A 72,089-nucleotide genomic window follows, 5' to 3' on the forward strand; every position below is an offset into this window, starting at 1 on the left:
CAGTTTAATAATATATTGGTGACATAGACAAGAGTATAATAAAAATAATAATAATAATAATAATAATAATAATAATAATAATAATAATAATAATAATAATAATAATAAGTTCTGACTATGAATAAATAGTTAAGAAATTCTTAGAATTTACATTTGATAATACATTGTCAAGTCTGATTTTGTGTCGATATAGAAGATTTGTGAACAATGTGGTTTTGACAAAAAAAGATGAGGGATATGAAGCATGAACATCTCATTATTAATAGTAAAATGTAAGATTATAAGTTCAATAATTAATTTAATAATAAACTTAATAATGAAGGTGATTAATATAATAATTAAAATAATTTATACATATGTTTGATATAAATAAAAAATAAAAAATAAATAAAGGACACGAGGGTAATTTGATCAAGAGTGATCCTTTTTTTATTTTGAAATATGAACAAACCATCTTATTAACACATTTTTTTTTATTATTAAAACATTAGCGATGTATTGGGAAAGAGTCAAATCCTCAGACTCCAGTATGAAAATTAAGTGTCCTAATTATTAGGCTATGTCACGATGGCAGTGACCTTATTTTTTAAATATATTAAATGAAACATATATTTTCTGAATTTATATTTACAAATTCTATCACTCACTTCTAACCAAAATCATAATAATATCATTTATCTTATACTCTCTCCCGTTCTTTTTATTTGTCCCATTTTAGAGGGGTTTTTTTTGTCCTTTTTTCATGTCCATTTAAAAAATTCATGAAGCATTAAGTTTTATTTTTCTAAATTTACCATTTATATTTAATGGATTTCTACAACTTCCAATAAATCATATTCAACTACACATTTTATTAAATCATATTTTAGATAAATGTAATCTTGAAAACTGATGTATTTTTTTTATAAATTTTAAATTACCAACAAAGTTTAACAGCATTTTTTAATCCATATTAATTAGTTAAAATGGATAAGTAAAAAGGACTGGAGGGAGTATGATATAAAAGAGTTGCATGAGCCAAATATGTCAAAATCAATATCACGCGTTTTGTGTGCTATATATATACCCCCTCCGTTTCATATTAATAGTTACATTTAGAAAAATTTCTTTCTTAAATCATCTATCACCTTTAAGAATTCTATAAGCATTAAATATTATTTTTTTCCAATATTACCCTTTTTCTCGTTTTAAAAAAGGGTCTTTTTAATATTGTAAAAATGAAATTATGCATGTTTTGGATTATTTACCAGAATGCGCCAGTTGGGTGAAACACAAAAAATTTCCTGTTTTCAATTTTTTTTAAAAAAAAAAAGAAAAGAAAACTAGAGAAGCTCACCCGTTTTCAATTTTTTTTAATTTTGTTAATAAAAAACATTGAAAACGGGAGATGCTATTCCTTTTTCATGCTTATTTTTTTAAAAAAAAAAATAAAATTCTTAACAACAGCTTAGGTAGCTGCAGTTAAGAATTTTTTAATTTTTTCAAAAGTTGTATTGGAAAATAAAAATCCATTTATATTTTTTTAAGTTTTATTTTTTTTAAATACAAATCCTGAAAATATTAGAAAATAGGACGGTCAAATCTGCACCAATCAGAAATTATTACGAAGTTGGTTAGTTCAATCTGCACCAGTCAGTAATGATTACGAAGTAAGGCGATCAAATTTGCATCAGTCAGACAGTCTAACCTGCACCGATTAGTAATTAGTACAAAATAGGATGGTTAAAAATGCAATGTTGGTCAAACCTGCATCGGTTAGTAATTAGTACAAAGTAGGACGGTCAAACCTGCATCAGTCAGTATTTAGTATAAAGTAGGACAATCAATCTATCGGCTAGAGATTAGTATAAAGTAGGGCAGTCAAACCTGCACCGGTCAGTACTTAGTACAAAGTAAGACGGTCAAACCTACACCGGTCAGTAATGAGGACTGTCAAACCTGTAATGATCATAAATGAAAATAGTCAAAATTTGAACTCTATATATAAACAAATCTTTAGTAACCCATTTTCACTCTTGTACACCATTTACTCTCTTTCAACTCACTCACCTATACTTCTTCTTCTTGTCTTCAAAAATGGCAGAGACTTCACTTGTTTTGGTTTACTATAATGGTTCAATCATTGCAAGTGAAGACACAATTATATTTTCGTCGGAGGATCAATCATATTTTTATGTCGAAGACTTATCTCTTACAAAAACTTAAAGAGATCTATTGAATAAAGCATTGAGATGATGGATAACCAAAGATTTTCACGTATCAAATACTGGCTCCCAATTTCTTTAGGATTCGGTAAGATTTGCTATCAGTCATTCAAATTGCATAATAACCGAGATGTTTGGATGATGTTCGACTACCACAAAAAAATCCTGATATTAGCATTGTTGAATTGTATGTAGAGTTTAGCATTGCAACTTCTGAGGGTGCTTCTTCCTGATAATAAACTGCTATAGCAATGCAACATGGGAAGAGAGAAGACTTCATCACCATGGCAAGTTAATGAACCTGAAAGGTTTTTTACGGAATGGAGGGCATAGGATGATCCACCACCCCAATATTGATTTCATTAATTCACAACATCCAAAAGGCCGAACGAGTTCCTTTCATAATGCTCCATGAAACCAAATTTAGTGGGTACATGCGATCTAGTGGAGACGATGATGATGATGACAATGGCAGCTTTGGGCAGAACAATGAAGCAAGCGTTGATGACATTCACTTAGAAGACCGCAATTTCGAAGATGTCCCTATGCGCGGCTATAATTTCAAAATGGCACTAATGGAATCTCCAGCACATATGCGGACCCTTGATTTAAAAGCAATGCCCACACTAGAATCCAGGAGTATCCTTTATTGTATGCTAATATATTAAGCGGAGTAACAACAAATGGAGATTTGCATGTAGGCATGCAATTTCAAAGCAAAGATGATGCTATGACCGCGATTAAGCATTATTGCTTACTGAATTTGGTGGAATACATAGTCATCGAGTCTGATATGACTCGGTAGTTAGGTAAATGCAAGTCATATGACAATGTATGCAATTGCAGGGTTTGCGTTGGAGGACTCAGTGGTGACACATCTACATTGGCTGTAGGAAACGCTTTCAGTGGCACTGAAAGAGTGTTCCCTCTCATATGAGGATCCAACAGATCCTGATTTGTCGATAAAAATAGTATGGTGGTAGTGGTATACAATTCATAATATTCTACCGACATTGTGTTATTCTTGGCAAGAACATGAAGGGTGAGGCAACGTGATGCTCTATCTCTCCAGTATCCAATTCATCTCCCGTGCATAAGTGCCCAATCTGTGTCACTTCTGCGATGAAGATCATGATTATCGGCCGGTCTAATGCAAACTAGAGCAAGCTGAACACCTTGGGTGAAGCCAAATTGTCTTGTCATCACATCGGTTTGGTACCACTCAACAACTTCAAAGCAAATTAATGACTTAAACATAGTTCACAAAGGTCTGTCCGCAAAAATGTCGAGTGTCACTTGTGATATTATCTCGTCCGCATCATAAGGCCTCCATATAAACTGTTCAAAATTGTTTACCAAATTAGCAACACTTATTAATACCTAAAATATGTGCATGTATTATCAAATTTTTTTAACAACATTACATGTTGCATCTCTAAGCGATCTAGTAATTGCCTGTACACCTTCACATTGTGCTTGTTGTTGCCGCTATCGTCATCCACTTCAATGTGCACCCACCTAAAAAATGAGAATGAATTACAATTCAATTTATTATAATTAAGTATAAAATGAAGCATCAATTTAATTTGTTCTCACCTACGGGCCAGAGGAAAGGATACGATAGAAAGGGTTTGAGGGGATATATTTGAAATCTTGTACCATGCCCATGATTAAAATAATATCATCGATCCACTGATATTCTTCATATCCTTGTTGGATGCACTGCATAAAGACCAGTATAGGGTTGCTAGACATGCATGCTAAATCCCAATTCTATCTTATGACTTTTGTAAAATCCCTCAAAAGTGGTAACCACTTCAGATGAACCCTATTCTAGGACATATCCGGCATGAGGAGGCAATTGATAATCCTTAGGATATAGGCATATGCATAACATTCTATTGTTTGTTGACCTGCATCATATGACAAAATGCCAAATATTTTCTCAAGCCACGTTAGTGTTATACTCTGACCTTTCCTTTGCTAGCCGGTGGGACAACTCCGAGAAACTCCACAAACAATAAACTCTTAAACCTAAACACTAAGATCTAAACCCTAATTAGATAAAAATATTTTAATAAAAAATAATATACAATTATTAATAAAAAATTAACCTAAAAATATAGTAGGTTATCTAAATAAACAAGCTTCGGCGCTAATATAACAATTATTAATACAATAATTAATTATGACATAATACAATTGTTAATAAAAAAAAAACCCTAAGAATATAGTGGGTTATCTAATTAAACATGTTTGGGGAGCTAATAAAACAATTATTAATATAATTAATAATTATGACATAATATAATTATTAATATAAACTAATGACTTAATACAATTATTAATCAAAAGTAAACCTAATAATATAGTAGGTTATTTAAGTAAAAAAAAATTACATTTTCTGGTAAAATGGATGAAATGTGGTCACTCTATAATCTTAACAACGCTATCGAAAATTATCAACAAAAATCTTGTACACGTGAAAGTATAAAAATACTGAATAATTAAAAGTTGAAATAGGATTAGAAGGGGAGAAAATGAAAAATGGAGGGGAGGTGGTATATAATGGGGATTATATAAGAATAAAATAAAATAAAAAATAAAATAGTAAGAAAAAAGGGTAACATTGTTACCATTTTTATGGCCGTTAGGGCCCTATTTTTTTTTTAATTTAAAAAAAAGTGAAAACAGGAGATGCTCTTCCGTTTTCATATTTTTTTTAAAAAAAAAAGAGAAAACAGGAAAACTTCCCTCCTTTTTCCCCAAAATGCGTATTTTGGTAAATAATTCAGAAAATGCTTGATTTCGTAAATAATTTCTTTGCAATATTTTAAAAAACCCAAAAAAAAAGGTGTGTATTAATTGAAGTAAATAACTCTAGTAAGGGTAAGAATGTCTAATCATAATTTTTTTATTATATTTTAAGAGCTTTAATGACAGTTTTGATATTTGTGTAAAGCTCAAATGTGACCGTTAATATGAAATAGAGGGAGTGTATCGAAATTCTTTTACAAATATGTTTTTCTAAAAGATCCACCTATAAAACTAAACAAAGAAAATGCAAGAGAGACATTTGGTGTTTAAAAAAATTATTAAACAACAACAACAATAGAAGATACAAACCTCGCAGTTGGGAAAAAGTAAGGGAGAGAAAAATACAGACACAAACAGGTGCACAAATAGTAGTATGAATAGTACCAAAAATAGAAATCCGGTTGGACAGTTGCGATTGATTTACTATTAGTGCTCCATGATCACTATTCACAAGGAGAGATATGTTACAACGACTGGATTTCACAATTCTACGGATGTTTATAAAAGATGCGTCCTAATAATAATAATAAATTCATAATAAGAGATTGGTAACTCATTAATTTCTTGTTAAGGAGTTGAGAGTTCAATTTTCTTTTACAACAATATTTAAGAGTCCTAGATTATATATATTTATAATCAAATAATAATAATAATAATTATAATTATAATAATAATAATAATTATTATTATTTTTATCATTTAGAGAACTACCTCAAAGCACAGTGGTTTCTCATCTTTATAATGAGTGGGCAAGCGTAGGTTCAAAATCCCGAGCTTATAGTATTGTGGAGCACTATTTACTCACAGTTCATTGGAATCAGGTATTGTATGCTGGGTCCCCACATAAGTCTCTTGTGGGAGGAGTTGTATTTTCCAACTCTCCAGATCGTTATTACTCTGCATATTTGCCCCGTCCTATATGGTAAATTCTTGGAGCATTTTTAAACATTATAAGTAGTATACTTTACCTATCCGATCTTATGATATCTTTAAGTGCGGGCCAATTGTTGCGTATTTGTCAATCATCATAATAATAATACTTATTATTATTATTATTATTATTATTATTATTATTATTATTATTAAAAGAGAAGATGATCAAAGAGTTTGAGCTGAGGAATACTCCTCTACTAATGGGCGGTGTTTTGGGAAGAATCTAATCCTTAACAATTTTTCCAATATGGATGGGCCTTTTTTACTCACTGCATCCTTTTGTTCCAGGAATTTGGAGCTGGGGGGTGTGGGTTTCCTTCTTGTTAATTTTGATTATGTGATTTCCATGGCAGGGTGTTGTCCGATTATGATTAATTCAGAGATTGATGCTGAGATCAAGGGGTTGTCATTGGCTTTATAGGTTGCTGGTTTGCATGGATGTCACTTCAGGCACATTTTCTTGAGTTGCTCTGCGTTACATTCTTCTCTGATGTCAGACGGAGCGGCGGTGGATGATTGGAGAGCAGCTGCTGTCTTCTCCAGCCTTAAGAGTCAACTTAGAGATTTGGGTTCTCCTCCAGTTCACGTCATCCCTAAAGTTTGGAATTTGTGTGCGGCTCGTCTGGCTAGTCACAGTGTCTTTCTTCATTCCCTGTCTCTGTTTTTTTTCAGGGTAGAGACCTTCCCAGGTGGCTTATGAAGGTGTTTCATGCTAATGGTTTTAGAATGGACTAGGTTTTTCTGGTCCTGGTTGTTTGATTTGTTATGTGTTTGTTTTATCTTTGCTCTTGGTTGTCTGTATTTTTGGATTATGTATTCTTCTTTTATATTTTAATAAAATAGCTTTTCGAGCTCTTTTCCAAAAAAAAATATATATTTTGGACTATGTATTCTTCTTTTATTTTTTAATAAATTAGCTATTTGAGCTCTTTTCCTGAAAAAAAAATAAAAATTGACCTGAGAAGTTATAAAAGAGAGGTTGGCACGCATATCAAAACGTAGAGGCAACCTCATTTACCATTCTGCTCAGCTGCTCCCCACTTCACTTATTTTTCTTTCTTTCTTTCTTAATTATTATGCTTGCTTATTGCCCTAACCACCACCTCTTTTCTACTATTTTTATTCATTAATTTTTTTGTTTATTTGTACACATATACTAAGTGCTAAAAATTTTCTTTTCTTCATAATTTTAAATTCAACTCATGTTGTTAAAGGAAAAAAAAATTAATTAAATTTTTAGATAACTAACTTGTCCTATCTGCTTTATTAAATAGAAATTAATGCTGGCATGTCCAAACAACAAGTTTTGGAATTCCAAGAGGTATTTAGCCTTCTTAGCAAGTCACCAACATTTCCAAACTGTATATATATATATATATATATATAAAGCTTTTTACCTTGCATTCCTCCTGAAAAAAATATCTAATTTCACATTCAACTTTTAAAATATTATGTTAAAAAAAAAAAGAAATATAAAAGAATAATGGAAATAGATTTTTTTTTTTAATTTCACCTATATATGGATTTCAAAATATATAAAAAACAAATAAAACTTAAGTTGAGATTTTTTATGTTTATAAATCAATAATAAGAAATTGAATTTAAGCTATTGAGAAACCCTAATATAATTTTTGTAAGGGTTTATAGAAAATGCATTTTTCTCCTAAGGTAAATAAAAAAGAAGTTTAAAAGAAACACTTGTTACTGAAAATTTTGAAAATAATATATTTGAGACTAATAATCTAAAACTAATCATATTTATTAATTGAAAAACAATTTGCACATGGACTAAGAATAAGAAAACCTCCTCATAATCTTTTCATATATACTATGCACACTTCTTTGTAATTGCTTGTATATTTGTACATATTTTGTAATTGCTTCTATAACGTATATGTACAACTAAGATTTTTATAGATTGTACGGTTACATTAATCATAGATTTTTTTTCACCCACATATTAAAGAATCTTGATTTTAGAGGGTTGAACACGTTATTAGCATTTAAGGTTTTCAATATGTATAAATATTATATGGAAAAATTTTTAGCTTTTAATTAATAAAAAAATTATTAGAGGTGCAAGGAATTCCAATCATAAAAAATATATAAAAAATAACCAAAAACTTTCATCAAGCTATAAATGCTAAGCAACCAATATTTACATAATTATGCATGCAAAACCTTTTTAAAATAATAATAATAATAATAATAATAATAATAATAATAATAATAATAATAATAATAAAAAATAAATAAATAAATTTTTTCTTCTCTTCTTTGTTGCAAGCAAGAGAGAAGGCAAGCTTGCACCCTCATCGTGAACCATTAGAGAGTGTGTGTACATGCTTTCTTGTTAAAGTCTAGTCCCCACCCACCACTTAAACCACTCATATTTCTTTTGTTTCATGCCTTGCCACCCCCACCACTCTTCTACTTAAACCCCCCCATCTTCACCAATCATTACACACCCATCAACAACAACACCATTCCACTTCTTCTCCTTCTTTTTCTTCTTCTTGTTCATATCCTTGATAAGCAAACTAAGAACCAACAAAAAGATGAGCATGTTGTGCAAACTAGTAGTGTTGGTAATGGTGATAGCAATGCTTGTTGATGTCTCACAAGGACAAGCCTTGGTCCCTGCAGTCATCATCTTTGGTGACTCAGTCATGGATGTGGGAAATAACAACCACCTTCTTACCCTTGTCAAGGCCAACTTCCCACCCTACGGCAGGGACTATACCCATCACAATCCCACCGGAAGGTTTTGCAATGGAAAGTTAGCCTCTGATTTCACTGGTAAATATTAAACAAAGGATTAAAAAAAATTTATTTTTTTCAGCTCTTAGAATTATATTTATTTTATTCATGTTTAGAGTTATATGTTATTTATTTATGTTTTAATTGATGCAGTGGAGAATCTTGGGTTTGACTCTTATCCACCAGCTTACCTTAGTAAAGAGGCAATTGGATCTCATCTTCTTAATGGGACTAACTTCGCCTCTGCTGCTTCTGGTTATCTTGACAGCACCTCCAAACTTTATGTATGTATATTTTCATTATAATTTTATATAAATATAACCATTAGGCCAAGTATTAAAAAAAAAAAAAGCCTTACATCATTGTTTTCTTTAATTTATTTCTATAATTTTATGTAATGTCTTTTTTTTCTTAGAAAACGTTATTATTATTTAGAGCAAAAAAATTACAACGGGTTGTTTTATTTATTTCACATATGCTTGGTAGTTGGGAAGAGTTTCTCTTAGGGAGCAATAATTAATTAACTTTATATTTTTCAAAAGAAATATAATTATAAAAAGGATACCCTTTTTCATATAAATATGTGTATGTAGATTTCTTCATCTTTTTCAATGTAAAAATCTATTAGTCAGAGAATTTTTTTTGTAATAAATAGTTTTTATTTTATATAATTAACTCTGCATGTATATATATATATATATATTATGATAAAAAAAACAAGTGATTAAATGTGATATATATATTTTGCATGGTTATGCATGGATAGAGTGCGATATCACTAAGCCAACAGTTGAAATACTACAAAGAATACCAAGAGAAGGTGACGAAGATGGTCGGAAAGAAGAACGCGTCGGACATCTTCACCGGCGCGCTGTACCTGCTCAGCGAAGGCAGCAGTGACTACATTCAGAACTACTACATCAACCCTCTTCTTTACAAGCTCTTCACACCTGATCAATTTGCTGATTTGCTTCTCCATTCCTTCACGTCCTTCATTCAGGTAATATACTAATATCACATACATACATACATACATACATACATATATATATATATATATATATATATATATATATATATATTAAGATGATATGTAAATAATCATTTGGTCCATTTCATTTTAACTAATTTGCACGAATTAAGATAGTCTATTAAAATTAGTTAAAAATCTAAAATTTATAAAAAAATTATATTAATTTTTCAAAATTACTCTTATTTAAAATATAATTTAATAAAATGTGTAGTTAAATATATTTATTAGAAGTTGCAGAAGTATATTAAATATACATAATAAATTTGAAAAAACAATATTTAATGCTTCATGAATTTTTCTAAATGGACAAATAAAAAGATAAAACTCTAAAATAAAATAAATAAAAAGAGTATATATATATATATATATTTTACCGGGTCTATGCAAGAGATATATATATATATATATATATATATATATATATATATATATTATTTTTATGTGTGAAATTATATATTCTATGTTTTGGATATCAAAGTGGGTGGGGAACATATAGACTATTTGTTCACCATTAATTACTACTTGCAATTACTCACTACTTCGGATACCCTTCATAACTAGAGACATTAAAAGTATGTGCTAATGTTGACCAAACTGATACAAGCACAATTGCACTCAATTTAAAACCTTAAATTTATATAGAAAGGCTTCAAAGGCTTTTAAGAACAGAATCCCCTTCTAACTTAGGTCACCATTCATTACTATTTGGGATTTACTTGATCACTTTGACATCCTTCATAAATAAAAACATTAAAAGCATCTGATAATTTTGACCAAGCATCAATAGTAATCAACAAGTACAAATCATATATTGATACACTTAATTTTAGACACCGTAGGTGTGACACACACACACACACACACACACATATATATATATATGAATCAGATAGGCTTCATGTTATCTTTGAACAATAGTTAAAAGGGTTAATTTGATGGTTTTCAGGAAATCAACATCCAACTAGTAAGACTTTGACATGGCAAAATGACAAAAAATAAAACTTATGGTACCAAATTAACAAATATCTCAAATATCTCAAAACATGAGCATGCAAAATGAATTAAACCATATATATATATAGCACCTTAAAACATACCTGCATTTCTATTGACACATTCACTGTTCGATCAGGACCTGTACAAACTCGGTGCAAGGAGAATCGGTGTAACATCATTGCCCCCACTTGGCTGCCTTCCGGCCGCTGTCACCCTGTTTGGCGAAGGGGCCAATCAGTGCGTAAAAAGGCTCAACAACGACGCAATATTGTTTAACAAGAAGATTAACAATACTGCAAAATCATTGACCAAAAAACACTCTGATCTTAAGCTTGTGATTTTTGACATCTACAGCCCCCTTTTGGACTTAATCAAGCACCCTGAACAGAATGGTAAATATAACTGTTAATGATCTTCTAAATCTATGTGAATGCGACTGAGATTTTGTACCTATGAAGGTTTCTTTGAGGCGAGGAAAGCATGCTGTGGAACAGGGACGATCGAGACGTCGCTGCTGTGCAATGAGCATGCACTGGGAACATGCGCAAACGCCACCAGCTATGTGTTCTGGGATAGTGTCCACCCCACTGAGGCCACCAACAAGTTCTTATCCGACAACCTCCTGTCTCAGGGCATTGATCTCATTTCCTAATGCCTGTCTAATGGCACAACCTTATCTTTGTCTGGTTATATCTATATTCTGTAACGTTAAGATAAGCACCTAAGCTCTTTGTGATTAGATTTTTCAACCACAGCTACCCAGTTAAATAACAGTAACTTACGGGCAATGATTTCCAGGCAGTAACTCTGCATGATTTCAATTTGAATTGAGCAATGTTTGATAACAAGGAGATTCATATAAACTTTCATCGAAGAAGTTGTCTGTGCTAAAAAACTATGAATTATTGAACTTTCAAATGTACAATTTATATACACGTTTTGACACAAATAATAATGCTTTCGTTATGCAACTGAAACACAAATGTTATAGTTCATTCCACACTTGCATGAAATCAGTATGAAGATAAAGCATACGATGATGTTCCACTGAGTTGGAATAAATACTTGGAGCTCTAGGAAAGTTCGAATCCAGCATGAGAATTGATGGCATAGAGTAGCTTGCTCCTCAAAGTACTCGGTCTTTTGTATGTTGGCAGCTGAGAGATAGAATATGCACGAGAAAAAGACTAGCATTAAAACATAAAACTAATTTTTGCAGGATTATTTGATAAGAAATGAATTAAAAAGATTAGGTTAGTTACTGACCTTCAATGTATTGTAACATGTGGAAGCTGAGGGAAGGCGATCGACATCCTGTCCACGAAATGTGGCCCACAGTGGTGCATCACAGGGAACCTGAATATACAACTTCTGTATCAGAATCAGCAATACTATGCATTAAGTTTCAAGGAAAATGAGAACATATTGCAGATGCCTGGAAAAAGGAAAATTGTTCATTGCCGATTCTTTGGTTTAAGAGCTTTAACAATAAATCATTTTAGATGTCCACACTGCTAGGAGAATTACCAACAATATGGGTGCTTAAACTAAGTATGCAATTGGTGGAAACTGAAACTAGGTATTACAACAATCATAAGCAGGGATCAAGACAGAATTGTAGTCATTTCCTGCATAAAGTATCTCACCAAAACAAGCAAGAGTTGCTTCGGATTGAGGATTAGCAAGCGCGAAGTATGAGGATGTAGATGACAAGACCATAGTACTGAACTTGAACATAAACATGTCATAGATTTATGTCGCTTATTTAGAATTTCGATCTTTTCCGGACACAGCTACCGTGTTATCATTAATCGCTATGTTGTACCGTAAGTGAAGAGAAGTCACTCCTTTTCTTTGAAATAAGCAGAATGGTAAACCATTGAAACAAAAGGCAGTATTATGTGAAATGCCAAAACTTAGTTGGCAGTTACGCATGCTCATAGACTTGTCAAGAAAGGCAGACTGTTGAGATAATCATACAATTGGGATGTGTCTCAGACTCTCAGTAGAAACTCGTGCCTTAGTTTGAACTTTGAACAACAGCTTCCACATGTGGGTATGATCTATTAGAGTGACTAATAGTCCCACTGTGGTTAAGGTAGTAAACATGGATCTAAAAATGTTTGGTTTGCATCTAACACAATCAAGTAAATTTCACCCTCCATAGACATGGTACTGGTGGGAAACTCACACAAACTAGGTCATTCTAAATGAAATTACATTCTTTTCTCTAAAAAAAACATTCTGAAAATCAGCAGCGTTCCTTAAGAGCTGTAATCGACAAACTATCCAATGACAGAAAAAATGAAAAGGTATTGTGTCAGTACATGACAGAAGTCAGAAATAACGAGGTTATCAGATAATACAGCATGCCAATGATGACATCATTCATATCTTTAAAAAACAGAGCATGGAATCAAATCTCGCATCTAGTGTTGACCACCAAAACATTAAAGATCCATTTTCACCATGTTCATAAATAAAAACACTTAGATGAGATGTTACCAGTAGTATCAATCTAAATAATGTATTCTGTCAACCAAACCCCAAAACCAAAGATAGAAGTCCATATATCACATTCTGCATACCAAATACAGCAAATAATGGAAGATCCATGTGGTTGAAGTCAAGTTCCAGTACCACTTAGCTGCCTATATTTGCAAAATAGTTGTACTGCTACAACAAAATAATTTGCATGGTTGTTGTCAGCTTGTGTTAGGAGATGTCGGAAATTACCAATTAAAGAAGCATTGGATGTATAGATAGTTTATCCCTATGAAACTGTTGGGTTTTTTATTGACCGAGCAACAAAACCAAACAGAGAACAATGAACTCAAATAATAGCAATAAAAATTAATCAAAAGAGGAGAAAAGAGTCAAAACCTTATGGATTGTGAAAGAAGGATGCAAGTACTTGAATCCAAGTAATGGGGCTCGAGAACAACTTGTGACAAACTTTAGTAGCATGCATCTTTCAGTTGATTTGAATCCTTTAATAACCTGCATGAATGACTTTAATAAGATAACCAAGAACCTCCCTCTCCATTGTCATGTACTGTAACATTCAAATAACCATAGCAACCATAAAAAGGTTATAAGAAATTCATATTCATTTGATATCAGTTCACAAGAATCACCTAAACAACAATTTCTTGCTTTCAAAGGGTCATGTGAGAATAAATAGCAAAGTTCTTCAACAATTAACTTCAAGGCCCCAATCTGTACGTCAATGTGGTTAAATTCCAGATAAACTGCCCACGAAAAACTAACCGCATACTAACAAAAAACTATCACTAAAAGCAGGCCATTCAATGTACCACATAATTTCTTCATTAAATGTCATAAAAAAAAAGAAAAAGAAAATATTTGTGTACATTAAAGACTTGCAATTGACATTCAGCTTCAAAAAATTGGAACCATGCTGCAAATATGTTTCAGAAAATGTTAGGCTCAGACTAATTGAAGTCAACTATGGTTGCCTTGCATTCTTAAAGCTCATATCAGTTCCTGAGAACCTAAGATATCATTTTTAGACCATGACATTGTCAGTTGTAGAGAGGAAACAAAACTTGCCCCTTTGGAAACGTTTCTTGGACTCATATAGATGTATTGAATAACCTTGGTTCATCAAACCCAACTTCATTAGCTCAAACTAAATTATGGTTAGCATAACAATGCAGGACACGAGATATAAAAAGTAAATGCCTGGGGAAGTAGCAAAAGATGGAACGATAGTATCAAAGTAAAAACAAAAGAAAGGTCCTGACCCTTCACAAGACTCATTTATAACCATCCAAAGTGAACTCCAAAAGAAACAAATAAAAAAGTTCCATAGTAGGTTAAATTCAGCTGCAATCAGATGATTATAAAAATTGATATGCCTAACCAATATCCATGCTGGCCACTCACTGTTAACGATAAAGTGATCTATTTCTGAAGATCACGATAAAGTGATCTATTTCCGAAGATCACTGTTTTATAACAGGTTTAACCCAAGTTTGAATTTGTCAAATGTTACCTAGAACCTATGCAGGCAGCCAAATTATTTACAGGTTTTTTGTTACTTTAAACAAAATTACTCACAAAGTGTCAACTCCTCCCAATAAATATTCTGACCACTTAAAACAAGATCAGGAAAACAATACAAAGTAAACAGTATTGCAATCATATTTGGCATGTATAATTCTTCAAGTGTTTTATGTGTTCTATGATTTGCACATAGAAGAAAGTGTTCATCAGTCATCACTGCATTTCTCAGTCATAAAAATAAACACAAAATCATCATAACATATCACATCAAAGTATTGATAAGATAAAAAGAAACTCCAGATAAATCAGCTTCCAGCAAAGAAACAAGAAATTCAAAAATTTCATTGTGTGATACCTCCCAAAAGAGTTTAACTGTGCGGCTTCCTTCAGAATAACCACCAGTATATTTAGTATTGATCTTCAGGTCTTCAACATCAAAGTCATGTTCTCCACCAGAAAGCAACTGAGAATGTATTTATAGATTAGACAGAGAGAACATGTCTGAAAAAAAAAATAGTAATAACCAGCGACACCATAAGGTATTTAATTGTAAAACTTTCGATAAGAGGATAAGAATAGGAATTAAATAGTAAAATACAAGAGAAAATTTTCTTATAACAAAAATCCACAAAGAGTCTGTTTTAACCAACACAATAGTTTAATCAATTTGTGTGACAGGAAAATTCATTTACAAGTGAAGCTAAAGAATAATTTTCTTTCACTGCTACAAAATAGGAGTACCTGATAAACTGAATATCAGCAATAAACAGTCAGGTTAATCATCATTTAGTGCAAGATGAAATTCTATCATGTCTTACCCAAAAAAGCATGCTGATTTTATTTGAACACAATATCAATTAAGGAATGCAAAGTAACTTAATAATTGATTAGCCTTGACAAATAAATGCTGAGAAAACATTTAAACAATTTGGCAAAGCATGAAAAGACAACACATTCAAATGATATGATGTAAAAATCATATGTGTTCTCTTTAATGCAGACGGACACCATGTTTTGACATCGAACAACAGAATCAGTCACTTATCACCCTTAAAATTTACAGAAGAATAAAAGATTCAACATCACCACTGGAAGAAATCAGAAGAACATGGAAGAATGGTGATGATTGGTATATGACCCTAAACTTGAGCATCAAAAATTAATAATAGTAATAATAATAAAATAATAATAACTTTTGTTAAGGATAAATCTTAGACAAAAGTGATCTTTGAAAATTTTACTTTGAAATGAGCTTATTATAAGATAACAACATTTTCTATCCGCAAATTTGAGTTTGGCAAGTGTGTGGGAAAGTGACCATGTGCAATTTTCTGAAGAAATTTTTTTTCTCAGCAAGACTCAAGCTTTTGACGAAGCTCATCAACGACCAGGGTTGGGCAGGAAAGCAACCTGGATGATAATTTCTGTGGACACACCACAAGCTATACATTATGCTTGTCATATGGATATGTTCCTACAAATCTTACTCTTATTTTAAAGAGCTTTTTTGTCAAGGATGTGGATTAAACTCCAAGAGCAAACCAAATTCGTAGCTGACAGTGGCTGAAAAAAATCATACCACAAGCTTCCATGCCAAAACAGAGTCGCACAGCTTCTTAGCCCTAACATGGCCAACATTATTGGGTATATTTGGAAAAATTTAAAAGGAAAAAAGAAAACAGGATCAAGAAGATTATACAACTATTGGCTTCAGTTTCAAATAAGCCAAAGAAACCAGCTCACTTCCTAAATCACAGGCAGTTCAGTTAGTCAACACATGCCAACCAATCAGTTAATTACTAGCTTTTAAATGAAGTCAGATGTGATCTTAGATTTTTTGTTCATATGATGTGATATAACCATTTACAAGGGCTTCAGTTTCAAATAAGGCAAAGAAACCAGCTCACTTCCTAAATCACAGGCAGTTCAGTTAGTCAACACATGCCAACCAAACAGTCAATTACTAGCTTCTAAATGAAGTCAGATGTGATCTTAGATTTTTCATGCATATGATGTGATAACCATTTACAAGTTAGTTATAAATTTTATTCTAAATCAAGGACTTGGTAAATCAAGAGACCCATCACACTCATGTTACAGGTAATGACAGGTGTAGTAGGCATGGCTAGCAATTTGCAACAATAAAAAAAAAGGTACTTGAACAACCAAAATTAAGTACCATATAAAATCTAATAGGGAATTTATTCAACTCTCGCATCTCCTACACAAATCTCCTTAAATTTGTAGAGAAGGACGTATTATGATTATGTTGACAGTATCATGTAATAAATTTAATTATTTTCTTCAAAAACACTTATTTATAATCACCACTAGTGTTTTGCAAAAGTAAAACAACTTTGAAGCATGTTGAGGGGAATTTTTACCTGATTGAATTCATTAGCATTAAATAAGCTCAACCATGATGGTGATATCAAATCAATCAACCCTCTATAAAATGCGTTGGCAAACGGGAGTACCTGCATATTTAAATATAAAAAAAAAGAATAAAGTTCCAGTGAAATCAATAAAATGCTGAAGACCAAATCCATGACTTACTTGGCGATTAAGCTTGTAATCTGCAACTGCATGAACATATTGTCGCTTGTTTTCATTTGTGACGCACACATTCTTGCCATCAGGTTTAAGCTCACTAACAATCCGTTTTCCACACAGCTCTTCAGTTACAGTAAAATCTAGAGATAATTCCGCAACATCGCCATCAAAATTCTATTATAGAGAGTTATGGTTAATTATTGGCCTTTTAGATTAATATTTATGCACATTCAAAGTAAACATCAAAGATGATGGTCCATCAGGATTTTTCACCCAAAAAAACAAACAAACAAACAAACAAAAAATTGTTAAATGTAGTAACTGCTAATCATACCCAAATACCACCACCTACAACTCACAGCCTAAAACTCTCGTATTAACTAGAGCAAAGTTGTCTTGATCATAAGATTTCAAAGCCTAAGCAAATGCACACATCATTTTTCAACTGAAAGTCATCAATAGATGTTTTTTCTCATCACTCTACTTTCCGTCGCAAGCACAATTTTTACAAATTACATCGTCTAAAAAGACTGGTGCTGCTCTTTCTAAATTTTGCATTCTTATGAGAGATTCCAATTTCCCACCATTAGTACAAAAAACAGAATTTGTGTAAACAATAAATAAAACAAGGGGTACAAAAGAATGCTACATGAGATGGCATGGCTTCAAATGCACATAATTAGGAGGAAATGGTAAATATCAGCAGAAAACAACAAAAGGCAAAATAAGTAATCTCCCATAAACTAGAGCAAGAAAGTTTACCTTGACATAAATCAGGTTCCTATAAAGTTCAGGATCAAGGGCAGATAAGTCATCAAGAAAACTATAACGGCCTAAAAGCTTTTGCACGAAAACAAGTGAAAATGAATAATCTAATAATATCCCTTCATAGAGAGCTTTTCCTACAATTCTACCAAGGAATTCAATCATCTCAAACCCATTCTCTAAAAACCCCGCTGACATATTAGGGATTAAAAATCTCTCTGATGTGGATGTCTGACAAAATATTCCATACCTGATACAACAAACATAAAATAAATAAATGAAAAATTAAAAGAATCAGTTTAAGTAGACAAAGGTTCAACTGACAACTGACAAGGGCTCATGAAATCACTTTCACTTACTGAGGATCAAAGGCAGCCCTTGCTAAATCAGTTAAGAACTCTTTTGAAAGACCTCCATAGTCAAGTCCTGCCTCAGCGAGACCACTTTGATTAATGAATGAAACATTGATGGATGACCGCAGTTTTGAACCAAGAGAGTTCAACTGCCGAAATCCATCTTCAATGATATGTCCCCGACGGACAACAACCTCTATAGACCCTAAACCAGCACCAGAAACTTCGCCAGGTCGTCTAGAGCCTTTGTCTGATTTAATAAATTCTCTAAATATCTGAACCCTGCAAAACAAGAAAAGGTGAACATGAACAAATCAGGAAATACAACATCAAAGTCCAAAAAGACGGCAATCTCATGTAGACAATTCCTGTTGCCATTATGGTTTCAAAGTTTGGTTTACAACGATTTTTTTTAAAAAAAAAAATAAGAAAATTAACCATAATTTAGGAGAAATTTTGCATGACATGAAGAAATGGGGGAAAAAATTAACAGAGTAACTAAGCATGATATTCATCCAAGATGATAATATCTCATGAACATCTTTTACAAGATAGTATATCGAACACAAGTCATAGAGTAGCCAATAAGAGCTTAGCGACTCTACTATATTTCAGCATAAGAAGGGGCAAGAAATAGAAAACCAAGAGATGTAAGAATTAAGTAAAGGAATCTCAAAGGCATAAAACAAACCGATCAAGCGGTTTTACTTTGACAGATGCTCAAACTTCATTTTAAGAGAACTGTCAAATTGTGCCAATAAAATGACCAAATATAAATCTAAATATGACTAAATCAGACGACAATGGTGGAATTGTAGTGCTACAAATACTTACAGAAATATAACAATGGTGAGAGCTATGAGAAGCACAAAATGACCAAGAAGAATGACAAATAGGCAATCAAATATGTGCAACCTAGACAATCAGTTGTGTAATAAGCTAAAGATAGATGATAGAGAGAAAGGTACTGATAAACTCACTTGATGGGTACAAAAAAAAATTAAATTAAATGTTGATAAATATATTAAAGATGAATAACCAAAAGCTTTTAGCAAAAGATGTGGCTTTAAAAAAATGTTCTTTTTGGAAGGTACTTGATGAAAGTAATACAAGGTTGACAATGAAGATACAATTTCCTTAAACAGGAAAACTACATTTTTTTTTATAAAATTGTTTAATAAAAATGAGGGAGGATATGAGGAAGATCAAAAAAGGATATTTCATAGGGCCAAATATTGTCTCAGCATTCTCTGTAAAGTGTAACCTTAATTATAACCAACCCACAAAATACCTAAGGGGAGAAGAAAATTCACTCTAATGCCTATTAATAAAAGTTTGTATTATTATAGGATGCAACTCAAGAGTCATGAAGAAAAAATGAAACCCTTCGAAAAAAGTGAGCCTACATAGATTAAAATACCTATAACTGTAAGTCTCATATGATTTACAAAATGAGCGGACAATTTCCATCTGGAGATCAATAGACCAAAAACATAAGCTTTAAAGGATGAAGCACCATTCAGTCTAAGGATTAATACGTAATAACATCCCTGAGAGTTCCGAACTGTTAGTTATCTCTTCACTTTTCCAACATTATCTGTAACCAATTTATTGTTTTTACTTTTATGCACCTCTTATGTTACTTTACAAACATTTACAAACTATTCACAACCTTTCATGGACATGTAGCCATTCACCACCTTTCCTGAACATGTAGCTATCACCCTTCTAAGACTGACACCTACCTTACTGATGCCTAAGTGAAAGAGGCATAATTCAGAGCACTTCAAACCATAGGTAAAATATCAATCCCAGTTGTTTAGCAAGAAGTCTTTCATCATAGCTCTTACAATAACCTTTCAAACCATGTAGCCAACACCTAAGCACAAAGTTTACCAATTCTGAAATACAATCCAAGTACAATTATATATGTATGGTATTAAGTGAAAAAAAAAGAGAAAATCCCACATATTGCATGCTCATTATTATTCAATATGGAAAATAAATACTCAACCTTGAAAAACCAGCCTAATGATGCAAAAAAGTTAATCAATGTAAGTTTTCTCATAATAATCAATTTCTTGCAAACTTCATGAATAACCTTTCTTCAAATGGATATATGTGCGGTACACTTGTAAGGATTGAACGCAGACTTGAAGTGGAGACACCCCCAGAATGCAAATTGGTAAAAGCAGCTTCATGAGCTTTAGCAGCAGCAGCAATTGGAATACGGGTTTTCCTGGCAGGTGCTAACCACAGAGAAGACGGGCAGAAACTACGCCTGCAATCCCTTTCATATAGTAACTGAAGGCATCTAATCCCAACATCTATTGTAGGTCTATGAGCCTCTCTAGCATTGTAGCTAAAAGCATTATATACAAATGTATTAAGTACTGACGTGATTCTTTGTTGCTGCTGAAGAGAAAATGGTACCTTGAATAAAGGAAAAGTAAAAACAGAGATAGTGAGGATCCTTCAAGGGACCTGCAGCAAGGAAAACAACTTAGTACACTATAAGCGTACCTGTTTCTCATAGAACTCTATGTCATCTAAAACCAACAGTAGGTGTGCATATATAGCACAAAACAGATGCAGGATACATGACATGCCTTTTGAAAGACCTTGTGGACCTAGTCTCATAGGTTCAATGTCCCAAATATCAGAATCATCCTCACTGGCATAAGAAGAATTCAGGGCATCATTGTTCGAACATGATTCTTTAACATCAGCAGACTTTCTTGCAATCTTTTGCAGCACATTCACCCACTTGTTTCCAGTTTCCTTCGCAATTTGTTTCTGCTTTTTGTCCCAGGCTACTTCACTGTTATATACAGATTTTAAAGCTTTGCATGATTTATCTTCACAAGACAAATGATGAGTCCCATGGAAAATAGAGTCTTCTAATAATTTCCATAGTTCAATAAGAAATCCAGGTGTGAATGCAAGCACATTAAGGATAGATAATGACCCAAAAGGGTCCAAAATAGAATATATTCTGAGCATGTCGTAATAAAGATATACTATGTCTTGTAATTCCATGTTCCCACAATACTCAACACACTCATGTGCACCATAAGTATTTATCTCTTGGGCTGGACCTTCCTTCTTTACCAAGGCAAGAAGTTTCAGGAGATGCCATTGCTGATATATAGGTTTCAGAAGGCTGACATAGGTTGTCTTTACCCTACTGCAAATATCTGATCCGATAACTTCAGATGAACAATCACCCAACTCCTGGCAATCATTATTTACTCTTTGCAATAATTGTCCACCTTTCCCAGGAAAACCAAGAAAGTTCTGCGAAAGGCAGTTTATGACATGAAGGTACAGCTTGCAATCTAAACCTTCAAGAAAGCATCCAGAACTGTAAAGATTATCACGACTCTCCGTGGCCAAGTTTATAATGTTGACAAGAGCCCAACCAGACAAGGAGATCCCACAATGTGGAGAAGAGGATGTCTCTAAGTGATCCAATTTTGACATCTCCTCAAAAACCCTATCCTTAGAAATCTGCCACCACCTGCCATAATCTTCTTAGTTTCACACACTCCCAAATATGATATTTTTAAGCGAAAATGAGATAGAAATAGCAACATGGCAGCAACATAAATGGCTTTTGCAGAATATGATAAACAGAATAGGAAATCGAGAAATGTTGGAGTGATGTTATGCGAAATCATGTTATTCTATAATTAAAACTGATTATATTAAGTTATAAACAACATCAAATTATTGCTAAAAAAGATCAAAACAGTAAACAGAAGGAAAAGATTAGGTTCAGACATAGGAAGTTGCAGAAAACTACAACTGACAAGTCATAAAATTGAGAGACCACTGTGAGCAACTACATTACAATGATAACAAGGAAGAGATCACAGCCATCTGAGTTAGAATAATTTAAAGTTTCCTAGTGTATAGAGCACTGACCAAGTAAACAGTCCTTAGTTGAGCTAATGGTAACACATCATTGACTTGGTTTATGGATGAATATTAAGTAAACAATAAAGATAGCAAACATCAGAAAATACTAAAGCAATCTATTGAAGTAATTTAATACTTACCAATAACATTTTGAGGCTTGGAAACAGTACACACTCATGTTTAAGAGCTGCTAGGAGAAATGGTGGCAGGCACTGAGTGAGGTATGGAATTGTTAGTATAAGTGTGAAGAATAGCTCTGAAGCATCTCTCACAGCAGCATCACCCTCATCAGGGCCTAAGTACTTAGCATGAAAAGGACGTAAAGCTAATGTTACTGCACTTGCAGTAATCAAGACATGGTCGCTCGCTTTTGATGTCATGTTGCTTTGCAGAGAAATTTGAGCTCCAAGCTTCATGATGTATTTTCGAATGCAACAATAGCTACCACTTTTTTTGGTGGTCATAAATCCTATTAGTTTCTTTGCAGCAGCCTCTACTTCATTTAAATTCTCACCTTTACAGCACTTCCAGCTTTTCGGATCAGTTAAAGAAATGGCCAAACGCATTGCTAAAGAAGTAAGTGGAACCATATGTTCACCCTCAAGTCTGGAAGGATCACATTCTGAGAGCACAAAAAAGCATAACAAAAGCAGTTTTCTTGACTGATAAAGCCACGTAGACCTTTCATCAGCTGTACCCACAGCTAGAGAGCAGAAATTTTTCACTGATTCTACAGGTCAAAAAGGAATAAAATATTGGTAGACTTATCATTTAAAAATTAAGGATAACATAACATATATATATATATATATGTATGAACATGAAAGATGAACCACAGAAAATGCAATTTTCATCTCAAAAAAAGAATGTCATGGTAAATATTGTTCACATTTTTATCAATACTAGTTTTTTTTTGGGTAATTTTACCAATAAAATTCATTTAAAAGTACCTCATAAAAAGCATTGAGGCACTTTACAATGAGTGCTTTCCTCTTCTACCTTCTATAAGCATTAGACAACCAAATAATTTCTTTACATCTGTAGGAAGAACATGAAGGTTGAAATGGTGCTTGATAAAGTATTAAGGATGTTAAGAGAAGTTATTAAAAGTCTGTCCAAAGTAACCTCAATGGTCATGCTAAAGTTACAAACTATACCAAGAATTTGGAGATTGTATGTGCAGGGGTTGTTTGCTTGGACTCTGGAGTGGAATAAGGTCGTGTTTGAAATTTGATTTTGTTTTAGAGGGAAGCTTTTTTTTCTCAAATTGGCTTAGCCTCGACTTGAGTAAAACAAAATAATATAAATACTTAGTGGCTAAAATTATATACTTTTCTAATTATTGTTTAATATTTATTAACCATTGAAAATTGCAAATATTAATTAAAGATAATATCTATTTAATTAAATAAATTATGTTCAAAGAGTTATCATTGTTGCAAGTTATAGCAAAAGTGCTAATAAAAACAATTCAGTGATGATGTAGTACAAGGCCATGCAATCATCGTTACAGCAGAAGAACATGGACACAATTGAGAGAAAGGAGCAAATCAATACTTAAGCCAATTTAAACATTCAATGGAAGTCCAAATATATATAAATCTATTGATAGCACATCATTGATGAAGGTATTGGGCACTATACTAATGATCAAATAGAACACTTTTTCTCTTAAAAAAAAAATCATAGAAAGCTAAAAAAAGGTGGCCAAAATGAACCAACTAGGTCCTTATTGATCACAGATAATAAAAAGAAAAAAACTAAAACAAAAATACAGGGCCCATTTAAGAATTGGCATATGATATTTAACAGGTTTGAATTAATAAATTGATTTCATTAAGATGATATGCACATTTAGCAAACTTGTTTTGGCGAGACTCATAATATCAAAGTACACAAGGCATCACAACTTTTGCATCAGTCAGAAAAGCATAACATGTGATTCACATATAGATGCAAGGAAAAGTTGCATGTTATTGAAACTTGAAATATTCCCTTTAAAGAAACCAAATATTAGAGAAGAAGACACATACCAGGTGAATCGATGCTTTGCAGAAGAATTTTGAAGCATGTAGAAATACAGGCTACATTTTTTAATTGCATCTTATAGCGCAAAGTTGATGGTTGAGTAGCAATGAAAAGAAAAAGTCTTAAAAATCTTCCAGAAATCCATCCACTAGATTTGCAAGTAAAATTGTCTTTTGATAGATTTTCACATTCTTCATAGAGTTGTTCAGTCACCATTTTCATCACATGGAAACGCCGCCAAACACGCTAAACAGAAAGGGGGAAAAAAACCTCATATCAGGACAAAAATCTAAATTAGAAGTAATTTAAGCAATTATACCCTGAGGAAAAATGGAATCACTAAAACCAGTGTACATATAATTCAGTTAAATTCATTTTGGAGGGTTTTCAAAACCTAACAAAAGAGATCAAACTTTTCATTTCCAAAACTGAGCATAACTTATTTTGCTCAAGGCTTGGCTCAGTTTAGTTAGAATTCTTTTGGCTTATTAGGGTTTCTCAAAAAATGTTGAAATGGTGCATGACCCATTAGATTAACATCAAGTATGTTATAAATAAATCTTGAATTGATTATTTTCTTTTATCTCATTTGATTTGACTTCAAGAGGAAAGGCCATTCAAACCAACTTGTTTCATTCTATGGTAATGATTAAAGGAATTAGGTCTTCTAGTTTTAATGCTTTTATTTGAAGTCATTCCATTTGATTAGTTGATTTTGTAGAAGTCCACGCCTAACGTGAACAATATGAAATTCATTTTGCATTTGCTCAAATTGAACCAAACCATAAGCAAAATAATACCCAAAGCAGACAGAATCAAAAGCAAGAGTTGCATTTAATTAGGCAGTATCTCAAATTCTAGCACAATGTAAACAACACAACATGAAAAATCACTACATAACGCTCACTGGCAACACATTTTTAGACAGGAACAGAAGGAATCCTCAATGTGATCACTATGGAGAAGATATCCTATTAGCCAAATCACAGTTTATGTTGTCTATAAATTAAAACATGGGCATTGTTTGAGAGAGAGAGAGAGAGAGAGAGAGAGAGAGAGTTTTGAAGTTGGCAATGTGCCAGGCTGCCACCTAAGCTTAATATCTTACAATGCTTTGAAGATCCTGAATTAGGTTTGTTGGGTCAACCAATGTCTTCTTAGCTTCATATAAATCATACTTCAAACTTTTCCACAACAAAAAGAGTAAACTGGATGAGAAATGGGGAATCACATGCTAAAAATTAGTCCATCAATGTCCACTACAAAAATCTGATGAAAGCCGCAGTTAAAGATAGTGGTTTTCTAGATGACTAATATATTGGAAAGCCATCTTTTGTTTTTCTTTAACTTAACAAAAGAAACCTACGTGAAGCAGGCTGGTCCAAACTAAACAGCTTGACTCAAAAAGTTTATGGAAGCCTCTACAACCAAGTGAATTAAAAGCTTTGAAGCATATTAAATGACTAAGCAGTCAGACCTCAGGCCCCAGTTATACCTCCAGCTAAGATTGTCGACAGGGTTCCCTCTTTAGACACCAGAAGGGAAAAAAAAATAACCATAGACATGGTCAGCACAATTTACATGTTCTAAGAAATTAGGAATCAAAAGTTAACAATATGCTTCAAGGTTATAACACACATCACAAACAACTTAGCAATGCCTATAATGATCTCGTGTTTAACTATGGTCTTCAGCCACCATCTGTAGAGGAAGGAGCATTGCAATTATGCGTTTGATTTGTTGGGAATCCTATGGTAATCAATCTGTACTTAGATATCCAGTGTTGTATAGGACTCTAGAATGCCTAATAGCATCACAAGGCATATCTGCACTAATCATAATTATTCCCAATAAGCCTGCAATGTGGCAGTCAAGCTTAGAATCCATTTAAGGAGCATGAAAAATTTCAGGTGCGATAATTATCTATGTGACATTTGGGTTCAAGTATAAAAATTGCTCACTGGATGTTTTACACATTCTAAATTGACGCTAGGTAAGAATTTTCTCGCATGTTCAAAGCTATAAAGTTTATTATTAATAATTTTAATGTTTAATTGTTTTAAAATCCCTTTTCATTATATTACTAATGAAATTTTTTTCCTGAAAACTAGAATTATATGGTTAAGTCAAACCAAGTAAATAAGGTCATCTCTAAATCATGGATCAAACTAATAATTTTAAGCAACCTACTTATGAATAACTCATTATAATGTGCATTTTGAACCCACATTAAGCTCTATGGTAAGAGCCCTCAAATCAAGTGAATAATTTGACTGCAAACGTTACAAAGAAGCAAGATGCCCACACAATGAAAACCTGCTTCATTGTACGGTAGGACATGTAAAACGTAAAAATCGACCAACTTTTTTTTTTTTTTTTTGCCAAGAAGGAAACTACAAAATGAAATCTAAAACTCCTTTAATATTACATATGAAAATTAAATCTAAGAAATCATATATCAAAATTAATATTATAACCTAAGAGTTGTAGTGCTTTAACTATGAAAAAAATCTAAAACTATAAATTTGCAAGATGTTTAAATTATCAAGTTTCAAAAATCTGACATGAAAACTACTCAGGGAGTTGCACATGCCAACTCCATATCACCTTCAACTTCTCAGAGAAGATAGAGTGGCCCCATACCATCTTCAATTTTGCGGATAATGTAAAATCACCATATATCATCTTAAATTTTTCAGTGTGTGTTGTAGCTCCAAATCATCTTCAATTTTCCATATAGTGTAGAGTGGCCCTATATCATCAAATTTCAAGAGAGAATACAGTGGCATGGTCACTACATGAGAGATACCATGATCCTTGATTAGATAAGAGATAGGATACCTTTGGTTAATGCTCTCTTAAAAAAACAAAAAAGAAAAAAATACAGATTTAACAAAATCTAATTGTTTCTAATTGGTGTGCATCACTTTCTTGATGAGGAATATCACCACTAAGAATATTGTTGCAAAATTCCCCAAGTTAAATAACTAATTCCCACCAACACCACAACACCCCCACCACACACACCCACACACCCACACCCCAACTAGGCTGACCAAAGTCAATGAGTAATTTCATCCTTCAAACAAGTAAAAACGACAGAACCATAAAGACAATACTGCATCTTATGGAAGGTCCGGTGACATTATCACTACCAAAGAGTTGCCGAAATCCTTCAAAAGATCACTACACGGAACACCTCTTTTCAATGCTATTTTGTTCTTGATGAGAACACCACCACCACAGAGATGGCAAGATTTCACAAGTTCAAGATTCAAGAGCGATTTCAACATAATCCCTTATAAAAAGGCATCTCAAAATACCAAGAAACGTAACAAATTTTCAAAGAGAAAAAACTTCGCATTTGATCAAGAGAACCCCAAAGGGACTCAATACCTGAATGAAGAGGGCCGCTACGGAGGCTCGGCGGGCGTAATTACGGAGTTCCCGTTCATGGGAAACCTTCTCGATAAGGGCGTCCCTGGAGATCTCCTTGGCGCTGGCGCCTCTGAGCGACACCTGATGGGATGGTGCATCAACAGGGCAAGATCAAGAAGGAGACGGGATTGGAACGATGGGGTGAAGGAGACATACCTGTGGACGCTTGGACATCTCGCCGGAAGATAGAAGGCCGGAATCGTCGACGGAGAAGGATGAACCGTGAGGGACGGGAAAAGGACGAAAGAATGCGAGTGCTGTCTCAAAGTTGTTCATTTGTAATCGGATCCGGATCCAGATCCGCTTTAAGTTTAGACCCGTGCTCGCATATATAAGATAAATAATGATATATGAAGGTAAAAAAGCCCTGTCATAGTGAGGAATGCTACACGGGATAAACATCTTGTCCCAAATAATGTGCTGAATGACGTGGATGGCTACATGTCATCCACGTCATTCTATTTTCTCTCTCTAAAATTTTAAATTTAAAATAATAATAATTTTCCCTTTTCCAAATCATTTGACTCCTCTCCGATCCTGGCGGTATCTCCTAGCGATACCTCCTCTCTAAAGCATCTCCAAAGTATCTCCAAACCATCTCCGAAGTAGCTCTGAAGTATATCCTCTCTAAAACAGCTCATCTCCGATCTCAACAATACATCATCTCCGAATTGAAGCCTCTTTGAAGCATCTCCAAAGCATCTCTGAAGCCTCTCCGAAGCAAATCCTCTCCGGTCCCGGTGATACCTCCTTTTGGAAGCATCTCCTCAAGCAATAGTGATACTCCTCTCCGAATTTCTTTTAGTGTAGATCCACTTCACATCAATATTAAGGTATTAACTCATCTTTTTTTTCTGCATCAAAACATTTTTATTTATATTTGGACTTGAGCAATCATGATAACAAAAACAAGGCCTTAATATGATTAACCAAGTACAAATTTCGAGAAAATAAACATGACCAGAAGATAATATGTTCAATCGAGAAAGCACATCATAAAACCCTAAATATGATAAATCAAGGCCTTGATATTAAGGTATTATTAGACATGTGTGACCAAAACATTGGTTTGTAGAGAAAATTTTTGCCTAATCTATATCCTTGTTCTTAGCTTTCATCCTTGAGAGAGAATTTTTCAAATTTAGTTTGTTATGTGGAAGATTTTAGTGATTGTATTTTGTTTATTATACATTGTTGTTTGTTACCAATTTATGTTTGTTATAGAGAAAAATTCATTTAGCTAAAATGTAGTTATTGTATCAGAAGAAAATTTGTTATAAATTTTTGCTGGGTTATCGTTATTCTTATCCTTATCTATTAATCAACTTTAGAGCAAGATAAATTTTCAAATTAGTTTGTGAGTAGAAGATTTTAATTATAATTTTTTGTTTGATTTCAAACATGTATTGTTTGTATACTATTTGTTATAATATAATTTAACAAATATATTGTTTGATCTGAAACATGTAATGATAATTTCAATGATAATTTATGTTGTTTGTTATTATTTTAAATATCTTTCACTTTTTATCACATTTAGTTTATAATATATTTATTTTTTAGTTGTTACTTGTTTATTATAGATCCAAATCAAAAACATTATAGTAGAGTAGGAACTTTAGTCTTCTGAACAAGTGAAGAATGGGAAAGAAGTTGGATCTTCTAATATAAAAATAATGAACAAAGAGAAAGAGAAAATGGTAGGGTTTGAGAAGCCACTATCTGAAAAGTTATTCTTAAAACATGCATGGTATTTATTTCTGAAAAAAAGTTTATATTCTCTATACTGAATATGTTCGACAAGAAGGTTTTGGTATTGTAAAAAAAAAAAATACAAAGGCAGGAGATGATGGAAAATTAAAGTATTATGCTCTTGCATGTGTAAGAGGTGGTAAAAGAATATCTAGTGCAAAAAGTGCCTTCAACCCAAGGTTATCTACTAAAACAAATTGTGAAGCCAAAATAAATATTATTGTTGGTAACGATGGGTGTTTTACCATATCTAGTGTCAATTTGGAGCATAAGCACTTAATCCACATAAGGCTCGCTTCCAAAGGTGAAATTAAAAAAATGGATGGATATGTCAAAAAAAAAAAGGGTTTGAATTAAACGACCAAGTAGGTATAGGCTTGAGTAAGAACTTTCATTCCTTTCCGTTGAAAGTAGTGGTTATGAAAATTTAACTTATACTGAAAAGGATAAAGAAGGTCATTTATGAAATGTATTTTGGGCAGATGCAAGGTCTATAACAGCATATGAAACTTTTGGTGATGTATCTTTTGACACAACATATTTAACAAATAAATATGATAAGCCCTTCGCTCCTTTTGTTGGAGTAAACCAACATAGGCAAACAATATTATTTGGATGTGGGTTATTGTCAAAAGAAGATACACAAACCTATATTTGGTTGTTTAAAACTTGGTTGTAATGCATGTCCTGTAAGCCTCCAAAGGCAATAATTACAGATTAATGTATGGCTATTCAAGGTGCAATCATGACAGTTTTTCCAAATTCTCATCACTGACTTTGTCTTTGGCATATTATGAAGAAGATCCCCGAGAAGCTTGAGGACTAACCCTGTACAAAGCAATAAAGAAGATTTGAAGAGTATTATTCACGAGGCAGTAGATATTCAAGAATTTGAAAACATTTAGTTGAAGATGATAGAAGATTACAACATCGGGAAAAATGAATGGATGAATTCTTTAAATATAAATCATCATCGTTGCCATCTTGTATATGTTAAAGGAGTTTTTTGGGCTAGAATGTCTACCACGCAAAAAAGTGAAAGCATAAGTGCTTTTTTTGATGGCTATGTTGGTCCAACAACATTCTTAAAGCAATTTGCGGAGCAATATGACAATGCATTAAAAAGTAAGATTGAGAAAGAAAACAAGGCTTGCTACTTTTAACTCAATTTTTTTCAATGCTAACTAATTGTTGCTTTGAGAAGCAACTACAAGAAGCCTATACCAATGAAATTTTTAAGCTATTCCAAGATGAGTTGAGAGGAATGATATATTGCAATCTTACATTTATGAGATCAAAAGGGCCAAGAAGTATATTTCAGGTGACAAATATTTTAAAAGGAAAAGATGGAAGAGTCAGACAACAAGTGGGTTTTACTTTTTATCAAAATGAGTTTGAATTTGATATTAAATGCACATGTAGTCTATTTGAGTTCAAAGGAATTATTTGTAATATATGCAAATTTTTTATTGAGAGGAATGTCAAAGAGATTCCTTCTCAATATATTTTACCCCGTTGGAGAAAAGATATTAGACATTGACATACTTATGTGAAGAATTGTTATGATGATACACAAACTAGTGAGCAAAAAGTACAGTATAATAAATTATGATCTCATTTTTCTAAAGCTGTTGAAATTGGAGTAGAATTCATTGAAAAATATAATTTTTTGATGCAATGTGTGGATGAGGCAATAGAGAAGCTCATGGATAATGCAAAATACTTGGAGTCACTTGAATCAAGTTATACCACAAATTTTAATGTCAAAGGATCATGAGCACCACAATCAACATCTTCAAGTTCCTAACTCCTTTAAAAGTGCGTAGTAAAGGCCAACAACCATTGAAGAGGAGAAGTCAAAAGTTAAAGAAATGATCATTAGAAATAAAAAAAAAAGGTACTTACATTTCACATAATTTTATTTTAGTGTTTTAATCTTTTTTTGGACTAAAATCAATATTTTCTTCAAAAAACTCAAGTAAAGAGGAATGTACAAATGTTAAATGATACACAAGTTGAACTTCACACTCAAGCAAGTGTGGTAATGTTCTATTCTTATATATTTATATTTATTATAGTATTACATAAGATATTTTTAATAAATTGGACAACAATTTGTCTTATTAGGTGAATTCTATTTTTTCCCCAAATATGCTGAATGTGGATGTATATAACTTCAATTGGCAAAATGTTGGCATTGATACTTCATCATAAGTAATTAAAAAAAAAAAATGAAATACCTCTATTTTTTAGTGCATGGTGTAACACCATCTATAATCGCATTTTTATTTGTACAATGTTGAACACATGAATTTTTGCGATTGAATTATTTGTGACAGGGTCAACCATCAAATTATTCAACACCTGTTAATAGTGCAAAGATGCTTGCAAAAGAAATTGGAAAGCCTACTTCATTAGGACATGAATCAAATTCAACTTCGTGACCCAATATCCAGTTTAATTCAGGTTTTATATCATTTGAATCATGTCCCATGACTCTTTATTGAAAAAAACTAAATGGGTTTTCTTATTAAATCATGCACTACTGAATTTTTCAGTGTTGATGAATTTTCTATTAATCATGCATTGCTGATTTTATTTTGCAGGGATATAACATGGACATTTAGGGGTTTTATTAATTCTAGTTATTGCTTTGGGAGTTAGGAGTGAGGATGTTCTAGTTGAAAGAAAACTAATCAAATTCAACTTTTTTGGGCCAATACCCATTTTAATTCAGGTGTTATACCATTTAAATCATGCATTGTTGATCTCTATTGAAAAAAAAAACTATATGGGTTTTATCATTGAATCATACACTGTTGGATTTTTTTTTCATTAAAATCTTGATGGATTTTCTGTTAATCATGCACTTCTGATTTTGTAGGGAGATAACAATGGTCTCTCAATGTGTGAGGATGTTCATACAATGCTGATTTTCTCTTCATTCTGGGTGTTGTTTTGGGAGTTAGGAGTGATGATGTTCTAGATGAAAAAGAACCTTTTCAATGTGTGCTTTCAATTGGAGAAAAACAGAAGATTGCTAATTTGAACAAAATTTTCTGGTGTATAAAAACATAACATGTTTATTGCCAGTACTTGTTATGCAAGCATAACCATTTGAACATGGTATTAACAACAATGTAGTGAAATCTCATTCAGTGAATGGACTATCCGATAGAATTCACAAACTGGTATATAGTTCAACTATCTAAAGTAGTGGAAATCTCATCCATGAGAAGTGCTCTTACTTGTCCAACAACCATCTCACCTGGAAAAGAATCGAAGAACCAGAATATCAGCATGGAGGAAATAGAACCCCACCAACATATTGAAGGATGCAAGCATATGAATGTTAGTCTATCAACCTTGGAAGTAGTTAAATACAACTCCAAGGTTCTTGATAAAAGAAAAAAAAACCTTTCCAAGAAAGCTGAAGGATCTCTAGCAACCAACCCAACACATAATTACAGGTAAGTAATTAAATGCATCTTAAACAGAGAGTTCAAAGATGAAATAAGAAACTAATAAAGGCTCATGATAAAGCAAAGGGGATCAAATGCGTATTGATGTTAACCAATGCATAAACACTATGGCTACCCATCAATTTATGGTGTCCAGCTATATGCATCAAGTAATGTGTCTAGTATGTTACATTGGGGTCTGTGAAAATATTGTTCAAACAGATTTGATTTAATTAGACATGAGTGATCAAAACATTTTCATTTATATCTGGACTTGAGCAATCATGATAATAGAACAAAGCCTTAATATGATAAACCAAGTATAAATTTCAATAAGATAAACATGACTAGAAGATAATATGTTCAGTTAGACAAAGCACATCATACAACCTAAAATCAAGTAAATAGTACCACTCACATACGAAAAGCAAGCAATCATCACAAAGTTCTCTGGTGATAATAGCTATGAAAGCATAAAAGACTATTTTACAGCATCAACTTTTTCACATTCTTTTCAAGGCTTTTTTTCTTCCTACACTCCAAGATTGTCTAATGCTAGATGTGTATTTAAGCCAATGAACAATGTAAATTTCACATATATTCTAGGATTATACAATGTAGAGGAACTCAATATATATTACAACACAAAAGCATCATAATGTTCACATAACTTCTCAAATTAAACAAGATTAAGCAATCATAACTGGAATCCAAATATATAAAAAGAAAAACTAGGTTTGTCAATGTCACTATAAAGTTATGGAATTCACTGGCACACGAACCAATCTATCAAGCAAATGTTCGTTCATGAAGGCCAATGTTCTTAACATCCATCTCCTTACATTCTCCAGCAATCCACTTGAGAGCCTCTTTATCATCCTCTTCCCTCGATGATCTTGAGAAGATACCATACCCTAACCTTCGCAGGAGCTGGTGCAGGCAAAGGCCCTGGCGATGAATCTTGGGATTGAACAAGAAGTGCATTGCTAAACTCTTCCTCATCATGGAAGATATTAAGAAGCCTCAAGATTCCAGTGACGGCAGCAGGGTTTTTCTTCAAGGCTAGGATGATGGCAAGGATGATAGAAAGGTGGGGGAGGGGCCCGAGAATGAAGAGGAGAGGCTTCTATCGGAGAGGGAGACAAATGATTTGGGAAAGGGAAAAGTATTGCTATTCTTAGGTTTAAAATTTTACAGACAAGGAGAGAGAAAATGGGATGACTTGGATGCCATGTAGGCATCCACATCATTTGGACTAGATGTTCGTCCCAAATAGCATTTCTCCTTACATAGTCTCTCTATTATAGCCACTCCACCTTTTTTTGTCCCTATATCATGAAAATTATTAATTTCATCCCTCTGTTTTTTCAATTGAGCAAATCAAGTCCTTCTAACAAACTGCAATCAGTTTCTCTGTCAGATTTTGTGCTTAAAATATTAATGAAAAAATATTAAAGTACTATAAAAATTATTAAAAAATTTGTAAAATATATTAAAATTATAAAATATTTATTAGAAATTATAAAAACCATTAAAAATTAATAATTATGAAAATCATTAAAAAAATTTAAGGTCTAATATGTACCATGTCACGTATTGCCATGCCATTTCATATCCGAGTATGAAACTCCCCAAACCTAAACCTAACTTCTCCAACCCGAATCCTGATCTTCTCCAAGCACGTGGTGTTCGGATTGGGGTTGGAGAAGATATGCTGGGGAATTAGTTTAAGGTTTTCGGTTCGGAGAGTTGTTATATATAAAAAAAAAAAAATGAAAATTTAGTTTTAATAAAAGTTCAATCTTATTCTTACTCGGATTAAAAAAATTAATTAAATATGGGTTTTAATAAGAATTTGATTTTATAAGCCCGATGGAGATCAGAGGGGATAGTGACCCAAGAAAAAAAAATAAAATTAATATATATATATATATATATATATAGATATATAAAGACACATGCAAGATTATATAAGGATGAAAAAAATAGTAATTCAAGTTTTTGAATAAAAAAATCCCATATATCAGGAACAAAAAAAGGGAAGATTAATAGGGGATGGGGGAAGTTGTTTTTTAGTGGTGGAAGATCCCGGGATAAAAAAGTGTGGGGAGAGAAGAAAAAAAAAGATGGCAGTGGTTGTAATCGGAGAAAGAGGTCAACAGCTGTTGTCGGGACAATGAGGTGAAAGATTGGCCAGATATTGCCCGTTGTTAATGAATAAAGGCAAGAGAGTACCAAAAAAAAAAAAATTCAAGGAGGCATGCATGGATGCATGCTCTTGCATGCTTTTCATTCTCTCTCTCTCTCTCTCTCTCTCTCTCTCTCTCTTTAAAACCTCAATTGAGAACTCGAAGGGGAAGCAGAGATCTATGAATCGAAGCGACGATTGAGAGAAATTTGGTGGGATAAGGCTTCCGATCTCCGGGGGAGTGATATCATTGTTGTTTATTTAAAGAACAATTGGGCCAAGAGAACATTGCTCTACTTGCATGGCAACGCGGTGGATATCGACCAAATGTTTGACTTCTTCGCTGAGCTTAGTACACACCTTCACGTTGCTGTCATGGTGTATGAATATTCTGGATATGGGTAATCCACTGGTAAGCCCAGTGAGTATAACACCTATGCAGACATAAAAATAGTATATGATTGTCTAAAGACACAATATGTTGCAAAAGATGAGGAACTAACCATATATGGCCAATCTATCGGTAGCGGTCCAATTATTGATCTTGCATCGTATCTTCCAAACTTAAAAGCTGTAGTTCTGTATAGTGGCATCCTTTCTGATATCCGAATGCTAAGTCCTGTCAAATGCATAAATTGGCTCGGTGTGCTGTTCTATTATGGTTATTCATGGTGCAGCAAATGACATTGTTGATTACTCCCATGGGAAGCAGCTTTGAGAGCTTTACAAAGAAAAATATGAACCGCTTTGGTTTAAAGGCGATGGCCATTGCAATGTTGAACTTTACCCTAAGTACATAAGATATTTGAAAAATTTGTGTTAATAATCAGTAAAAGGAATTCTGAAAAAACCAACATGGATACAACATAGGTGAACATAAATGGTCAAAGTTAATAGATTTTATTGACATAAACAAGAGAAGCAAACTATCATCAGAAAAAAGGTATGTAGCTTAGGAACCAAATTATATACCATCTTGCATATATTCCCTTGTACTAGCCCTATTGCATAAAGAGGATTAGCGGTCTGAGTTAAGTCAATCACTCAAGTTGTTGATTGCTTCGTGTTGCATGTTATTTAAAAAAATTAAAAAAACCGGAAGTTGTGTCCCCCAAAACAAAAAGGAAATGAAAATGGAAAATTTATGAAATTCATTTTCTACTAAGGGTATTTATGTAATTTTTCAGGTTGGAGGACTTTCTGAACTTACTTTGAGATCATGAACCCTCTTAAGAGTTAGAGAATTTCTAATGTTCACTTTGTGGTCATAGACACTCATTGGAGTGGAAAATTTTCTTATACTCACTTTGAGGTCATCAACACTCTTAGGAGTGATGGAGGAATGTTAGAGAGACCATTGTGAATTTTGAACTCGTGAACCTTCTTAAGAGTTAGAGAATTTCTAATGCTCACTTTGAGGTCATAGACAATTATTGGAGTGAGAAATTTTCTTAAACTCACTTTGAGGTCATAGACACTCTTCGGAGTGATGAAGAAAATTTAAAGATGAAGACCTTTTTGAACTTACTTTGAGGTTGTGAACCTTCTTAAGAGTCATAGAATTTCTAATGCTCACTTTGAGGCCATATACACTCTTAAGAGTGATTGATGAATTTTAGAGATGAAGACCTTTCTAAACTTACTTTGAGGTTATGAACTCTCTTACATGTCAGAGGATTTCTAATACTCACTTTGAGGTTATAGACGCTTGTTGGAGTGGGAAAGATTCTTAAGCTCACTTTGAGGTCATAAACACTCATTGGCATTGAAAAAACAAAATTATAAAACTTATTTTGAGGGCAAATACATGGAGTAATGAGATATTATGAAATTTTAAAACCACTTTGAGGTCTTGGCATTCATTTAAAAAAAATCAAATCCATTATTATGCCTTGAGAATTATTAGAAATCAAAATCAAAGCATTGAAAGAAAAATTCAAAGTAAAAGCAGTCAAGATTCAAGATGTGAGAGAGTCAAGACTTAAAAAAAAATATCAAATTAATCAACAACTGAACTCAGCAGTCTCAAGACATCAAAAGTCAAAGATTCAAAGAGTTTTACAAGTCAAGACTTGAAGGAAGATTTACAAGAACGAAAGCCGAAGCTTTTGTAAAGTTAAATCATGTGAAATCAACTTTGTGATTCATCAACATAGAGAATCTGCAATTCTAAATCCAAATCAAATCCAAGAGGCAAACTCAAATGTCCAAGATAAACTCAAATGCCTAAGATACAAATTTCAAATGAATCAACAGATGAGCTTAACAGCCTCAATGCATTAAAAGTTAAAGGGTTGAAGAGTTCACAAGTTGCAAAAAGTTTCACAAGCATGAAAGCCGAAGCTTGTGAAAAGTCAAATCATGTAAAATCAAGTTTGTGACCCATCAACATAGAGATTCCACAACTTGAAATCCAAATCAAATCCAAGATGCAAACTCAAATATCTAAGATACAAGTTTCAAAATGAATAAAAAATCAACAGCCTCAAGACATAAGAAGTTTAAGGGTCGAAGAATTCACAAGTTGCAAAAAAGTTTCACAAGCACAATATGGTGAAGTCCTTTTTGAAGAATCAAGTTGGTGAATCTCAAAATGTGGAGGATTTACAACTTGAAGCCTAAATCATGTTCGAGATGCAAATTTCAAAATTTGATGAAGACCAAAAGTCAAAGCGTGTTTTTGGGCGAAATAGTTAGAAGGAGATGAAATGCTATAATCACTGTTTAATTACGCACATTAGTCAAAGTTGCATAAAGATAAAAGAAAATAAGTAAAGTAGGGTCAAGATGATTAAATTTCATACCCCTTGTACTTTCATTGAAGTATATGATTCATGTTTATTATAATAAATGAAATCGATTATTCTAACTTGTTTTCTTGTTCACACTTATTTTTTAATCGGAGGTTCTTGCAATAGTGTCTAGGGTAATTAACATTAGGGGCTTGCCCCTAGTGGAAGTTGGAAACCCACAATCCCTTGGAGTCACCAAAAAATGAAAAAAAATTGATTTGTGAGTCTTTATTTTGGTCGATTAATCATATTAAATACCATGTAAGAATAAAGGACTCCACAAATTTTACCACGCCAGGTGGGACTGATTTTCCCTTGCATCTTTGAAAGATAATGTGAATGAAAAAAAATATGCAAAATCAATTTGTGTTGTTAATGAGATGTGTTCCTTTCGGGTAGTTGTAATGGCATCTACAAACAACACTAAAAAAGCTGCAACATGCACGATTTTTCTTGGAGGAGGCACTCAGGTTATGCTATTATATCCCTCTATTTCTATGGGTCCTGCTTGAGCTAAGATCAAGTTTGGGATAGTTTCAGACTATGTCAACTTTTTAATCAAGTCCACCACCATCACTAATTGAAATTCATGTCCCACGCTTGCCATTAAGGGGTCATCATCCAAATGTCATATCACCTGCTAAGATCTAGGAGGATGGTTTTGCTCTAAGAAGGTCTTTTTTGACTAACTCATTTTTCTGAAAGGGAGTGTGAATGTCAAGCAAGGAGATGGTGAAGAGGAGCCTTCATTCGTATCACTACTAAAGGGGAAGAATGTGACATTTAAAAAAAAAAAGGCCTAGTACCCGAGGAAAATCTTTTATAATGGGGCACTAAAGGCTGACCAAGAGGAGAATGACCTTAGCCAATGTGAAAGCAAGTTTTTTTTACTTTCAAAATCCAAGGAGTGATTCTTTAATCTCATTTTCAAACTCTTTCAAAGCAATGAGAATGGTGAAAAAGAATTCCATGACTGGTGAGCTTCGCTCCTAGTCAAATAATAAGATCAAAGGGGGCAGACCACCAAAGTCTCATTGTTTGAAGGAGAGATTTTTGAAGAGGATTTATAACAACTACAACTCTTATAGGAAGTTGAAGACAAAGAAAATAACACCAAAGGAGTTTGTGTTAAAGAAAACAAAATTACTTTTGGAGTCACGGGCGTCTGTCTGTGACAGACTTATCCTACCAAGGGGGCAAGCCCATAAGAGGATAAGAGGCTAAAGGGGGCATAAGGTACCATGCTCGCAGTTATTGCCAAAGTTTCAAAGGAAAAGGAAAATAGATGAAGAAATGTGTGACCTTAAAGTACATATTGTACGGGTAATCACTGAAAACTTAAACACCCACTTGAGCCAAAATGTCCTTCATATCACCTGCTAAGATCTAGGAGGATGGTTTTGCTCTAAGAAGGTCTTTTTTGACTAACTCATTTTTCTGAAAGGGAGTGTGAATGTCAAGCAAGGAGATGGTGAAGAGGAGCCTTCATTCGTATCACTACTAAAGGGGAAGAATGTGACATTTAAAAAAAAAAAGGCCTAGTACCCGAGGAAAATCTTTTATAATGGGGCACTAAAGGCTGACCAAGAGGAGAATGACCTTAGCCAATGTGAAAGCAAGTTTTTTTTACTTTCAAAATCCAAGGAGTGATTCTTTAATCTCATTTTCAAACTCTTTCAAAGCAATGAGAATGGTGAAAAAGAATTCCATGACTGGTGAGCTTCGCTCCTAGTCAAATAATAAGATCAAAGGGGGCCGACCACCAAAGTCTCATTGTTTGAAGGAGAGATTTTTGAAGAGGATTTATAACAACTACAACTCTTATAGGAAGTTGAAGACAAAGAAAATAACACCAAAGGAGTTTGTGTTAAAGAAAACAAAATTACTTTTGGAGTCACGGGCCTCTGTCTGTGACAGACTTATCCTACCAAGGGGGCAAGCCCATAAGAGGATAAGAGGCTAAAGGGGGCATAAGGTACCATGCTCGCAGTTATTGCCAAAGTTTCAAAGGAAAAGGAAAATAGATGAAGAAATGTGTGACCTTAAAAGTACATATTGTACGGGTAATCACTGAAAACTTAAACACCCACTTGAGCCAAAAATGTCCTTTCACTAGCCTCCCGTTAAAAAAAGGCATGACAAGAATAGACAAAAAGTCAATGTCAAGTTAAGTAAAGATCAAGGTTTTGCAAAGTGTGAATTATAAATGATTTACCATGAAGAACTTGACTCTTTGATGAAGACACATCAAACATGAAATCCAACTCACTCTTGCACTTGGGCCCCTTCATTATTCATGCTATTGAGATCACAAAATGTTTAAGAGATCATGTTAAAGATTTTACATTTAGAAAACTCATTAGATCCATTGCTAGGACTGAGCTTTCTGAGTGTGAAGAAGGTCATATATATGGAACAAAGTTATACCAAAGATTATGCATTCCAAGACTCATCAATGTGATGGTTCTCTGAAGTGTTTATGCTTCAAATATGAAAGCTAAGACTATGTGAAGTATAATTTACTTTGAAGCTTGTCACCTCCATCATTGAGGACAAGTACAAAAGGCTCTAAGCCTCACCTCAAAGATCATAGACTCAGTTATTGAGATTGAACCAAATGAATGAAATGGCTTTTAAAACAATGTCAAGAATTCTCTCAACTCCATCCCTGAGAAGAAGTAGAAGAAGATACAAGTCTAATGTTTCACACATGACTCATTAACTTCATCCTTGAGATTGAGTCAATCAAGTGAAAATATTTCTAAAAAAAAAAAAATTATATTTTACTTCAAAGCATATCAACTCCATCATTGAGGTTAAGTGGAAGAAATGTTAGGCTTGAATACTGATAAGTGCTTGTGTGTTAAGAATGCGAAGTGTTCTTTCCTTACGATGAGTATTACTTTTATCAGGTTTAAGCGCTAATACATGTGTATTTGTGTTCTTTTGCACATTTAGGGTGGTGAAGCTGAGTATTAAGAAAAAAAGCTAAAAGTAGATCGTGAACGCATTATTTGCTGGAATCTTGGAAGGAACAAACGCGAAGACACAAGTGGGGCTCTAAGATATGTGAATGTGTGCCAACCTCCATGTATTCAAGTCATTACAATGAGTTGGAGGGGCACGAAAGCAGTCATATTTGCGTATCCTGACTTGTGTATTGATAGCAAGATCTTCACCAATGATGACTTTGATCGAAGAAGAGTTGCGATCTACGGCATAAATGTGTGCCCGTTTATGTTGCCTCGATGAGAAGTGTGGAATTGGGAGTGTTTTGGCAGAGTATTGTAGTAGTTTACTGTAGCAATACACTGTAGTAGTTACTGTTCACAGCTGGCCGAAAATCAGATTTCCAGAGAATCCACACGGCGTGTGGAAATTTCTCACGCCCGTGTAGAAATTCCACATGCCCGTGTGAAAAATCCATAAGGGCGTGTGGATGCCCGATTCCAACCATATTTAAGCCGTGATTCAGCCCGATTTTAGGAGGATCTTTTCACCCTTCTCTCCAACTTCTCTCCATCTTTTGAGAGGCCATCGGCTAGGGTTTTGAGAGGCTTTTGGCAAGTTTTTGGAGTGGTCCTACGGATTAGACACCGTGCTTCTCTTGGAAGAAGGTTGTTGGGGGAGCTTTTGTCAGCACCGATCCGGCGAGGTGTGCCCTAGGTCGGACAAGGGGACCTTTGGAGAAGAAGAGGCTACTCCATAAGACCATCAACATGAATACCGAGGGGGTTTTCCTATGGATTACTTGTTTTTACTTTCGATTTCATTATTGATTGTATCTTGCTCCATGGAGAGCTAAACCCCCTAGTGGGTACTTGGATTTTGTAAACCCTAGGATGTTAATGTTTCTTTGACCTTTTATTATGCCTTCCTTAATTGATGTTTTAAATTGAGTTTTAATCTTGAATTCTTGTTTAATGATTTCTCCCTTAGAGTGACACTAGGGCTGAGAGTTCATCTTAGTAACCTTTGTGGATAGGTGACACACCATGAGAGTTAGACAAAGCTAGATTGGAAAAGGTTAAGAGGGTGAGTTGAGAGGTAGCGGAGCGTCCCCTTTCCCCTTCGGTGTGATTTATCCTACCTCTAATTCCTAGAGTTCTTTGCGGTTACAATAGAGTGAAGAACTAAAGGATGAACTCCGTTGGGGCTTAGTTGCGTGAGCAATAGAGTGAAGCGTTGAAATGACTTTAGTATCTAGGGCTTAATTGTGACTAGGGGTCTTTCGCCTGGACTAAAGGGTTAGATCTACACATAGGAATAGGGTTTATCACTTGGAATCCCTAGAACTCCATGCAACTTTGCACAATATGAGGTGTTGAGACTGAGAGATTTCTTCGCTGGGACATAGTGTAGAGTTAGTCACGGTTGACCTTAGGTTTGGGACTATGTACGTTAGGATTTTCACGACTCATTAAGCATTAGTTAGGAGGCATAATAGTAGGTTTTGCACTTGAAACATTAATCCTAGGGGGAGCATTGTCCTAGTACCCTACTTCTATTGATTGTCTTTCCTTTCACTTACTTGGGCCTCTCATTCTTGTTTCTTTTATTTTTTCTTGCATTACACTTTATCAAAACAATCATTATTCATCTTCGCTTGGTTAAGTAGCAATTTTAGTATTCATTTTCTTGCATTACACTTACAGAGAACACTTTTTGATTACGTTAGACCGTCAGTATTGGGGACATAATCTAGCATTGTGCGGCCCCCGATTACAGCTCCGAACTTTGAGCTAAAGCCAGCATTCATCCAAATGATACAACAGTCGGCGCAGTTCAATGGTTTGGCCGATGAGGATCCAAACAACCATATCGAAAACTTATTAGAAGTTTGTGACATGCTGAAGATTAACGGTATTACGGATGATGCTATAAGATTGAGGGCTTTCCCATTCTCTCTAAAAGGAAGAGCAAAGCAGTGGCTATATTCTTTACCACGAGCATCCATCACGACATGGAATGAAATGGTCGAAGCTTTTCTTGCAAGGTGCTTCCCTCCGGGGAAATCGGCGAAACTTCGTAATGAAATATCGTCATTTTTTCAGATGGTGCTTGAATCCTTATTTGAGACACGGAGCGATTCAAAAATCTCTTGTGGAAGTGCCCACAGCATGGTTTCCCCGAATGGATGATCATTTAAACTTTTTACAATGGGTTGAATCCAAGTATGAGACAACTTCTAGATGCCGCCACAGGAGGTACAATGGGGAACAAGACCCCTGAAAAAGCCCGGCAGTTGGTAGAGGAAATGGCCATGAAAAACTACCAATGGAATGCAAGGGAAAAGAAGAAAATGGCTGGACTCTATGAAATTAATGCGGTTACATCCTTAGCAGCCCAAGTAGGGGTATTGAGCAAGAAATTGGATACATTGACTTCACCGAGGGTGGCCGCAATCACGAGTTGTGATAGTTGTGGGGGTTCACATATGCCATCTGGTTATCCTATTTCAATTGCTACTTCAGCCCCGACTGAACAAGTAGACTTTGTGGGCAATTCGGGAAGGGTACAAGGTAATCCTTATAGCAACACCTACAACCAAGGATGGAGGAACCACCCCAATTTCTCATATAGTAACCAAGGGCAACAAAAGGCCGTAAGACTACCGGGTTTTCAACAACAACAAGCCCCGAACATAGAGAATAGAGTTTCAGGCTTGGAAACTCGGATGATCGACTTAGAGAAACCCTTGACTAGATTTGTGTAATCATCGGATATACGGTTCCAATCGGTCGAGGCTACACTTCGCAACCACACCACTTTATTGCACAATTTAGAAAATCAAGTGGGCAAATTGCAAAGTCTCTATCGGAGAGACCACAAGGAAGCCTACCGAGTAATACCGAGACTAATCTGAGAGAACATGTGAAGGCGATCACTTTGAGAAGTGGTCTTGAGGTTGAGGATACGTTTCCAAGTGAGAAGACCAATATTGAAGCACCCTAGGTTGTGGAGGTTGAGGAGAGAGCTAACAAAGAGAAGGAGGTGGTACCCCCACCTTACAAGCCAAGAATCCCGTACCCTTCAAGATTGAAGAATGACCAAAATGATGAGCAATACAAGAAGTTCTTGGGTCTATTCAAGCAATTGCACATCAACATTCCTTTTGTGGAGGTGTTGTCTCAAATGCCTCAGTATGCCAATGACAACGACTCTTGCGTATGTCCTGCAAGTATACGGGTTTGTTGGTTGCTTCCCCGCAAGCGTACGGGATCGCCAAGTAATACCTCATGTGAAGACACGAGGATCATATTCCATGGGGATAAGGATCTCCTATTACTCCTTCTTGAGCTATTATCTAGCCTAAGATCTCAAGCGATGGATTTTACTCTACTAAATGTCATTAAAGCTAAAACGATATTTGCCAACAAATTAGAGAGAACAAGCAATGAGCAAGCAAGAGAATCGATGAAATGCAAAGGCCTATGGATGTGGATCCCCTTGAGGGGTTATCATGCAACATGGATGATGATCTAAAGATGCAAGGGTAAAATGGACCATGATATTCCAAGATTAGAACAACCCCAATTTCTCGGCGATTGAACCCTAATCCCATACGAACATAGAAAGGAATTTCTCCCAAATCCATATCCCTACGATTGCATTAAGTACGAGGAAATCTCACTTAGGAGTAAACCTACTCTTCTTCGGATTAAACCTACATGGAGGGCTACCAAACACCCGATTTCTCGGCGTGATGATACAAGTATCCCCTTCTAATCCATTCATGATCTAATACATGTGAGCAAGTCACATATACATGCATCACTCATAAAAGAGCTACGGATTTCTCCTTAGTGTAGCACTTAGCATGAAAACAATGGATTAAATCTCAAAATTACCGAAACATGGAATTAACAAGTTATCATCCAACAAACATGATAAACCCCCCCAAGGTTCACCAACACCCGGTGGCCTTGGGGGTTTAGTGTGTCATCATCCCACAACAAGTAATACAAACAAGCAAAACATGAAACAAAAGCAAAAAATGACACTTCCTAGATGAAATGGTGGAGGAGGAGGTGAAGAATATGTCGAATGATGCTTTCCCCGCCAAAGGAGTGCCCAATGATGCTTCCTCTAGCCGCGGGTCTCCTTCCTTCAAATAGTGGTAGATCTCCCCTTGAATGAAGTTGCCTTCTTGCCTTGAGAGTCTTGGACCTTGGGCTTGGATGATCTTCTAGCTTCCTTGCCCTTCTTCTCCTCCCCAAGGTCACCATAAGCCTCTCAAGTGTCTCCCAAAATATGCCCAGCAAAAAGTCTAGCCAAAAAATCCCTTTTCTGCCCTAAAAGTCAGTATAGCACTCAAAAACCCTAGATTCGCATTCCATATGGGGTGCATACAGCCTCCATACAGCCCCATATACTGGGTAGTATGGAAATCTGGGCAGACACTCTGAATCATTCCGCTGCTACAATGCATACGACCCTCATACTGGGTAGTATGGGGGTAGTATGAAATTCCTGTTTTCTTCTCTTTTCGCCCAAATGATATCTTCTTGTTCTTCATGGCTTCCTTATGCCCTACAAAGCAAATAGTAGACGATTAAGCATAAAATGGGCATCAAACCTCACAAAATACATGCAAAGTGAATACGATATATATATGAAAACACCTGCATTTAGACACTTATCAAATATCCCCACACTTAAGCGTTGCTTGTCCCCAAGCAAACAACTCATGAAAAACAAAGAAACTAAAAAGTGGCTAAATGCATTACCTCTGGCATCAAGCAAATATAAGATTCCAAACGCAATGGACAATGATACATAGATGTTGAGTCATAGTCAATAAGCATAATAAAAATATCCTGTCTCACCCCTTATATGTCTGTGTCGTGAAAGTGAATCTTATATCTCATTTACCCTGATCTGGTCTAGCCTAAGGACTTCAATCAGTACAGTTCTAGTTGCTAATCACTCCACGTACAAAGAATACTATGTCTTAAACTACTAAGTGCTACTTCAATGACCAAATAAGATCCTTCTAATTCTATACCTTGAAACTAAGTCCACTTTCTACTCAAAACCTTTGGTAGGTACTCAAAAAGATCACTAGGTTTTATTTTCATTTCATCATTCTTTTTTCTTTTCGAGTCCGACTAATGTAGACTGTAAGAAAATCATTTTGAAATCTTTCTGGAGGGTGCACATGCTGGTTAGGCATAAAAGCCACCCAACTACTCGATTACAGTCCACATAGACGCATTCATGCTTCAATAACAAAGGAATACTGACATAGACTCTTTTTTTTTTTCACATTCACCCTAGATCACATCTTCAGAGTACACTACATGCCACAAAACTAGGATTAGCTCAACAAGACTTAGAAGTTCTTAAGAGTCCATTGAAGGAAAGAACTTAGTTTTCTAAGGCCAAGTACTCAAAGTAGTGTGTTACGCATACAAGATAGTTAGAGAGTAATCACATTGTCTATTCCCAGGGCATCGACAAAAAATTCAGTGCACATGACAATACTAGGGGTAAAACAGGATTCAGTAAAGCATAGAAACAAGTAACTCACATCAATCATTAGTCCAAGCTAAAAGAATCTTACAAGAATGAACAAGCCATCATAGGTAACACTAGCATGTAGCAAATGATCCTAATACATGAAATACACCCATCCCCACACTTAGTGTTGTACATTGCCCTCAATGTACACTAATCATGAAAAACATGGCAAATCGGCAATGAGAAATAAAAGAGGAGGGTGAAAATGAACTTCCCCGGTTACTCTTGTGCTTGTCGGGAGGTGTGACCCAACAAAAGGTATGGCTAGTTATACATGTCGGGTCCGGCTCCCACCAAATGGAAGGAGGGCACACCAAGCTCCCTTAATGCTCTGCAAAGCATAAAGGGGACATCATCATTCCACAAAAACTTACAAAGGAGAGATGGGGAGTAATCATGCAAAAACTAAAACAAAATACAAAGAGAACACAAAAACTAGAAAATAAAGTCTAAACAATAAAATAAAGTCTCCATGCTCTTCCTTGTCCTTAGAATTAGGTCTCTCATCACAACATGACATCTTGTTCCATGTGGTTACCCGTGTGGTGCAAATATCACTCCATGGTTGATTGTCAATTTCTTCATCCACAACATTCCTAAGAAACATGAAAAACCCAATCAAGCATAGAGGAATCTAATATAATTCAAAATATAGTGCATGGGATGAAGAAACAATGAAAAATATGATGTATCGTGTCCATACGGCCGTATGGGGGCCGTATGGGTACTGTTCATTTTGAAAGAACCTCCCCAAAAACATGAAAATCGAAAATTTTTTACATAAATTTAAGGGAGACTTCATCCATAACAATCACACCATCCAAACCAAGCAAAATGCTAAAGAAATTGACACAGGGGCTGAGTGTATCTATATGTTCAGGAATTTTCTGTAGAGCCTGCAGAGTTTTCTAAAACATCCAGAGAAAACGCACGGCCGTGTGGAATTTCCACATGGCCATGGGTCTCTACTGCGAGCTCATCCCGAGAGGACACAGGGGCTAATCCACGCCCCTGTGAACGACTTTGTGACGGTCCACGCCCGTGGGTAATTTCACACAAGCGTGTGTCGTCTTGCAGAGACTTAGAGATTTTTCCGAGAAGACACAGGGGCATGGACTTGCCTCTATGGATGACTCTGTGCTAAACACACGGGCGTGGGTAATTTCCACACACCCCTGTGGATCTCTGCAGAAGAGCTCTCTTCCATCCTAAGAATACACAAGGCCGTGCGAGTGTCCCTGTGAGCTGGTCCTGTGAAGGTCCACGCTAGTGTGGAATTTCCGCACAGGCGTGTGAAACACTTAAAGATTCTTCTCGGATGGACAGAGAAGCCACAGGGGCATGCGTCTGCCCCTGTGGGTCGGGCACACGAGCGTGGGTAATTTCCGCACGCCCGTGTGGTTGTGCAGAATTCCAAGAGACGCGGGTTTTTCTTAAAATCTCCTTGCGTTTCTTCTTCATTATACTCCCAATCTCTCTAAGAACACCCTTTATCATTCTCCTGACCTCGCACTGCTGATTTATAGGGATTTTTACTTGATTTCTTGGCCGATTTTGAAGTTTGTATCTTCATCTCGTCGGTAAGCCTTTAATCCCTCTTTTATTCACCATTTCTCATTCTCATTTGGATTAAAACTGGTGGTTATGCTTCTGATTTCATCTAGAAGGGTAATTGCTTGCTTAGAAGTAGTTTAGGAACATCTTGAAGTTGTATACTTAAACTCTTGGTGCGCAACCGTGCGGTTTTCACGCCCCGTAAATCCACACCGGCGTGGGGAATTTCCACACACTCGTGTGGATTTCTGTAGTATTAATTTGTGAGCTTCTTTGATTGTTTCTTCTTTAATTCTTGCAGTTATGGCACCCTGATCGTAGAAGCAAGCTGACAAGCGACTACGTGAACTATCCCCTGAGCTGGAGGATATGGGATTCGCTAGTCCTGAGCACTAGGCCCAATTTGAGAGGTTATCAAAAATTAGGTTTGGACAGTCTCGGTTTTTGGATTTGGATATATTAAGAGAGGTATAGCGTGGCGGTGAACAAGCCGCTGAGATTGAGGAGCTGTTGGCCATGGGAAGCTAGAGGAGACTATTATTGATTCAAGAGCCAGCTATCTGCGTATAGACACTCGAGGTTCTAGCGTCCTTTTAGTTTGATCAGTCATATTCCAGATTTGATAGTGTTGACACCATACAGTTTCGAGCATTTGGATATTATTATAGTATGAGTGTTACACAGTTTTCGATCAAGATGGGATTGTATGACAAGGCTTTTACTGACACGGAGGAGTACGGGCGCCTACCGACTGATTATCATGATGGGATTGTATGTTATGTGGACATGATCAGTACGAGGCAGGAGTGTCTAAGGCCACGTGCCTGACTCGGCTGAGCTATAGATAGATACACATAGTACTCAGTAGATCAGTGAGCGGCCGAAGTGAGAGCACAGGTGTGTTGAGTCGGCAGGATCTACTTTACTTATTCTCGATGGTCTAGAGAGTGCCAATTCATCTAGGACATATCGTGGCAGACTATCTTCGTCATCAGAGCCAGTATGCTAAAATTGGTGCTCTTTCCTCAGGCCCCTACATCACTAGACTTATCATGGGGATGGGATTATTAGATGCTATCAGGAGGGCCGAGAAGGCCATTATACCGACTCCACTTGGCATAGATACTATGAGATTGATGGGGATGGTTTAGAGATGTGGACCAAGAGTGTATATTATGATCATGCCTCCTTCTGAGACAACCGAGGTCAAGGGCAACACCGGAGAGGGTTCTCAGCCAGTGCTAGAGCCACAGACAGAGCAGGCACAGGCAGAGGCCCCCCTATAGAGCAAGAGCCCTCACCAGTTTGGGTATTTTCTCCACCTCAAGCCCATGATCGATTGGAGAGGCTCGAGAGCGCTGTAGGGGTGCTACAGGCAAACTTGGTTGAGGTTCGCGCTACACACGCCGCGAACCACATAGAGGTGATGGCGTGTTTTAATATTTTACAGCAGTTACTCGAGCGCGATGCGTCTTCACTCTTCATCGTGAGACTGAGGACTCCTCCGGCTCCTCCAGCATCAGCATCACCAGATCCACCGGCACCATTTGATCTATTTCCACCAGCAGCAGTAGTAGAGCCGACCGCCGATGATATCGACGCTTGAGACGTATTTTCTTTTATTTCTTTTATTTCTCATATTTTATCTTTTACACTATCTTTTGGACTTGTACACTCAGAAAGGATTCTCCTTCTGAGTTTATCTTTTATTTTGTCTCGAGTTGTATTCTATTGCTTTATCTTTTATATACTTGAGTTTATTTGGTTTTTATTTATTGAGCTTCATTGAACCCCCTTGTGTATGTGTGCAGATGGTCTTGTCAGTATGAGAATTGAGAACTAGTCATGGACACAGCCAATGTGGGCCGTGTATGCTTCACAACCCTTTGGAACTTTACTCCCAAGGATTTAGCTTCATCAAACGCAACATTAGGAGTCAGGGGAGTATTGTTTCAGTTGCCCACTCCCACATATTTGCTTGATTGCTATACTTTCTATTGTGCTTGCATGGTACATTGTGGGCAATGTACATCTTAAGTGTTGGGGAGAGTTCATGTTGCACATACCTTTTACACAAGTTTTAATTGACATACATGCTCATGTAGCCAATGGTAGTTCACCTTAGTTGCAATGTTTATATTCTTGAGTTTAGGAGAAATTTTAACATTGAATATTCTCAGGCTCTAGTTTTTACTTGAATTTCTAGAAATTTTCGCCCGATTAATATTTGTGCACCACTCACTTATGAAACTCTTTTGGAAACTCAAGTTCAATGTTTAAGGGACTAATTAGTTTTGTTTCATGTTCCATTTTGCTAAAAAAAAAAAAATAGATTGTTTAGTTGTACATTGAGGTTGGAAAGAGCTACCACCTATGAAATATGAAGCTACTCTCATAAGTCGGATACTAGTTATGCCATAATGAGAGAAAGAGCTGTCTCATGGGATGAGTGAAAGCTACCACCCCGGTAGAAAGAGCTACCACCTCGAAAGTGTGAAAGCCACCTTAGCGGCCGCTTCGGAAAGGGCTACCTTAAAGGATGTGTGAAGCTACTACCATCCTTTTGTTTTGTTATGCTTGTAGATAAATAAGTCCCTTGTACTTAGAACTTTGAGGAGTATACTTTGGGTTTACTTGAGTGAGTTTACCCACACTTACACGATGTTGGGTTTGTTGTCCTTTTTTATTCAAGTTTTTAGCTAGAGCATTGATTTTTCGTATTTAGTGCTGAAAGTTCCCTTTCTTGTGGAATGCTCTCCTTCCATGCTTTGGTGAACCTAAGGCCAAGCACTTTCAATTTTTTCCTTCTTCTATGCTTCAATGTTTTATTTTTGCTTGAGGACAAGCAAAAACTTAAGTGTGGGCGAGTTTGATAAGTGCTTGTGTGTTAAGAATGCGAAATATTCTTTCCTTACGATGAGTATTACTTTTATCAGGTTTAAGCGCAAATACATGTGTATTTGTATTCTTTTGCGTATTTAGGGTGGTGAAGCTGATTATTAAGAAAAGAAGCCAAAAGTAGATCGTGAACACACTATTTGCTGGAATCTTGGAAGAAACAAACACGAAGACACAAGTGGGGCTCTAAAATACGTGAATGTGTGCCAACCTCCATGTATTCAAGTCGTTACAATGAGTTGGAGGGACACGAAGGCAATCACATTTGTGTATCCCGACTTGTGTATTGATAGCAAGATCTTCACCAATGAGGACTTTGATCGAAGAAGAGTTGCGATCTACGGCATAAACGTATGCTCGTTTATGTTGCCTCGATGAGAAGTGTGGAATTGGGATGTTTTGGCGGAGCACTGTAGCAATACAATGTAGCAATTACTGTTCACAGCCGGCTGAAAATCAGGTTTCCAGAGAATCCACATGGGCGTGTGGAAATTCCACAGGCCCGTGTGAAAAATCCATAGGGGCGTGTAGATGCCCGATTCTAGCCCTATTTAAGCCACGATTCACCCTGATTTTAGGAGGATCTTTTCACCCTTCTCTCCAACTTCTCTCCATCTTTTGAGAGGCCGTCGGCTAGGGTTTTGAGAGTTTTTGCCAAGTCTTTAGAGTGGTCCTACGAATTCGACACCGCACTTGTCTTGGAAGAAGGTTGTTAGGGGAGCTTTTGTAGGCACCGATCCGGCGAGGTGTTCCCTAGGCCAGACAAAGGGACATTTGGAGAAGAAGAGGCTACTCCACAAGACCATCGACATGAATATCGAGTGGGTTTTCCTATGGATTACTTGTTTTTACTTTTGATTTCATTATTGATTATATCTTGCTCCATGGAGAGCTAAACCTCCTAGTGGGTACTTGGATTTTGTAAACCCTAGGATGTTAATGTTTCTTTGACCTTTTATTATGCCTTCCTTAATTGATGTTTTTAATTGAGTTTCAATCTTGAATTATTGTTGAATGATTTCTCCCTTAGAGTGACACTAGGGCTGAGAGTTCATCTTGGTAACCTTTGTGGATGGGTGACACGCCATGAGGGTTAAACAAAGCTAGATTGGAGAGGGTTGAGAGGGTGAGTCGAGAAGTAGCGGAGCGTCTCCCTTCCCCTCTGGTGTGATTTATCCTACTTCCAATTCATAGAGTTCTTTATGGTTACAATATAGTGAAGAACTAAAGGATGAACTCCGCTGGGGCTTAGTTGTGCGAGCAACAAAGTGAAGCGTTGAAGTGACTTTAGTATCTGGGGCTTAATTGTGACTAGGGGTCTTTCGCCTGGACCAAAGGGTTAGATCTACATATAGGAATAGGGTTTATCACTTGGAATCTCTAGAACTCCATACAACTTTGTACAGTGTGAGGTATTGAGACTGAGAGATTTCTCCACCAGCACATACTGTAGAGTTAGTCACGGTTGACCTTAGGTTTGGGACGGTGTACTTTAGGATTTCCACGACTCATTAAGCATTAGTTAGGAAGCATAATAGTAAGTCTTGCACTTGAAATATTAGTCCAAGGGGGAGCATTGTTCGAGTACCACACTTCTATCGATTGCCTTTCCTCTCACTTACTTGGGCCTCTCATTCTTGTTTCTTTTATTTTTTCTTACATTACACTTTATTAAAACAATCATTATTCATCTTCTCTTGGTTAAGTAGCAATTTTAGTATTTTTATTCCCTACTTTCTGTGGATACGATACCCGACTCACTTGGGATTTATTACTTCGACAAACCCGTGCACTTACGGGTCACATGAAAGGGGCGTTGTCAAATACATTTTACTTCAAAATTCATTTATTTTATCATTGAGTGAAGAGCCTTCAAAAAAAAAATTATCTCTCACTTTTAAGCTTGTCAACTCTATCACTGAGAACAAGGGGAAGAAGTTTCAAGATTAAATATGTCTCATATCAAGATTCATTAACTCCACCATTGAGATTGAGTCAATCAAGTGAAAAGGCTTCTAAAATCATATATCACTTTCAAGCTTGTCAAAGCCATCATTAACGACGAGAGGAGGGATTTTATGCTAAAATATTCTTCAGTTCAAATTTCATTGGCTTTATCATTGAGATCAAACCAAGGAAGTAAAACAAAGCATAAAATATGGAAGTTAAAACCATGTCAAATATCTTTTACTTTAAAGCTTGTCAACTTAGTCATTGAGGACAAGCAAAAGAAGTCTCAAGTTTAAGTATTATAGATGGCACAAGCTTACAATGAAAAGGCTTGCATTTAAACATTCAAATAAAACCATGTCAAGTATCTTACGCTTTGAAGCTAGTCAACTCAATCATTGAGGACATGTGGAAGAAGTCTCAGGTTTAAATATTATGGATGGCGCATGCTTACAATGAAGAGGCTTACATCCAAAAATTTAAATAATGAAACATTGTTTGGGTATTAAGAAGATCGACCATAATCAACAAACATGCTTTGGGCAAGTTTAAGCAAATTTGGAAGGTTCATATACAATTGCAATCGTCTATGAAGGAGGAGCTTATCAGTTAGTTGATGCCTGTGGACAAAAACCTATGCCACCTATCAATGCATGATTTTTTTTAAATATATTATTCATGATGTATATGTAGTCCATGATGTGAATAAATGTATAAAAAAAAAGAAATAACTCGTGTTGGTCTACCGTCCAATGCTCAAGTTTGAGCAATTTGGTCAAACATTATGTATGCTTCTTGAGGCACAACATGAGTTCCATTATCCTATTTCTCTTTCCAAAGCAAATAAATAAATATGTGTTTTCGTACACAAAAAAAAAAACTTATGGGTGTTGAAGTGATGAAAGCTATAATTTTCTTTGTCGGTGTTGCTTCAGTCAAGGTGTTCATCAAGTGATCAAATTATCTTTGAAGTCTATATGATTTATAGAAGAAAGTAGGACTTTGAGCCATGATTCAGAATTTCATCTCTTTATGCTCAGTGTCAATCAAGGTGTCAATTGAACAATGCCATAGATTTAGATCAGCCAGAAATTTTTTGTGAAGATTCCAAACCTGACAATGTTTAATGTGAATGGTTACGATAGAGCCTCAAGGTCACTAATTTTTGGGATAAAATCACAAATCATATATCAAATTCATTGATGATTGTCATCACACCATGCTTAATTTCCAACTGAAGATCAGATCGTTGAAAGAGCTTTGATCATTCTAAAATTTTTCTACATGGTCAGGGTGTTCTAATTTTCAATATGAATGGTGAAGATTGAATTCCAAATTCATATGTCTATCAGAACAAATCTTGCAATTAAGAGGCAGAATGTGTCTAAATTCCTGTCCAGCTATTTTATAATCAAGTTAGGGATCACCTTATCAAATCATGCTCAATCTTGGTGAAAATTTTTATAGTTGCTTGTAAGGTCCTTGTCTCCAATATGAACAGTGAAGATCAAATTTTGAGACCATATGCTCATCATAAAATTTTCAAGTTCAAGGACAGAATCTTTCTAGTTTCTTGTCCGCCCATTGTGTTATCAAGTTGATGATCAACTTATTAAATCATGCCAGATCTGGGTAAAAATGTTTATAATTGCTTACAAGGTCCTCATTTCCAAAAGGTATGATGGAGATTATATTTGAAGCTTGAGATATTCATAAAGAAAATGAGAAAGATTTATTAAGAAAAAGAAGATTACAAAGAGATAGAATTTTATTCCATTTATTAGATTGAGCTAAAAAAGATATAAAATAGATAATGTCTAAAAAAATCATAAAGGAAGATGAGTTAAGCTAAAGTTGTAATTTTAATCTCTCAAAGTTAGATATAATCTCTTCAAGAGATGATGATAAGTGTGAATTGTCATCCCCTCCGAGTGTTCTAAGCTTTTCTAAGACAATAGCCAAAGATTTGTTTATTTCTTCTATTGAAGCAGTGGATTTTAATAAATCCAAACTTGAGTTGATGAGATATTTGTCTACTTCTTCTAGAGCTTTCAACTTTTCTCTTTAGGCTTCAAACTCTTGTAGTTTCTTTTGTGTTTGCGTGAGCCTCATTTTAGCCTCGTCGATACTTTGGATCATTACCATGATGGTTGTTCTTGTTTCTTTAATGCTCTCTACACTCTTTATCAATTCCTTCTTCTTAACCATGTTGGGACTTTCTTCTTTATTTTTCATGTCTTAGGCAAGCTTTACGGTGTCAAGCACTTTGTATACCTTGTCCCTTGTGGCTGAAATATCAATCCCAAGCAACATCATAGTTTTATGAAGTTTGATGGTTTCTTCTCTTAAGGATTCATGTTCATGAGGTTGTGATGACTTCACCTTGTAAATAAGCTTCTTTACCCAAAAAACTTGTAAGATATGATTTTTGCCACTAGATTGGGGATGAGATGGGTTCACAGATATAGTTCTTGTGGCAAAATCTTTCCCATATTTGGGTGAGCCTTTCAAAGGAGGGTTATCATCAGCAAAAGTAGCCTTTGGAGTTGAATCTTCTAGAGTTAGTTGAGCAAAAGGGGCGGCTTCTACTTGAGGGCTTTCAATAGGAGAGTTGACTTCAAGGAGAGGTGTGTAGTCATCATCATCATGTGCAAAGTCTGAGTATAAGAAGTCATGCTCAGAGGGAACTGCCTTTTGAAGAATAAGCTCTATGAGAACCTAAAATAGATAGATGAGCTTTATATAAAAAAAAATAAACTTGTAGGTTCAAACTTGGGTTTTGAGATGATGTCTTGTTCTTTGTCACTCCTATCTAGATCACGAGCATCATCTTAAAATAAATAAATAAATAAATAAAATAAAATAATTAATAATAAATAAATAAATAAAACTAAAAAAATATAAAAAAAAGAAGAAAAAAAGAAAGGAAATAAATAAATAATAATAATAATAAATATATGATGTGCATGTGCTCCGTCAATTCGAGTCCTTATTGAAGAATTCCTTGACTCTATTGGGGAAGAGACATCCAGTGTAGAAGATCCAACATAGCTTTTTCCTATTTGAATTCCACGATTATATTGTTTTCTTTGTGGAAGAGAGGCTTCTCTTTCAATCGGAGCTTTATCCTTAGGGATTTTAGGGGAGATGTCTTGTTCATTAAGATGATCATGGATGGTCTTCAAGATTGTGTGTAGTTGGGTGGACCAATGATGTGCATATAAGTATAAAGGGTGTCCTTCATGCTCATGAGATGGGATGTAAAATTTTGATCCTGACTTTCCTCGCTCAAAGTGGTGGCAATAACCCACCAAGAGACCAGTATCTTGAGGATGCTTTGACACTTGAATTTATTTTTGGAAACCCTTGATCGTAACCAAATTGCTAAGCAAATCGATGAGAGTTGTATTGTTGAGAGAAGATATCTTTGTTTAAGTGTAAAGGAAGTATACTCTGACGGAGGGCCATAAAGTATTCAAATTAAGTTGTGTTGAGCATGTTATTGTCACTAGGTTCTTTATAGTCTTCATACCAACCTTCACTCTTAAATTCATCATAAATGAATGGGAACCATCTGAGACGTCTATCATTTCTTGACATACTTCGAGCCCTTTTAGAATTGAAGGTGCTTACCCCTACACCCAAATATGTAGGCCACAGTGGGAATTTCTCACAATCCATTTATATTTTTGATGTTATCACTTGGTGCCGTATGATGGGTATAAGTTTCTGGAAAGTGGGATTCGATCCAACCATAAAAGTAGTAACATGGGAAAGGAACAAAAATGTTGTATGGCCATTTACGGTGTGAAGCTATGATTTCTAGGTTGGTGCAGATATATGCTAACATAGTAGGGGCTAGTGATAGTTTTGTTCCTTTAGCCAATTTGGTCACCATTACAAATGCTTCAGGACAAATAAAAGAGCTTCTACAAGGCATGATGAAATGACCAAGCCATATGGATAAGAAAGCATCAAGTCTGCACTCTTCTGGGGCTTGAAGAATAGCATAAGCATAGGCGTATGCAAGTTTCCATTTTCTATGTGAATCCCTGAAGAAAAAATCTACCCACTGAGTAAAACTAATTCAACCAATTTTTTTTAAAGCTGATTAAATGATCCATTGGTAGATATCGAAAAAGTCTTTCTAAATAGAGGCATAAGCTTCTTTGGAGTAGAGCATGTTGTTTAGAGAAACATACTCTTCATAGAAATCTCTTATAATCGGTAATCCTCTGATGCACCTAAGTTCCTATAGAGAGATTCCGATCTCTCTGAAAAGATTTACAAACGTGTTGGTCTTCGAGCACCATGTTTTAGTAATTCTATTCACAACTAATGGGTCAAATATGTATGGTCCTATTGATATTGCATCGACACCAAAAATGCCTGCCCTTTTAAGTGTTTCAAATGATTTCCTTATGACTTTAAAAGCCCACTTTCTATAGTCCGCTAGGTAGGGTGTGTAGTAATGGAAATGGGTCTTCCTAGTCCATATAATTGCTGTGAGGTCAGTGTTCACCCGACAACCAAGTGTATCCAAATTGAGATCTGGCAGAGTGGATTCGCATGGGTTCAATATTATAACTTCCTGTATCTTTCACTTGCAAAAATAAGTGGATGTTAGTTCACTAGTGTCACAAAAGGCGGTTGGTATACTGGTTCACTTGTTGAAATCGCTTCCCAGATATCGAATTGGTTTTTTTGAGTTTTTTAAATCAATGGGATAATATCTTGGAATTGATATGCCGTTTGAAGCTTTATCTTGATTATCTTATGGCTTGTAAAAAGGTTCTACTAGTTTGGCTTTTGTGGTGGGAGCTATTGGAAAAGTTAAAAAGAAAATAATGAAAAAATTATTTTTAAACCAAAAAGAAAAAAAAAATCATGGCTGCAAAATGGAAGGTGGCATGCAAGAAAGATGGTTAAAAACAAATTGGTCCTTCTTCTTTGAGACCTTCAATTTGTTTTGTGGTTTCTTCTAGAATTTTGTTTCTCGTTTGGTGTCAAAAGACGGGAGACGGTAAAGACAAGCATAAGGAGGGGGAAGGTGACAAAAGCCTATTTTCACATGGTCACTCTAGATATCCACCTGCAAGATGCCCTCCACAACAAGGATCCCACCTCATTCTAGTGGATCTTCTCATGGACATGAAGCCATGGGAGGCAGTTCTAGCTTTGGGAGTAGCGGCAGTGGCAGCTGCTATCGAGGCACATCACTTATCCCATGGTTCCCATGGGGCTCACAATCCTTGCCATGGTCACCATGGAGGCAAGTTCAAGAATGGAAAACATAGAAAGCATAGGATGTTTGGCGGTGGCAAGTTCAAGAAGTGGAAGTAATTAATATATTTTCTATTGGTCTTGAATCTTACTAATATGATCCTATTGTCTAAACCACCACTATTTAGTTGTGGCCGTATTGCTCTCAAAGACCTGGATGTTTTAGTTGTTTCTGTTTCTCTAGTTTATATAGGCAAATAAATCATCTTTGATGCTAGGAATAAAAAAAAAATTAAAAAAAAAAGGGGATGGCGTTCAAGATGCCCCCCAAAAAGATAATAAAAAAATAAGAAAAAGAGGTGATGCCGTTTAAGGTGCCATATATAAAAAAAGTGACGGAAAAGAAACTAGGGTTTGTGGTGTTGCAAAATATATACGTATAAATCTTCCAAAAAATAATTGGAGGAGTTACTTCCTTTGAAAATAATGAATAAAATTCATGGGAGGAGGAAACAATAAGCAGAAGAGTTAGATTATTACCATGAGGTTGTTGGGATGAAGACTATAAGGTTTAAGAGTACTTGTAGCTTCCTCTCTTCACTAGGTTGGGTGAGGAAACTACGAGGGGGACAATTTGTTTATATATAAAAAAATGAAATTTTAATTTTAATAAAAGTTTGATCTTATTCTTACTCGGATTAAAAATAAATTAATTAAATATGAGATTTTATAAGAATTCGATTTTTATAAGCATGATGGAGATCTTAGGGGATAATAATCCCCGGAAAAAATTAAATTAAATTAAAATAAATTAATATATATATATATATATATATATATATATATATATAAGGCATGTGCAAGATAAGATAAGGATGAAAAAAAATAGTAATTCAAGTTTTTGAATAAAAAAATCTTGAATATCTGTAACAATAAAAAAAAAACAGGAAGATAAGTAGGGAATGGGGGAATTCGTTTTCTTGTGGGAAACATTAGAGGATAAAAAAGGGAAGAGAAGAAAAAAATGATGGACGTGGTGGTGATCAGAGAAAAAGGTCAACCGCTGTCGTCGAGGCAATGAGGTGAAGATTGGCTAGATATTGCCTGCTATTGATAGATAAAGGCAAGAGAGTACAAAAAAAATTCAATGAGGCATGCAAGCATGAATGCTCTTGCATGCTTTTCATTCTCTCTCTCTCTCTCTCTCTCTCTCTCTCTCTCTCTCTCTCTCTCTCTCTCTCTCTCTCTCACTATCCTCTTTTTCTCTATCTAAAACCATATCCGAGAACTTGAAGGGGAAGTAGAGATCTATGAATCAAAGCTGTGATCGGGGAGATTGGTGGGATGAGGCTTCTGATCTGCCGTGGTAGTAAGATCATTGCACTTTATTTAAAGAACAATAGGGCTAAGAGAATGTTTCTCTACTCGCATGGCAACGAGGCGGATATTGGCCAGATGTTTGACCTCTTCATTGAGCTTAGTACACACCTTTGCATTACTATCATGGTGTATGACTATTCTGGATATAGGCAATCTAGTAGTAAGCGGAGTGATTATAACACTTATGCAGACATTGAAGTAGGATATGATTATCTGAAGACACAGTATGTTGCAAAAGATGAGGATCTAACCATATATGGTCAATCTATCGATAGCGGCCCAACTGTTGATCTTGCCTCGCGTCTTTCGAACTTAAAAGCTGTAGTTCTGCATAATGGCATCCATTTCTGGTCTCTGAGTGCTGAGTCTTGTCAAATGCTCATATTGGTTTAACATTTATAAGAATATCAATAAAATTGGCTCAGTAAACTACCCTGTTCTAGTTATCCATGGTGTAGTATGTGACATTGTTAATTACTCTCATAGGAAGCAGCTTTGAGAGCTTTGCAAAGAAAAAACATGAACCTCTCTGGTTTAAAGGTGCTGGCCATTGCAATGTTGAACTTTACCCTTAATGCATAAGTCATTTGAAGAAATTTGTGTTAATAATTAGCAAAAGGAATTTTGAAAGAACCAACATGGATACAACACAGGTGAACATCAATGGTTAAAGTCAACAGATTGCATTTTGAGCATCTGCTTGTACAAATGTAGACATTTACTTTCCTAAATCACCAACAAGAAATTTTGTCAATTGGTTTAAAAGGTTGAGTGATGAATGATCGCTGATCTTATTGATATAAACAGGTGAAGTAAATTGTCATCCGAAAATGGTATGTAGCTTAGGAGCCAAATTATATACCATCTTGCGTATATTCCCTTATACTAGCCTTGTTGCATAAAGAGGATTAGTGGTCTGAGTCAAGTCAATCACTTAGGTTGTTGATAGCTTTGTGTCGTATGTTAGTAAAAAAAATTGAAAACTGGAAGTTGGTTCCAAAAGAAAAAATAAAAAAATGGAATGAAAATGGAAATTTTATGAAATTCATTTGCTTCTGAGGGTATTTATGTAATTTTCCAAGTTGGAAGACCTTCTGAATTTATATTGAGATTGTGAACCCTCTTAAGAGTTAGGGAATTTGTAATGCTCTCTTTGAGGTGATAGACGCTCATTGGAGTAGAAAATTATCTTAAACTCTGAGGTCATAAACACTCTTAGGAGTGATGGAAGACTGGTAGAGATGAAGACCTTTATAAACTTTGAGGTCCTGAGCCCTCTTAAAAGTCAGAGAATTTCTAATGCTCACTTTGAGGTCTTATGCACTCTTAGGAGTGATGGAGAAATTTTAAAGATGAAGGCCTTTTAGAACTTACTTTGAGGTTGTGAACTCTCTTAAGATTCACAGAATTTCTAATACTCACTTTGAGGTTATAAACACTCACTGGAGTTGAAAATTTTCTTAAACTCCTATTGAGGTCATAGACACTCTTAGGAGTGATGGAGGATGATAAGTGCTTGAGTAGACATATTTTTCTATATGTTTTACATGCATTGAGCATCATTTTTACCATGGTTTATATCTCATATAGTGTATCTAGTGTTTTTTTGTGCAATTAGGTTGTGAATGCCTTGAAGAGAGAAAAGGAAGCAAAGATAGGCTATAAAGACACATTTTGGGAGTTCTTATTCAATCCAAGGATCAAGACACAAGAGGAGCTCATTAACATAGAGGTGTGTGCCAACTTTCAAGAGGATTCAAGCCAATTTGCTAGTTGGAAGGGTACAAAAGCAGTCACATCTCCATGCTCTTACTCTTTGTGAAGAATGCAAGATCTTTCAAATGATGAGTCGATGAAGAAAACTCTCATAGCTTACCACATGGAGTGTGCCCGACCATGTGGCCTCAAGAGAAGAGTGTTTGAACAATATTTATGAAGAGGAATGTAGCTAAGTACTGCAGCAAAATATTGTAGCAGAAACACTGTTTACGCAACCTCGTGAAAATTCCACGCGACTGTGTGGAAATTCCTATAGCTCACGCGAGCGCGTGGAAATTCCACGCGGGCATGTGAAGGCATGTGACTAACGTGGTTTGTGCTTATAAATAGCCCTCTTGCCCTATTTTTTGACATCTTTTGTGCGGCTCTTGAGGGGTGAGACGGCTAGGGTTTAGAGAGGAAGTCTTTGTGGCTTAAGAGGCACTTCTTCACCAACTTTGATCGATTCCTTCTCCATCATAGCTCCAAGAAAGCCACCGGTGATCCTAGCTTCGGAGTGGATCCTTCAAGACATCGAAGCTCTCCAAGGCCATCAGTTCATATATAGAGGGGTTTATTTCTATGGCTTTTATATACTTTCATTCATTGATGGTTTGTTTTGTATATTGCTCCATGGAAAGCTAAACCCGTAGAGGATATTTGGGCTTGTGAACCCTAGGATTCTAATCTTTTGTGGATTTGCTTTGTATTTCTATTTAATCCGAGTTTGGTTGAGCTTCAATCTTATTTTCCTAATGCTTGCTTTCCTTATTGATCTCATGGTTGTTTGGTTTGCATGATTTGTTGCCTTAGTGAGAGAGAGGTCTCCATTAGGGTTAGAACCCCAAGATTGAAGAAGGTTGAGAGGGTGAGTTATGAGATACTGGAGTATCCCCTTTCCCCTCTGATTGATGTATTCTGTCTCTGTATTCCCTAAGCTTTATGCAACCATATTTGGTGTGAGGCATGAGATTGAGAGATTTCTCCACTGGGATCTTGTAAGGGGTTAGGGACCTTTCACCTAGAGGTAGGGTTAGGTCTATCTTTAGGAATCAGATACACCTTTTGGAATCCTTAGAGTGTTTTGTGGTCATATGTGGTGTGAGGTGTTGAGATTCTTCACCGGGACCTCATAAGGGACCAGTATCAGTGATATGGAGGCAAGATCTGATTATCTTTGGATTTCCATGACTTAACCTACTCATTCTAAATACTCTTTGCATACCTAGTACCTAATACCTGAATCCTAGGGGGAGCATTACCTGAATGCCCCACTTTTACTGATTGTGATCTCCCATTATTTTACCCTTGCATATTCATCTATGGTATTCATTTCTTTGCACATTAGAGCATCACATCATCCCATTTATCATTAGGCTAGATAGTAGAGAAGCAGTTAGTACTAGTAACCCTGTTCCTTGTGGATTCGATTACCCAACTCACCGGGTATTTTATTACTTTGACACCTATGCACTTGCAGTACACACACGCAATTCGGACATGTCAGAGGAATTTCAGAGATGAAGACCTTTCTGAACTTACTTTGAGGTTGTGAACCCTCTTAGGAGTCAGAGGATTTCTAATACTGACTTTGAGGTCATAGACGCTCGCTGGAGTGGGAAAGATTCTTAAACTCATTTTGAGGTCATAAACGTTCATTGTGGTTGAAAAAACAAAATTTTAAAACTTATTTTGAGGTCATAGACATGGAGTAATGAGAAATTATGAAATTATAAAACCTACTTTGAGGTCTCGACACTCATAGGAGATATAAATAAAAAATCAAGGCCATTATTATGCCTTGAGAATTACTAGAAATCAAAATCAAAGCATTCAAAGAAAAAATTCAAAGCCAAAGCAATCAAGATTCAAGATTTGAGAGAGTCAAGACTGAAAAAAAAAAAAATCAAATGAATCGACCATTGAACTCAGCAGTCTCAAGGCATTAGAAGTCAAAGACTTAGAGTTTCACATGTCAAGACTTGAAGGAAGCTTCATAAGCTCGAAAGCAGAATCTTTTGAAAAGTAAAATCATGTAAAATCAAGTTTGTGATTCATCAATATAGAGAAAAGGAAATAAGTAAAGTAAGATGATTAAATTTCAATCCCCTTGTACTTTCAATGAAGTCTATGAATTTGTGCTTATTAAAATGAATTAACTTGATTGTTCCAATTTGTTTTCTTGTTCACACTTATTTCTTAATTGGAGGTTTTTACGACAGTGTACAGGGTAATTAACATTAGGGCTTGCCCCTAGTGGGAAACCCACAATCCCTTGAAGTCACAAAAAATAAAAAACTAAAAAAAATTGATTCATGATTCTTTTATTTTGGTCGGTTAATCATATTAAATATCGGGTAAGAATAAAGGACCCCACAGAGAGGTTTATACCAAATTTAAAATGGCTTAGGAACACATGGCATGGTATGTGACAGTCTTTTGATTTTTTTTTAATAATTGTTATAATTTTTAATAACATTTTTTATAAAAAATTTTAAGGTAAATTATTTAAATAGTCAAATAACTATTCGCTTAATCCTATTTGAGTCAACAAATTATAAAAAATTTTAATTGAGTACCCTAACTTTAGATTCGTGTTCAATTGGGTCACTTAGGCTAACTTTGTTAACGGCATGCTAACGTGGCATGCTATGTCATGCCCTCTAGCCATATCAACATGGATCAAATTAAATAAGGAACATTGCTGCAACCTATCTGACTAAAAAATTTAAAAATTCAAAAAAACAAATTACCTTTTGTTTATTTGACATGAAGGACTAATCATATGAGTTGACTATCTCCAAGGTAAAGAGGATTTTTATCCACGTGACATGCTGATGTGGTAAGGGGGCATACCAGTTCAGCACCCTATTTGGTGACTATTTAGAGTTAAGGTATCCCAATTGAATGCAAATCTAAAGTTAAGCTATCCAATTGAATTTTTTTTTTAATTTAGTGACTCAAATAGGAGTAACCGAATAGGTCAGTGACTATTTTAATAATTTACCCTAAATTTTAATATTTTTATAATTTTTAATAATTTTGTTAAATTTTTGTATGTTTTTTATTTTTTTTTTATAATTTTTAATAATTTTATAATATTTTAAGCCATGCTAGCCGAATCTAATGGAGAAGCTGATGGTCGTTTAGTGAGGGACTTGATTTTCCCAATTAAAAAAAAAATAGAGGGATGAAATTGGTAACTTTTATAGAGGGGCCACAAGGGGCTAAGGGCGTAGTAACTATAATAGAGGGACTATCTTTGGGATTTTACCATGTATAAATATATATTTTCTTGAATCATAATTAAAATAGATATGTGTATATATATAGATATATAGGCGATTCATCATCTACGGATGTCCGTAGAGCATCTGTAGATGGAAAATATAAACAGAGGGTGAAAATAAGATGGATGTGTGGGATTTAGTGTTTTATTGTTGTGCTGAAGATCAGATGGTTGAGATGAAAACACTATTTATCCAATTTTTTTTACTATAATACTATTCATAAAAGCACTATTATCCCACTTAGTTCACTCAAATGATGATGTCAACCATCGGATTCAAATCTAACGTTTGATAAGGGGGCAATTGAAGATAACTTAAACGTCCCTATAATATCGGTCTTTATATATATATATATATATATATTAGATCATGATTTAAAAACTTTTCAAATTTTGTTGTCCTCAATTAGATCATGATCTAAAGATTTTTTTCAAATTTTGTTGTCTTAGGTTAGATAAAGTAAAAGTTTCTGGGGATATCATTAATCTATTTTTTCGTGTGCGCTTAATTAGCCCCTCATTGTACGAATCAAACTTTTTTTATGTATTATTTGGAGCAACTTAGTCTTTTTTTGGAGAATTCCAAGAGGCTATATTATGTATTTAGGTTCTAGGAGTTTCTGGTTATTCTCGATTAGTTTTTTCAAGAAAGAATAAAAAGGATCTCTCTCCCTGCTTGAGGACGTAGGTCATGTTGACCAAATCGCATAAATTCTTGTGGGTGTGTGTGTGTGTGTGTGTGATTTATAATCTTCTGGTTGTTGCACAAGAAGTTGTAGCAAAGATTGGCCCCTTTAATTCTTTTTTTTTGTAGTTTTTAATTTTTTTTGCTGAAAGAATGGCTTCTCGTAAATTTAAAATTGAGAAAGTCAATGGTTCAAATGATTTGACTCTGTGGAAGATTAAGATAACGACGATTCTAATTCAGTAGGGATGTGTAATAACATTGGAAGGAGAACAAAAATTATCAATAGACTTGAATGTGAAGGAAAATGTAAAGATTCTAGCAAAGGCGCATACCTCTATTCTATTGAGTTTGATTGATGAAGTCTAGAGAAAGGTTTTTGATATAATTACTATTACAGGATTATGTACGAAGCTAGAAAGCAAGTTTCAAAAGAAATCCCTAATAAATTAGATTTATCAAAAGTAGTGTGTGTATACCTTATGGATGAAAGGAAATAGGAAAGTAATAGATCATCTTCATAATTTTAACTGAATTATTCTATAAATCTACAAGGTGTTGGTGTTAAAGTCATGATGAGGATCATGCTATCATTCTTTTTTCTTCTTGCCAAATTCTTATGAGAATTTTGTTAATGTTATGTCATATGGTAGAGATAATATTTCTCTTAATGATGAAAAAGATGCTATGTAGTCAAAGGAATTGAAGAGAAAGGTTTCTAGTTTTAATGAAGATGGTGCAGATGCATGTCTAATTGTCTACAAAGGCAGGAACAAGGAAATGAATGATAAGAGAAGGGAAAAGTCCTGTTCCAAATTGAGGCTTGGAGAAATGCGTTGTTATCACTATAAAAAGAAAAGGCACTTGTGGAAGGATTGTCTACAAAGGAAGAAAAGAAATGAGAAGAAGAAATCAAGTAGTAATGTTATTGCTACTGTAGTATGGGAAAGAATTACAGTGGTGCAGGATAATGATGTTGTAGTAGAAGATAGCTCTAATGAAGAAGATGGCGTTGATGTTTTGATTGTCAATAATTCATGTTCTACAAATACCTAGGTCTTAGACACTAGTGTGCATCCTATCATATAACATTCTTGAAGGAGTTGTTTACTTCTTTCAAGGAATGGATAGACAGTGTGAAATTAGGTGATGATGAAGAGGTTAGTGTTGAGGGTAGTGGTTCTATATAAATTAAGATGTATGATGGAATAGTAAAAATATTTAATACTTAGTATGCCCTTGGTCTACGCTAGAACTTGATTTCTATTAATACCCTAGCTAAACAAGGGTACAGTTTCTCTGGTGATTTGATAAGTTAAGAGTTTCTAAGGGTATTCTAGTAGTGATGAAAGGTAAATTTTAGCATGGAATTTACTTGTTGATAGGGTATTTTGTTGATGGGAATAATAACTATATCTTGTTCCTTAGAGCAGCATGATGACCATGCAGAGTTACGGCATCGCAGATTGGGTCACATGAGTGAGAAGGGTTGGTAGTGTTGAGCAAAAAAGGATTGTTAGGTGGAGTACAAACTATAAAATTAAAATTTTGTGAGGCTTGTGTTGTGATAAAGAAGCATAAAGTGAAATTCAGTTTTACCAAGCACATTTGAATGGGTATCCTTAATTATATTTATTCAGATTAGTGGCCCTCTCCAATTAAGTCTCATGGCAGATGTAAGTACTTTATTACTTTCTTTGAGAAAAGGTTTGATTATATTTTCTAAAATTAAAAATGAGTTGTTTAGATAGTTCAAAGGAGTGAAAGACTATGGTTGAAAAATGGAACGAAAAATGAGTTAAGACACTTATAATAAATAATGGTTTGAAATTATGTAATGCATCATTTGATGTGTTCTACAAGAAAGAAGGTATAGTGAGACACCACACTGTATGCCATACATAATAGCAGAATGAAGTTGTAGAATGCATGAACTTAACATTCTTGTAGCATGCTTGATGCACGTGATTAAGTGCTAGCCTCTCCAAGTAATTTTGCACTGAAGCAGTTAACATTGCTTGTTATCTAGTAAATCGATCCCCATCAACTACAATTGATTTAAAGACTCCTCAGGAGGTATAGTCTGGTAAAATTATTTGGCTTGCCTATATTTGGTTGTCTTGCTTATGCTCATATGAATGATGGTAAACTAGAGTGAAGGGCAATGAAATGCACATTTCTTGGGTATGCTACTCTAGTTGAGGGATATAAATTGTGGTGTATTAAAAAGGATAGAACTCCAAAATTTAATGCTAGCAAAGATATTAAATTTGATGAGTTTGTTATGTTTGGCCAAAGAGAAGAGCTTGATAATCTTTCAATAACAAAGATTAGGATGCTAACCAGAAGATAGAGTTCGAGATTAAAGCTTCAAAAGAATGGAAAAATCCCTATAGAATAGTTTAGGGAAGGAGAATGATAAAGTATAGCAAATCAAAAAGCCTTCAAGGTATGAAAATTGTGTTTGACATTGTTAATGCTAACTCTATGACTTATGCCTTTGCTGTAGGAAAGAATATTGATTCTGATGAACTGAGGTCATATAAAGAGGTGGTTCAGAGTAAAGAAGCATCATAATGGTTGATTGACATTAATGAGAGATGCAATCTCTTATAAAGAACAAAACCTGGGAACTAGTACCATTACAAAAGGGTACCAAATAAGTGGGAAGCAAATGGGTGTTCAAGAAGAAAAAAAGTATTCCTAGAATTAAGCTAGAAAGGTTCAAAGTAAGAATTGTAGCAAAAGGCTTCTTGTAGAAGGAAAGAATGGATTCTTAGATTTGTCACGTCCCGAGCCTGGTGCACTGATAAATGACTGCATACCTACAAAGCTAAACATGCAAGACCTTAGAACTTATCTCACAGTAGACAAGAGTTTAGAATAATAAGGTTTGGAATACAATTATTCAAAATGAAAGTTCAAGGTCTATATATAATTTTTTTGACTTGCTAAAATAGTGGATGTTATCACTCAATAGCCCCCTAAACCGGTGGTCGATCTATGAATTTTATGCAATGGGGTCCATATATAATATATATTTATTATAAAAATATTTGTTGTGCAAGTTTGGTGATGATAAACAAATCAAGCCATAAGTATATTTAACAATGCCAACAAAAAAAATCAAAATGACATTCTCTAATACAAAAATAACATTATTTTACAACTGTCCTAGACGAGTTTTCATATCTTGAAAATAATACATAATAGCATCATTAATAATGCTATCAAAAACATCTTTTTCAATATATTTTATCAAGCAATCATTCAACCATTGATCACACATTTTATTTCACAAGTCACTTTTAATCAATTTCATTGCAAAAAATGCTCGGTCCAGAGTTGTTGTAACCACTAGTAAAATTAAAGCCAACTTTAATAACAACTATACCAATGGATAAGATATTATGCTTCTTAATCTCTACCATCTTTTGTGAAAGCTCTCCTATTCCATTCAAATGAGCAAACCTTTTATCTCCTTGTACATCAACAATATAGTTGATTTTTGAGAGCTATAAGCTTAACAATGGAAAACTCACATGGATAAAATTTAGCCATTCTTAGTAAATTTTCCATTTAAAATTGTTTAATGAGTTTCTTGGACTTAGACAAGCAACATAAAGAAGTAATTCGGTGTTTACTTCGTTAAAACGATTATTGAGCTCTTGAAGTTCCATATCAATCACAGTATAAAATAGATCAACTTGGTAATGGTGTAAATTGTTAACTTGTCAAGCTTTACGACGCCTACCTTTTACATATACATCTTCCATATCCGGCATTTGAATTTTCATTCTATTTCAAAATGAAGAAGCATCATTCATCAAATCTCTCCACCCATCATCTCTCATTTGTTGCAATCTTCTATTTGCAGTTTTAATAAGTGACATGGAATTTACAATTTCTTCATCTTTATTTTGTAAAGTGAAATTCAATTCATTCATAATTCCCAATACTGCCACCATCAAATTTTTGTAAAATAAAATAAAATCAAATGAGTCAAGTAGTTCCAAGAGGCGATGTGCTTCTATTTTTTAATCTTGATAAGTGCCTTCTTTTTAAATGTTTCCTAGTACATCAATAATTGAAGAAAACATAGCCATAATATTCAAAAGTGAAGCATAATGAGAACCCCAATGAGTATCACCTGGTCTCTTAATACTCATTTCTTGGTTCAAGCCTCTACTAGTTTCCACCTCACCATTAATTAATGATTCTATAACTTTGTTTGCACGTTACTCTTTAAGCTTGTCTCGACGCTTACAAGAACCTCCAATCACCTTTAGCAAATGAACAACTAAATCAAACAAATCATTAATAACAAAATGATTCTTTGCAACAAACACAAGGGGTAACTGTAATTAATAAGCAAAACAATGAATATAATAGGTATATTTTCTTTTTCTCATAATCAAAGTTTTTAAGGCCTTGAACTCTCCTCGCATGTTACTAGCACCATCATAACCTTGCCCTCAAATTCTTGAGAAACTTAGTTGATGCTCTGAAAGCATCAAACAAATAGCATTTTTAAGTGATTTTGCTGAAGTATTTGAAACATGAGTAAGGCCAATAATTCTCTCCATAACAAATCCCCTTCTATCCACATAACACAAAATAAAAGCCAACTACTTTTTACATGACACATCACAAGATTCATCAACTAAAATCCCAAAAAATCATCCCTGAGATCATCAATTATAGCCTTGATAGTTTCTTTTGCAGCTGTATGCACAATGTTTTTTTTTTTTTGAATTAAAGGGGCAATCACTTTTGATTTCTTGGACAATTATACAATACAACACTACCCATTTTGTCATTACGTTTTGCATAAAAGTGTAGAAGCTCGAGAAAACCCCCTTTGTTACTAGAATTTCCATGCTCATCATGACCACGAAAAGGTAATTCTTGTCATAAAAGGAATTTAACACAATCAATAGAAACATTTAAAGGATTTTGTACTCAGTTTTAAACAAGTCTGTTTGCCTATCAAATGCAGAGTAAATAGATTATGATTGCTTCATCGAAGCTTGACATTTTTGAATAGCCATATTATGTGCTCTTGTAGCATCATGAGCGTTAATCATTGACTTTTATTCCAAGCTTTAAATTCCTCACTTGCAACGGAGTCGGATCCACCTTGACTTTAAGTTTAGCTTTAAATAGATAGCAACATAGGCAAAATGCTGCTTCTTCTTTTATGCGATACTCCAATCAGTATTTATATTCATCAAACCAAGTAGAGCTAAATCAGCGCAATCTACCTTGAATGTTCCTTTGTTGAAAATCATGTTGATAAGGGCCTTTGGAAGATATGCTCTTCTACTTTCATCTCAATCATTTGGATGATAAATTTCAATTCCTAGACATTCACTAGGATCAACGGGAGGGGCATTCAAGTCAAGTTCTTCTTTCTTTGTTAAATAAGTTTGTCCTTTGATATTAGAATTAATGTTCTTGTCAAAGCTATTTTCTTAAGTAAAAGGTTGTTCATCTACCAATTTAGATGGTTGTGTAACTGATGATCCATCTATAGCTGGAGCATTTTTTTTTTATAATATCTGAGCATAATTCACTAATTAAAAAACATGAATATAACTAAATTATGAATATATGAGTAGATGCATGCTTCAGTAATATATAATAAGCAAATAAATATATCACCTATAATCGTTGTGTTTAATGAAAATCAACTAAACAAATATTTAATTGGAAATCTCTAATCAATTAATAAATTAAATGAAAGAATGAAAATCATATAAAAATCATAGAACTAAGTTACTAAGATAACCACTTGGCCAATTTTTTTTAAATAGTTCAAATTTTCAAGAGCCATTGAATTGAATCAATTGATCTCCTGGCAGGCTCGTAGCCATGGATTGATCCTCCTCTCAAATAAAGTATTGAAGCCCACAAAATGATAGAAGCATTACTCATTTACTCCAATTATAGATTTAACTATGAAAATCATTCTATAAATAATAATTAAGTGGAAAATCACTTACCAAAAGCTTTTGGCTAATCATAGCTTTAAGCTTTTGCATCCAAATTACTATAAACAAAGTATGTTGATTTTTGAGTAGTGGCTAGTGGGATAAGGATTGTGGGCGATTACGACTGATGAGCAAAGGAGCTACCCTGGAAAAGCTTGAATAACCAGGGCAAAAGCAAAACAAAAGTGAAATCTGAAAAGGTAGTAGTTGCTTTAAACTTCTCATTAGTTTATTTATTTAATTGAAAAGGTATGGGTTGGTCAACAAGTTACTCTATTGATTAAAAAAAGGAGGCCCACTTTACTTAAAAGCCATCATCGGCTAATATTTTCCAAATTGCATAGAGAATGAGGTCCCTATTTTATGTTGAATGGGGTCCATTTCCCATTCTTTATATTATATTATATAATTTTTTTAAAAAAAACTGGGGCCCAAGGACCCCACTTCAATACATATGGATCTGCCATTAGGGCAAACACACATTAACCTCTGTGAACTTTTCCTATTATAGTAATACTTAAACTTGTCAAACCTCATGATTCCTATTTGTAATAAATCTAGACTCACAAGGCTACATGTGACCAAGTTCCATAGTATTCTTAGAATTCCTCAAATTATGGCGTTAATTTCAATCTCACCTAGTTTTTGCACATTTATATTTCAGGAAAGTCTTATCCAAAGATATTTTATAGACAAGTAGCTAAGGCCATAAAAAATATTCTTTATATTTTACACATTGGCCAATTTTGCCTCCAAAGTCATGAAAAGTACCATTTACTCTTCAGGTCCAACATAACAATAACATCAGGGATA

The 72,089-nt window shown here is 34.8% G+C and overlaps 2 protein-coding genes, 1 non-coding gene and 2 pseudogenes across 4 annotated transcripts; 3 read left to right on the forward strand and 2 right to left on the reverse strand.

Annotated features, from left to right (window-relative positions):
- Positions 1-8,408: 8,408 nt before the first annotated feature.
- Positions 8,409-11,430, forward strand: LOC120266596 (GDSL esterase/lipase At5g03810-like). The gene is made up of 5 exons (XM_039274237.1): positions 8,409-8,753; positions 8,868-8,998; positions 9,481-9,714; positions 10,880-11,135; positions 11,202-11,430. Exons 1-5 carry the CDS (start codon positions 8,513-8,515, stop codon positions 11,393-11,395), a joined length of 1,056 nt encoding a protein of 351 aa, XP_039130171.1. The 5' UTR covers positions 8,409-8,512; the 3' UTR covers positions 11,396-11,430.
- Positions 11,431-11,767: 337 nt separating this feature from the next.
- LOC120266595 (E3 ubiquitin-protein ligase UPL7) lies at positions 11,768-28,111 on the reverse strand. Of its 2 annotated transcripts, XM_039274236.1 has the most exons (14): positions 27,987-28,111; positions 27,789-27,911; positions 24,398-24,638; positions 22,505-23,094; positions 20,967-21,953; positions 20,545-20,876; positions 18,450-18,725; positions 18,088-18,340; positions 17,329-17,499; positions 17,157-17,249; positions 15,128-15,235; positions 13,627-13,743; positions 12,010-12,099; positions 11,768-11,900 (listed from the first exon to the last, which is right to left on the reverse strand). In XM_039274236.1, the coding sequence occupies exons 1-14, from the start codon at positions 28,104-28,106 to the stop codon at positions 11,817-11,819; spliced, it is 3,585 nt and encodes a 1,194-aa protein (XP_039130170.1). In that variant the 5' UTR covers positions 28,107-28,111; the 3' UTR covers positions 11,768-11,816. The 2 variants fall into 2 exon arrangements, 1 of the variants encoding a protein (XP_039130170.1); XR_005538208.1 differs by lacking the exons at positions 11,768-11,900; positions 12,010-12,099; positions 13,627-13,743; positions 15,128-15,235 and having other exon boundaries at positions 17,329-17,465.
- Positions 28,112-35,169: 7,058 nt separating this feature from the next.
- LOC120267284 lies at positions 35,170-36,054 on the forward strand (annotated as a pseudogene).
- A 6,990-nt stretch (positions 36,055-43,044) lies between these two features.
- On the reverse strand, positions 43,045-43,150 carry LOC120268053. Its single transcript, XR_005538723.1, has one exon. It is a non-coding gene; the product is annotated as a small nucleolar RNA R71 (small nucleolar RNA).
- A 16,365-nt stretch (positions 43,151-59,515) lies between these two features.
- On the forward strand, positions 59,516-60,222 carry LOC120267285 (annotated as a pseudogene).
- Positions 60,223-72,089: the final 11,867 nt, after the last annotated feature.

The sequence above is a fragment of the Dioscorea cayenensis genome, chromosome 8, assembly GCF_009730915.1.
Source record: "Dioscorea cayenensis subsp. rotundata cultivar TDr96_F1 chromosome 8, TDr96_F1_v2_PseudoChromosome.rev07_lg8_w22 25.fasta, whole genome shotgun sequence".
In the NCBI taxonomy this organism is placed as follows: domain Eukaryota; kingdom Viridiplantae; phylum Streptophyta; class Magnoliopsida; order Dioscoreales; family Dioscoreaceae; genus Dioscorea; species Dioscorea cayenensis.

Coding starts and splice junctions, on each gene's coding strand:
- LOC120266596 (XM_039274237.1), top strand. CDS start 8,513: ATGAGCATGTTGTGCAAACTAGTAGTGTTGGTAATGGTGATAGCAATG. Junction 8,754..8,867: donor GTTAGCCTCTGATTTCACTG/GTAAATATTAAA, acceptor TAATTGATGCAG/TGGAGAATCTTGGGTTTGAC. Junction 11,136..11,201: donor CAAGCACCCTGAACAGAATG/GTAAATATAACT, acceptor GTACCTATGAAG/GTTTCTTTGAGGCGAGGAAA.
- LOC120266595 (XM_039274236.1), bottom strand. CDS start 28,106: ATGAACAACTTTGAGACAGCACTCGCATTCTTTCGTCCTTTTCCCGTC. Junction 21,954..22,504: donor CAAGCCTCAAAATGTTATTG/GTAAGTATTAAA, acceptor AGGTGGTGGCAG/ATTTCTAAGGATAGGGTTTT. Junction 11,901..12,009: donor CATGTTACAATACATTGAAG/GTCAGTAACTAA, acceptor TCTATCTCTCAG/CTGCCAACATACAAAAGACC.